Raw genomic sequence first — 52987 nt, forward strand, 5'->3', positions numbered from 1 at the left:
TTTGTTCATTCCAAATTTTTTGCTTTTTATTTTGAGTTGAACAATTTTTTCATTCAATTTTAGCTTCATATTTTTTAATTTGAATAGTTGTTGTTGCAGACGTAACTCTCTTGCTAAGTATATTGTCAATGCTTCAACTAATTCTTGTTTCCTTGCATTTGATCTTGAAAGCTCTTCTGTCATTTTTGTCATTATTTCTTTTAATTTCAGTTTCTATTTTTTACAACTTTCACATGGTATCTCATCAACTCACTGAAAAAGTTCACATTTTTGTACTCCTTATAAATGCAAAAACCTAAAGATTAAATAATTTTTTTACCTAAAGCTATACAACAATTAATGAAATCTTATCTCAAATTTTTCACATCTATAAATTTTCGTCTGCAGTTACCACTTGTTCAAGAAGTTTTTATTGGTGATTATACACCACCATAGCATAATTTAGCACCATTCTATCCTTTACTTTTCTACTAATTGTTGAGAATCTATACATAGGTAAGTCTCTTCTTTCTCAAAATAATGTGGTGGGAAGAGAAAAAAACGAATAAGAAATGGAGATACCTCTGACTATCGTGGAAGAAATGAAAATGGAAGAAAAAAGAAAATGGAAGAAATGAGCATTGATCGTGGAAGAAACAAGAAATGGAGGCTACCTTTGATTATCTTTCTAATGTTGTTTAATAAGTGATAACAGAATAGTGGCATAAGGTGGTTAAATGTCACGTTTTAAACCATAAGAAGCACTTTCATTTCAACCTTAATTATATGGTATATTTATAAAGTTAACCTTATTTTTATATATGGTTAATGTCATGAATGATATTTAAATTATAGTAACATTTTTAATATGGTACCTAAATTTTAAAAATCTCTAATGTAGTATTTGAATTATGATTATGTTAATTAATGTGGTACTTGAAGGGTTGTTTAATTATCACAATTTATTATTTGAAATTAGTCACATTAGAGGTAAATATTATATTAGTTAATGATTCATTGTTCAAGTATTACATTAGAAAATTTTAAAGTTTAAATATTATATTGAACATTTCACTATAGTTTAGAGATTATTAATGACATTAACCCTTCTATATAAGTAAAAATAAATTTTCACAAGATAAATACAAATACTAAATATTAATAAATCATTTTAAAATAAACATTTAAAAAAATATAAATGAAAATTTAAAAGTTATAATTTTGTAACATAAAATTTAATTAAAGTTATAGGATAAAGAAAATCCATAAGATATTATCATTTAATTTATATATTTTAAATTCAATTGGTTTTAAAAAACTTTTTATATATTACAAAAAATTGTATTTAAATAAGGTTAAAATACATTACTATGTTAATTCAATCTTTTAACGTTTCATCGATTCATGATTCGTAAATAAATCATGGAAAAAAAATTGAATATAAATTAATTTTTTAATTTGAAAAGCATTACATTTTCTATTAATCATTTAATTTATTTAAAATAATAGGAAAGCGAAAAATTATAAAAATATTATTATAATAATATATTTTTTTTTCATATTTCATTAACCTATAAAATAATTTAAAATCGACTACAAAATTTTACTGTTCACATTTAAACTTTTATATGCTCGACACAAGTCCATTTTAAGACACGAATGGAATTATTTTATTTGTTACAGATATTATAGAAATTTCACTCATAAAAATTAAAATTAAAAAAAAAAAAGACAGATGAGTTCAATTTAGTGTTGATGTTATCTAAATCTTAATGGAAATATTTGTCATTAATTGAATGGCATTGACCTTATCTAATCCTTCACAAACTATCAAATGAGTTCTAGAAAGTTCTAGAAGTTAAATGACCATATTTCACCACTTCTCTTATTTTTCCTCTGTGCTCCCTTTATTGTATTTCTCTTTATTCTTTTATTATTTTTTTCTCATTTCTTTCTCTTTCGTTTTTCTCATAGATAGTTTTTTATCGATTTTATTTTTTTTTCTAACTTTTTGATTTTGAGCAAAACGCATAAAAATTTCATAGAGACCATTATTATGATTTTTTTTAATGTTTCTGTATGAGAATTTTTATAGATTTTTTTGTATAAAACTAACTTTGATTTTTCAATCTCTTGAGATTTGTGATTTTTTTTCCTGTTTATTCTTGGAAATCAAGGTGAATTTTTTAAAAATATTAATAATTTGAAGTCTATTATACTATCTCTGATGCTTTGCATCCTTCTTTTTTTTTTTATCGTTTTCTCCTCTGTAACATTTTTTCTCGATCATTCAAGTTTGTATTTCGATTAAGATTACTTATTTTGAATCAATTATCTGTTTGTAGTTATTATTCACTTTTAAGTATGTTGATTGACTATAAATCAAAGAAATCAGAGTGTTGCTATAGTTTGCATTTCAATGTATTAAAGAGTTTTTTTTTTCTTTTGTTTGTTCAAGTTTATATATATATATATATATATACTAGATTGCAATTGTACAATGCACATAATTTTATCTATTTAATATGAATATATACATATAAATCAGTTTGTTTTACAATTATATTCAAAATTTTAAAATTTATAATATATATAAAATTTATATATACCGACTTATCTTAAAAAATAAAATTTTTGAAAAAAAGTAAGAAAAAATGCCATGTCTTCCTTTTACACTATTTTATCTACACTAATATTTATACACCTACAAAATTATATCAAATAAAAACATTATTTTTTTTTAAATTAAACATAAATATTATTAAATGATGAATTAAATAATAAAATAAGTGTTAACATACTTTTATTTTTGTAATCTTGATCAAATTGTTGTACAAAATATGAAAAATATTGGAAGATATATGAAAAAAAAATTATTATTTTCATAAGAATGAAATTATAATAGTAATAAAATATATCTTACAAAAAAGTTGTAAACCAAAAAAATAAAGTGCAAAATTAATAGAATATATCTTGAAAAAAGTTGCAAACCGAAAAGATAAAAAGCAGAAATAAGAAATTGCATTTACAATTTTAAATTTGTAGAAGAACCATATTAAGTGACAATTAGGACTGAATAGATAATTTTTAATTATTTTTTAAAATTTAAAAGGGATATAATAAATGATAAAGATTAAATTAAATTTTTTGTATGTATTTGAAATATAAATTTGATAATTAAAGTTGAGATAAATATAATCTTTTTATGGTCTTATTATTTTAAGGATTAATATAAAAAGTTATTTGAAATTTTCATGTCTTACGTAAATCTAAAAAAAATATTTTTTTATTGATTCAAATCAAGATAAAAAGAATTGTTGAAATATTTGGATAAATTTAATCTTTATAATTTTTAAACATGTTAAAATATTTTGATAATTAAATAATTTCTTAAAAAAATGTTATTTGATAAACAACTAAAATTATTTATTATGAAGATAAAATTTATATTTCAGATTTTTAATTTTAAAAAACATATATCTAAATTGATTTGATTTTCAAATATAATTTGAATAATTTTGCTATTTAAAATTTTAAAAATTATTTAATTAGTAAGTAAAAATCTATGCTACTCTTTTAAAAAATTATCCTACGTGTCATTCAAAAATATTACAACATAGGTGTCCATATGATAAATTTTATCAGATTTTAATATATGTTATAATAATAATATTATATATATATATATATGATTTCTCTTGAATGGTTTTTATGAGTTTGGTTTTCGTATTTATCTTCAATTTCTAAACGTTTCACCTTTTTTTTTTATTTAATTTTATTTCATCAAAAATTCAAATACAAATCAAGATAAAGTCATCTATAAATAGATAATTGATTCAAAATAATTAATCTTAATAGAAATATAAACTTGATTTTATAAAGATTACCATTTAAGTTTTGTTTATGTCACAAATTTAAAAGAAATCTTAAATAGTATTTGTTACTTGCCTTATATAAGTAAGTTTAAATTAATTTGTAATAAAAATTTATTCTTTGATTATTATTTATCTTAAATCGCTTTTAATTAAATTAATTTCTTAATTTTTAAGATCCTATTTCATTATAAATAGGAATAACTTTGGTGTGTGTTAGAGTATTGGTTTGGAAATATGTTTCAATATTTTTTATTTTTTATTGCTTCTCTTTTTATATTTTTATTTGTTCCATTTGTTTGTTTCTTCTTTTTTATTTGTTTTTATATTTAATTTTTATTTCTTTAATAAATTAGTTTTCAATTTTTACACATAGATGTTAGGTATGCATTAGTTTCCAATAGTATCTCAATTATAAGTAGAATTCTCACATTGTTTTACATTCAAAATGGAGATTAGTACCATTCTAACTACTAATGAAGTCCAAACCATGAAGAATCAATCTAAAATGACCATATATTTTGCTAGAACCATATCATGTTTTCAAAAAGCAACCAATTCTTTGCTTTCCTTACACCTTCTACTCCTTTTGGGTCGCTTCTATCAAGTACATCTACAACAATAAGTGAGGAAAAACATTATTTTTTGCAGGCAAAAGTGTAAACAATTAATGAATTAATTAGTTTTTAGTTTTTATAGATAAATGTATGTATGCTTTTGGATGAATATTAGTTACAAAAGTTTTCCGTCCTTTCGAATTGTTGTTTAATTGCTTTTGTTCAATACATATATATTTTACAATTTTTATTGTATATTAAGATATGAGGGAAAATGTAGAGATGAATGAAATTTATCATTTTTTTGGATAAATATCTCTAAAGTTAACAAAAAGTATTGAAGAAAGATACTAATGCAAATTCAAGAAAAATGAATTTTTCGTTATAAAAATGGTTTTTGATGAGTGATAGAGTTTTAAAGACATTTAAGACTGCCTCATAAATAAAATTCTATTATATCTTTTCTTTTATAAATATGTTATTTGATCAATATTATTTTTTTTATTTTCTAGAAATCAATATTATTTCTTCTTTTTTAATTGTAAACACATTACTTTTACCTTTTTTTTTTATACATTCATAGTTAGAAAATATTATTTTTGTATGATGTGTGATAATATTCTTTTTGTCATTAATTTGTCACTTATAAATTGATTTGGTCCAATAATTAATATTTTAGCATTTATTTGTCATTTATAAATTGATTTAGTCTAATAATTAAAATTTCTTGCTAAATTCAAACCTAAAATTATAATATTCTTGAAAGAATGGGACACAATATTATATACTATGTATTAATGATAACATTTAAAGTTTTATTACTTTTTATATGAATTTGGTTGAGTGTAATTTAAGATAAATAAAAATGAATAAATATATTTAATTAATTTAATTATTTATACTATTTTTTAAGTTTTATCACTTTTTATGTGAAATTAATTGAGAGTAATTTAAGAAAATAAAAATAAATCTAATTAATTTAGTTATTTTATATTATTTTTTAAATCTTTGCCCCCAACAACTCCTTATGAAAAAATTTTTAATGAAAAAAGTTTGTACAGGAAATTGATTTTTTTATAATAAAATATTCAATTCTTTGAAACCAAGGGCATGATTGACTTCTATTTAAAAATTACTTTGATTTATTATCGATTTAGATGAACGATAAGATTGATAAAATTAAATTGAAAATAATTTTACTATAATTGTAAAATTGTAGTAAAATGAATTATAAGTAAAATGTTTCATAATGATATAAAATTTGAGTTGTTTATAAACTTAAAACTTATATATGAATTTGTTGATCTATGAATATACCTAGTTTATTGTATAGGTTTAGAACTAACAATGTATAAAACTCAAAAGTCAAGATTTAGATCTAAAGATTCAAACGTCTCCTCTTGTCATTGAGATAAATCGACAATATTTTTCGGCGTTGAAGATGTTATCTAGCTTTTTTTTAATAATAATAATTAGGGTGAAAAAAAATTAAGAAATAAAAAATTAATTCAAAATTATAGTGTTCGATTTGGATTGGATCATTTTTTTTATTTGGTAAGAATTAAAAAAAAAAAAGCAAAGGAGCAATAAGATCTAACAAAACAAATTATGGTTAACAATTTAAAAAAATAACCTAATTTTCTTTTCTTTGACTTTGAGTAAAATAAAGTAATTTAAAAACTATGTATCTGACAGAATTGAACCCATATCTTCAATCAGACCAGCAAATTGAAAATTTTTTCTGCTGCATCGAATAACCCTTAAAAAGGGTTCAAACATCCTCACCACCCTTTAATCAATTTGTTAATATATGGCCTACAGGGCAATTGGATTTATCTAATTGTACACAGTTATATTATAAATTTGATGCTCTCTTTTATACTCTTATTGTTATAAAGTCCATTCAGCAAGTTAATTACAAATAAATTATAATTATGACATTATCATTATATCAAAGCTATATTTTTTAAATAGTTTTAGTTAGTATTTTGTCAAAAAAGAATATTAATAATAGTTGTTGACATTACCATGTGATTACGCAAGCAATAGAAAGTTGAAGATTAATTAAACTTAAACTAATATATTAGTTCTTGTTATAAGAATAAATTTATTGAATATGATATAATATGAAAATGTCATTTGGTATTTCATTTAGTGTATGTGGCAACATTCTCATATAGTACTTGCATAAATGATCATTTAACTTGATGTTATTAATGATTTTATATAAAGATTGTTATTTTTAATATTATTTTATTTATGATCCTAATCATGAATGCCCTAATAAAATAATATTGAGTATAACAATACATATAAAAATTATATAGGTAATCAGAAGACTCATCATTGGGAGTGATCGAAAGTCTTAATTAGAGATTTAATATGATTTAATAAAATTGGGTACACTAATCTATATTCAATGTCAAATCAAAATATTAAGTAATGAAAGGGTAATATTATATTAAAAAATTTATCATATATAGGTTGGTCAAATTTCATTAATTTTTTTAATAATTGAGGGCCATGATTTATTTAACAACTATAATCTATAAATATAATATTGATTAGTTGGAGAATTAATGATGAATTCAAAAGAGTTTGATTCATTTAATCTAAATTAATTATGGATTATAATATTATTCCCTTTGTCTTATTTGCTGTGTTCATCTTTTTTATTTTAGGATATCTCAAAATTATGTCTTTTTTCCTTTTTCGAATATTTAAAACTCATTTTTTTATGCTTTAAAATTATCTTTTATTATTTCTTTTACTTTTTAACATTAAAAATAATGAAATTTTAATTTCATAAAAAATTTTAATTTTAATTTTAATATTAAATATATTAAAATAAAAATTTTTTTATTAAATTTCTTGAAAGTTAATACCATCTAAACAATTTGAGATGAAAAAAAAAAATTTATTATTAACATATTAAAAAATCTAATTAATCGCACACATATAAATTAAAAATCTAATTAATCACACACATGTAAAACGTGATTCGTGTGATTCGTAAAAGATTAAATTAGAAATTCATAAAAGACTAAATTAAAAGCAATTAAAAGTCCATAAGGGGTTGGCCGAATATCCTAATAATCCTATTTGAAAATCTTCTTTAAGAAGCTAATGCTGCCCTCTCTCATACATAACTCTTTTATTTTTGTCATTTTTTTTATCTCGTGTAATAATTAATGAGAGAAAAAAAAATTGAGAGAGCATTCGAAGATGATACTAAGGAATTTCTACAAAACTTCTACCAATTATTACGAAAGTTTTTTCCTTCTTGTTCATGGACTAAACATCAGAGTCTGCATGCTTGGACATATGTATGTTTGCAACAGCCGAGTTTGATAATTCTACTCAAGGTAAGAACAAAATTATACTCTTGACTATTTGATACTCTATATGGTAGTTACTCATAAATTTAATTTTGGATTTGGGAGATTTAAAATTTTAAAATTCTGCTATTTTAATTATGTCTTAATTAGATGAATGATCAATTCCAAACATAACTTTCAGTGATTCCATTTTTAATGAACAGAGAGAATTGACAAGGAAACTGATCAATGTGATATCTTCAGTTTATGTAGTTTTCTGAATATAAGTTTTCGTCTGTCCATTGCAAGCAACTGTGGGATTTGCAAAAATACCTTTATGAAATCTTATGTCAAATAAGTTTTAACTTGACCCCATTTGAAGTTTGACTTGTCTTTGGTGGAACACTGCAACTTTTCTCCATCTCGGTTTCTTCTTAGTTAAAGAAAAAAAAAAAATTAAAAGAATCTGTTATTACGTGTGTTGAAAATAGAGTGTAAACACGGTTGCAATTGCAACTTAAAAAGACATTAATGATGAAAGTAGCTTTTTTGACTTTGTTAACGCCGTTGGAAGCTGCAGTCTCATCCGACATCGCTCCAATCAAGGCTCGCTTCAGCAGGCCCCAGTTAAAATAAAATAATAATAAAATCAACTGCCAATCGGCCAAAATGGAGAGCCCGTCAGTAGTCGTTGTCCACCACTTTATCCGGTCACCAAATCCACAATTCTCGCTCACCTACTCCACTCTCTCTCCCACGTCGTCTCTCGGTCACCCTCCCTACCTCCTAGACATTTAATTCAACCCAACCCGACCTTCCTTCAATTCCAAGGTTAATCTTTCATTTCTAACATTTATTTTTTTTACTTTCTTCAATGAAAATGAATTTTCTCTCTATTTCTTCTTCTCGCATTCTTTGCTGTTACCATTTTTAGTTTTTTTTTCTTTTAGCTTGTTCTTTCATTCTTTGTTGTTATCTCTGTAAAGTATGGTACATTTACCAACTCAGAATCCAGGAAAAAGTATGCTGTGCTTTTCTTTTTTTTTTTCATTTCTTAAATGATTTCTTTTTATTGGTTTTCGATTTAGTTGAAGATTCGTTGAATTGGATTCTTATATAATTCTTGCAAAGTTGAATAATTGCTTGACCAGTTCTTTCCTTTTTTTTTTTTTTTCTGGATATGTTTGTAGGCAGGAAAATGTGGGAATGTCAAACAAATTTGAATTTCAAATAGCTTTTTCTTTTAATATTTATGCAATGAAATGTTGGTACAACTCAGCCTGATATGTAATTTATTAATTTTTATAACCATTGGAGTCTCGTTTAAACATTTTATATTTTTTTTTTTTTGCTAATCACATTGATTTTCTTGTCCATGAATTTTCATTACTATATCTGCAATTTCTCGAAGTTATACTTTTAAGAATTACTTTTAGAATATATTTCTCTCTTCTGAGGTAAGTCCTGCAAATTTTAGTTATTTTTTTTTAATTCCTAACGTATACTTAACCCGCAATCCCTTGTGTACTTAACTTACATGGAAGAAGACATTAGGAGCTTCAGTTCTTTTGAACACACAACTTCCCAAGTAGTCACAATGAAAAAGACATTAGGTACTTAAGAGTTCTCAAACACCCAATCTCTAATTTGATTAGCACGCATGACATCTAAATTAATACTCTAGCCTGAAAATTTTACTCTTGATTTATTGATAAATGATTGAAACTTTTTCAGTACGAAGTTTTTCTTTTTCTTTTTGTGATTTTTGACCCGGAAAATAAGGAATATTTAGGTTAGTCCAAAGCTTCCTTATTAGCAAATCAAATTTTCCGGAAAATTTGATTTTCCTTCTTTTGCACATTTACTGCTTTGCATATCTATACCCCAGTTCCTTATCTTCACTGATTGCTTTTCTCATACTTTTGTTTCAAAATCCAGGTTAATCTACAATATTTTTATTTTTTTTCTTCTTTTCAAAATACTTTTGGGGTTTCTCTTTTTTTTTTTTTGTCTTATTGTATTCCTTTTGCGGATGCATTGATGCTAGGGAACTGTTATTCAAACTTTATCTAGTTGCTTGTTCTTGTTTTTTTTTTTTTTAAATTTCAGATTGTTTTTCTGATCAATTGGATTGAAGCATGTGTGGCAGTCCGGAGCAGTTACATGCTAAGACTGCTACTCTATCCACGTCTAAGGAAACCAAAAAAATGGATTGTCTGACTGGAGTGGTAGGTAGTAAATGTTCATTCCCCGTTTTGCTTGAGTTTGCTGCTGATAATGATGTTGACGGTTTTCAGATATCTTTGACTATAACTGATGTTTCTTTGGTTGGTGAGGTTGGACTTTGGTATGGTCGCCGGCAATGTTCTAAACAGATCGTGGTGGAGCATAGAAGTCCGTTAATTGCTGCTAAATATGGTAGTGTTGAAGTTGTGCAGTTAATTCTTTCTCTATAAGAGGTAGATGTGACTCTCTTGTGGCCTTGATAAGAGCACTGCTCTTCACTATGCTGCTTCTGGTGGATTTATTAGAGCTGAGGAGGTTGTCAAGTTGCTTTTACTTGCTGGTGCTGATCCTTGTGTCACTGATGCCAATGGACATCGCATCATTGATTTTATTATTGCTCCTTGGAATATGCCCCAGATAAAAGTAGCCCTTGAAGAGCTCTCAAATAATGATGGTCCTGTATTTACATCACTGATGAATTTCGTTTAAGATTTGGCCTTGTTCCCCCATGATTGGACAGAGTGTCCTTTCATTCATCCTGGTGATAATGCGTGAAGAAGAGATCCAAGAAAGTTTCATTATAGTGGTGTGCCAGATTTTTGTAAAGGGACCTGTAAGCACGGAGATTTTTGTGAATATGCTCATGGTGTTTTTGAATCCTGGCTGCACCCTGCCCCAGTACAGAACTCAAATCTGCAAGGATGGCACAACTTGCAATCATCGTGTTTGCTTCTTTTCTGATAGACCTGAGAAATGTGACCACTTTATGTATCCTCTGGGTTGGGCATTCAGTTTCCTCAAGCTGCTGCTTCTGCTGTGACTACAATGGATAATGCCACAGCCATGAACCTTCTGCCTGTTTCTCCCTCAGCATTGTCTGCAATGTCAATGTCTCCATTTTCTCCAGCCATGTCACCTTCTGCTATGTTATTTCTCAAGCACCAATGGGTTGGCCTCAACATTTTCCAACTTTGCATCTCATGGCAGCAATCTTCAAGGAAGACGTTTGAGGCCTTTCCCCAATGCAAGAAACATGACAGCCATGGAGCTCAACATGTTACAGGATTTTGAAATGCACCAGCAATGGCATCTTAATAATTTGTCCCGTCTTTCACAACCACACTTGTCAACTAAATCTTCAAATTTAGCTTGGTTTTTCTCTACTAAGGTCTCTTCTCCTTGATATCCTGATCAAGTAACTGCTTTCCCTATTCTATCTTCTGTGCATAAATCTGTGCTTCTGAATCAGCTACAGCAACAACAAAGGGTGTTATCCCCAATCAAAACAAACATCTCTCCAAAGAATGATCATCCTCTCTTGCTGTCTGCGCTTGATACTTCCTTGTTAGAAAGAATTTCACCTTGGAATATGGAACCTTTATCCCCATTGAACTCCCGATTATGTGATTCTACTAATATTGAGAACCAGCAGCAATTGTTTTGCTGCTTAAGCTCACGAGAACTTGGATATAAGCTCTCAGATGATCTTGAATCAAAAGGTGTTGTTGGTTTCCCTGTAAATCCTTGGTCAAGATGGGCTATCCCCTGTGGCAAAGTACACTGGCCAGTTGAAGAAGATGAATTAGGTCAGCTCTGTTAATCATGTTCTATTGGGCATCATGGTGTGGAGCCTGCAGTTTCATGGGTTCAATCACTGGTGAAGGTATCTCCATCAGTTCAGACCACAGCTGCAGCCTCAAGCAGGACACTTTCAGTTGAGGGTTCTAATTCCAACTCCCGTCACGAACTCAGTGATCATGCAACTTTTCTAGCATGGCGTGAACAGTTGCAGCTTGATAAGATTATGTTTTAGTGAAAACCTTATTGTATTTGCAGTTGTTTATTATTTTTTTGGTTGATGATATAGGAATTAACAAGATAGAGGAAGACAATGTACAGAGAAAGGAATAGGTAGGTGTTGTCCCCATTGATTTATTATTATCACAGAACAAGTCAAGAAGGGGTGAGAAGACCTGTCTGAGTTACTTAGTGAATAACCAACCCTGGTCAGACAATTTTCTAACCGAAATTTTCCTTGGGCTTCTTTTGTTTGTAGGAAGAATGTTATATTCCATTGCGGTGAAGTTTGCCATCCCAAAATTTTTTTATTATTTGAATTAGTTGTTTCTGCATGTGAATTTGCAATGGAATTCATCAGTAGTAGTATTATGTATTCAATTTCTTTGGTCCTTTCCCATCTTTCCCTCTCTCTCTCTTTCTCTGCTTCATCTTGTTTGTTTCTCCATTTTTTTTACATTAAGTCTTTGGGAACGGATGATGAGGCGGATCTCAATATTTTGGATGGTGATTATTGATATGGAAAGGTGGAAAGTATTTTTATTTAGAAAATTTTCTGTCTTTAATAATGATTTCATATTCTCTGATAGAGAGATGTGATGGAAATTATTCAGCAAAGAAAAAGAGATGTGATACAGAACCTACTTTTCGGACAATGGGGCTTCAAGGTACCGTGTAGAGTTCAGATATATGATGTCTACCCAGTCATATCGTTAAAGCTCATCAGAGGACAACTTGGTCATCATCAATTATGAAGGGATTGATGTTAATGGTTTGCCTAACTTTCTTTGATTTTTTTTAGGCTTTGTCCTTTGTTTGAGTGGAGGGCAAGAAGAGGGCGATGGTGAGGCTTGGTAGGATATTCTTTTGGGACCATTAATCTTTGAATAGATTAATTTTAAGAGAATACTCTTTAGAATATATATCTTCTTGGATTTTTCCATTAAAAATAAACTTGATAACTAATTGTTGGAACTGCTATTGGTTGTTTGTTTATGAACATAATAATGGCTTAGAATAGCTGTTGCTTAATGTGATTTTTGGCTTAGTACAATTAGTGAATGTTGAAATTATTCCCTCTTCCATTATCACACCGTCACACGTTGAAAGATTGTTTTGAAGATTAGTTGAGCCGCTTTCACACTTAGGCAGTATAAATCCTGTATTCATTTCCCAATTTTATCAATTTTGGTAGGACCATATACATAATTGTTATGATTCTAATTCAAGACAGGAAAAATCAATGGGGAAATTTAAGACAAGATTACATAGAGTTAAATTTGGCATAGAAATTAGTGACAATCAATTAAATAGATGTGAAATAGTCTTATTATAAAAGATGTTTAAAATGAATTTGAAAAGAAAAGGACATTTGAAAGCATGATTCCATCTTCCAAGTTCCAACCCAAAAGTTTTTGTGTTTTATCCTTTTCTTTCCTTGAGGTAGATCATTGAAAGAGGGGAAAAAAAAAGAAAGATCCTATTGCTATAATATTCAATCTAATCCTCTTGGCTTCAATTCGGATGCACAGGCATTTGAAACAAGTATGCGCAAAACTACAGAAAATGCAGAATGGGTTCAGAAAGTTGTTCAGTATCAAGAATTATTTGCAATTCAAGGGAACATTCGGAGTAATAATCTGGTTAAAGCAAGTGCAGCTGGATAGAAAATAGAGTTTCAGAAACAAATAGGCAGAATAGGAAGAACTCAGGAATAAAAAAAAAATATACAATGAATAAGCAAGTTCACAGTATTTATGATGTTCCTAATCAGCTAGTGAAGTAATTACAAAAAATTACGTAAGACTGACGTAAGAGATTAAGGTCTTGCATTAGTCAGTGGATATTTCGAGAATGTGGAGATAAAGGATCACATAAACAGTTTGATGTACTTACCATTGCAAAATCATTGCACCCTCCTGGATTAATGTGTGACTGATTTCTGCAAATATCCATCGTTGATGTGTAAAAATTTTCCCAAAATTTTAGGCTCCATAATCCTGTAGTTTTTCCTTCATATGATGGAAGCATTGATGAGATTAAAATACCATGCTGAGCTGTATATATGACCTCTTTCTGCCAATATCCATCCAAGAACTCATAGACTTCATAGACTCGGCAAGAATTTTGCTTCATTTGATAGGAGAATAACTGATATTAGAAGTAATGGGTCAATAACTTTTTCTCAGTGCTAGTCAAGCTTTCAATGATATCTACACATAAGCAGGGACTCAGATCATCATCCCCTAAAATTTTCTGCAACCAAAAGGATTTTAGCTCATGAGCAATGCCATGCTTCATCTATCAGATGATGATTGATGCACCCCTCAGAAAGTCACTTTGAAGGCCAAAATTTGCTACTCTACTCATGAACTGCCCTGGACTTTAAATATACTCCTCATCAACATGCAATATCCAATGAAGATCAGGAGCATATCCTATTTCTTTCATTGACTGCAACAATGAATTCAAATTTGCATAGATTTTGTCAGCCATTGGGTGCAATCTATCTCCAGCAGCAAAAGAGTGAATCTGGCTTCCAACAACAATCCAACTGATTCCAGGAGGCTTTCTTAAGCCCTTCTCTCTGAAACATGTTCTGATTTGTCTGACCTCTGACCAGAGACCTGCTGCAGCATATACATTACAAAGCAAGACATAATTCCCTGGGTTCATAGGCTCCAATTCAACAATTTTTTCAAAAATATCCTTAGCTTCTTTAGTGTAACAATGATCTCTATAAGCACTAAGCAAAGCTCTCCAGACTGAAGCATCTGGTTTGATGGGCATTGATTCAATCAACTCTCTAGCTTTGTCTAAGCTGCCTGCACGACCAAGCAAATCGACGACACATCCATAGTGAGCAAGCTGAGGGGTGATCTTAAAATACTGAACCATGGAATCAAACAGCTGCAGTCCTTCCTCCATCATACCAGAATGGCTGCAAGCTGATAGAACAGATATGAAAGTTACTTCATTTGGTTGGAAACCATCCTTTAGCATTTGAGAGAAGGCAAAAATAGCATCATAACCACGGCCATGCATTCCATAACCAGTTATGATGGCATTCCATGATATAATAGTTCTCCTTGGTAAGTTTTTGAAGATTTTTTCAGCATATTGCATGCTTCCACATCTTGCATACATTGTTATAAAAGCATTTTCAAGAGACAAATTGTGACCTAAAGAGGATTCCCGCCGTATCATATAAGCATGCAAGCATTGACCGAGAGGCAGATGAGCAAGATGGGTGCATGATAAGAGAATATTTATTATTGTAACTGAGTTGGGCTCCACTTCTGAAATCATGCGGCTAAAAATTAAAAAAGCATCATGAGCCTTGTTGTTTTTAACATAGGCAGCAATCAAAGCATTCCATGAGATCAAATCTCTACTGGGACAACTCTCAAAAAGATTCCTAGCCATTTCCTCATCACCACAGTTAATATACATATCAGTTAGTGCAGTGTTCAAGGGTACATTTACTTCTATCCCCTGCTTTATCACAAAACCATGAATTGATCTCCCAATATTTAGACAAGTTTCATCATTGCATACAGCAGCAAGGATTGATATAATTGTGTAAGAGTTAGGCTTAACATCAGATTCTCGCATCTTACCAAAGACTTCCCATGCTTCACTTCCCAAACTGTTACGGGCCAGAGCTAAGATCAATGTGTTAAATGAGATTACATCAACATTAATCATCTCCCTAAAAACATTTTTGACAGAATCTATACAAGTTCGTTCAGCATACATATTTAACATAGCATTCCCTAGATTAATATCCATCCCCATCTCACTCTTGCTTGCATAAGCATGTAAACTTTTACCCATTTTCAAACCATCAGCTGATTCTGCACATAAAGAAAACATAATAACAATAGTTCTTTCATCTTCTTTGTTGCCTTCAGTTCGCATTTTAATAAACAAACCACAGGCTTCTTCATTATGGCTGTAGTCAACATATGCAGATATCATAGAATTCCAAATAGCAACATCACGTGTGGGGGTAACATCAAATAATTTACATGCTGACTTCAAACTTCCAATCTCCGCATACATATTAATCAATGCATTTATAATGAACAAGTCATTGCTATAACTAAACTTTATAGCCATTTGATGAATTTGATTACCTAATTTAAGAGATCCAAATTCTGCAGAGGCCTGAATAAGAGCCAACATTGTAACAGAATCAAATTCAACTCCACCCATAAGCATTTTCTCAAAAAGTTTCAAAGCTTTCAAGGATTCTCCAACACCAAAATACCCCATAATCATAGCATTCCAGCTAACGGTATTCCGAATGGCCATAAAATTAAACACAAGATGTGAAGCTCTCACATCAAAACTCAAATAAAACCCAATCAAAGCAGTACCAACATGGGGGTACAAATCAAATAACCCATTCCTCAAACAATAACCATGAATCACCTTTCCTAACCTCACTTCTGCAACCTCCTCACACACTGAAAGCATCGCTACCAACGTACGTGAATTTGGCCTAAAACCCTCTCTTTGCATTCTCATCACCAGAAAAAACACTTCCTCAAATTCTCCACACCCCGCATACCCCGATATCATTGCGTTCCACAAGACCAAATCCCTTTCACCGATTTCATCAAACAGCTTACGCGCCTCTTCGAGAAAACCACACTTACAATAAAAGTCAATAATAGCAGTCCCAACTCGAACATCTTCAATCAAGTTGGTGTTTTGAATACTCAAGTGTATTCTCTTACCGGTTTCAATGGCGTTCAACTTTGTGCAGGCCTTCAAAACCAAAGGCAAAGTGGCCTTATTGGGTGTTAAACCCAGAGATTCCATTTGGGTAAATGTAGAGAGAATTGCATTATCATTTTTCAGCTTGGTTTGGTGTTTGATTATTGAATTCCAATCCTTTTTTAGGTCATTTTTGGGAGTAAAATGGAGGCTTAAGGAGAATGTTATCACCATCTCATTTGGCGGGGAAAAAGCGAGATATGAGGCAGAGACATTCTCAGTGCTCACCTTTAAAATTTATTTAATTGTTTTTCATTTAAGCACGGGCAAGGCTCATTGTGCCGGGCCAATCTAGCCCAGATTTGGGTGGGTCAATTAGGCATAGTTCTTTAAAGCCCATTTTGAAATATAACTGTTAAAAATAACTATGATTTTATGTTTATTAAAAAGTATCAAATACATTAACATTAAAGTTTTGAAACTTTATAAGCAAGATTAGCAGGTCCTTGTAATGTACTAAAAAACTAATTAAAAAGAAGCGAGATATGTGAGTTTTTTTAACTTTATTTGTAAAATTAAAAAATTTCACTACTAATATATTAAATAATTTTTTTTTTAAAAAATCGATATGATTTTAATGAGTTTTCCTTCACATTTCAATTAAAATAGATTTTAGATAATTAATAAAGTTTGAATGTTTGATTTTTTTAAAATTTTTTTATGATAAATATACATTTATATGTTTAATGATTGCAATGGTTGATTTCTTTTACTATAATATTTATAATCACTTTATGCAATTACGCCTTAACGTTACAATACCTAAATGAATTTTTGCTTTATGAACATAATCTCCCATACACGTGAGTTGTTACTAAATTTCGTTTTTGTTTTGTCTGCTATAGATTGATTCTATACTACATCCAAATTAATTTTGGTTTATCCTTATTTTTTATTTTTAATTTCAAATATTTTGTACTCAAGATATTTTTATGAAACCATAGTCAATATCGTTAAGAAACATTAATCTCGAAGAAGAGAAATTATTTGATATACTGTTAGTTAATTTTTTTTTTTAATTTTACAAGAGGGTTAAGAAATTAACACATCATTCACTTATTTTTTTCAATCAGGTTCTTTTTTAATATCACTCACTCATTTTTTAATTAGCATTTTTTAATATACTGTGAAGTTTAAATGGTATGTGTATTACGCTACTAATTTTAATCGTGAAATTTAAAAACTCTACTATCAATATATTTTATAATTTTTTCTTAAATAATATAAGTTTATTTTTTTTCAATTAAGAATGCTCTAGAATATTTTTGTATTTTGATAGTGAAAAATATTTTAATGACATGATTAATTGTGCATGTTTTATTGAACGATCAAAGTTTTGTTAGTTTTGTAAGCAATTATTATATTCTTTCAATAAATAATGTTATAGTTTATTTCATGTTATTTGTTTATATTCTTTAAGGATATGGTTATTGATTTGTACTCCTATTATGAAAGTATCGATTTAATAATTATTTATATTTTATAAGTGTGTTTATTATAAGTGGTAAATCAATTATATCTTAGTAGTAAATGTATAATAATATAGTAGCAAATTATTAATATTTTGTTATAAATTAGTGATAATTTAGACAATCTATCAAATTTTATTTTATTTTTTCAAATAATGTTAATGCTATGAAATTTTTAAATCCGATTCGAATTCAAACCTATATTTCTTTTAAATCAATTTTATTTGAATCAAATTTTATTTGTTCAGTTTGATTCAGTCTATCAATTTTTAAAATTTAAATTTTTTTGCTTTTATATAGTATTTTAATATAATTTTTAATTTATTTAAATAAATTTAGATATAAAATAATTATTTTTATTTTATAAAAATTTAAAAAATATATAAAAATTAATAAAAATATATAATTTGTTTTGATTTGATTTTTTTATTTTTTACTTCTCAATCCGAATTTGATATTTATTTAATATCTGAACTTAATTAAATTTAAATAAAAAATTTAATCCATATGAAATATTAGAATTTTGAATTGATTTTTATTTTTCTCAAATTTTTCTCATCCGTAACAAATATTATAGGGGATTTTATTGGAAAATTCTGGTGATTCTCATGGGAATGGGAACTTGATGAGAGTGTAAATAATCTGAAGAGAATTACGTGAATAGAATATTGCTGCAAACCTTCATAACTATTGATTGCGCCATATATTTATATATAGGGTTGCCATCCCCGTTTGCTGATTCTTACAATTGAGAGTTAAGACAACAAGAGTTGGAAAAATTGTGTTCTGTATCATATTAATTTAGTAAACTTTTTCCTTTCGGGTTCTTCTTATTTTATCATGTTATGATTGGTTGCTGGGAAGCCAATCATCAGATAGGAAGGGTTGGAAATTATTTTTTGTTTTTTATTTTTTATTTTCCACCAAAGAATTGGAAGTGGAAAACTGAGCTCAAAAGTTTGATATTTTGTAAAAAAAATTATATTAAAAAAATGAGAATAGGAAATGTAAAGAGGAATAAAGAAAAAATCTGTGATCACATTTTCAAATGATGTGACAATTGATGGTTGGTTAACTGACATCAAATGACGGATTAGTATTTTGTCGTTTACACCAAAATGTCTTACTAAAGTTTGTTGCTCTGTTTTGTTGTTGGTCGTGAATTCCACTTATTGTCGCGTGAAACTAACTATTAAGCCCAAAAAATCAACGTCGATAGCTATTTGTAATCAAAGCCGTGGAACCCATCATGAAAGTGACACCATACCCATAACAATTACTCATAAATTTGGTTCATTTCTATTCAAGGTTTGGCAGAAACAACAGCCTGTCTAGGAGCTTAACTCAAGGTAGATAAGTAATTTAATTTACGGTACTTTATTTCTTTTTCATGCTTTTCATGATTTGGTTTTCTCTTTTTTGTTTCATTTATGCCTTTTCTTTTCCTTTTTCACTACTGATATTCGCTTTTTTTAATTATTTGTTTAAAATTTTCATTTCAACTTTGTTAATTTTGTTATTCTTTAGAAAAATGGATCTTATGATCAAGCAATCACATAAAAAAATTTAAATCTGCTTTAAAATTAATCACTTCGGCTTTAGGTTTGGTAATAGTAATAGTAATGGTAATAGCCTTGATAATTGATTTGTTGGGTTTCAAGGACAAGGCTCTAATTTTTAATTCTTGAGAGCTGTGTTTTGGTGATGTAAGTTGAAGAAAGCATTATTACCTTTGAAATGAAGAATTAGGCAAGACCATAACGTAATAGATCCACAAACCAACCTTTAAGCACTTGGAAAGGATTATAGGAAAACATATACATTATTGGTATAATAGCATTTGAAACTGGGGAAACACCATCTCCATAGGGGTCAAAGCAATATATAATATTGATTCACATCTTTAATAATCAACTTGTCTCATTAAAATATGTTCCTTAGAAATTTTCTCCATCTATATATTTACATGGTTAGAGTTATAAAAGTTCGTCAAAATGGTTTATGATATACGTATTTGTTCTAATGTTCGTAGGGACTTGCTACTATGGATTTTTTCCTTGGTAAGATTGTTGAATTTTGGGACACTCCAACAAACCTTGATGAGAAAATGAATGACCTGAAGAGAAAACTGGAGGCGCTAAATACTCTAAAAGAGGATACGAAGTCAAGAATGAGCACAGAGCTGCATCCCAGAAAGAAACTAAAGAAAGAAGTTGAGTTATGGTTCAGAAATGTTGAAAGATTAAGCGTCGAAATCCAAGACCTTGAACAAAAAATTGGACAAAGTAGTTTTGCCTCACGTGGGTTCCTCAAGGGAGATGTTTTGAAGAAGATACAAGAAGTGGATGAACTTCTTCAAGGGGGTAAGTTCCACGACGGTTTGGTAGTTGATAACTCTGGGTGGATTGGACAAACTCTATCGACGACAAATTTATTCGGTGGAGCAGCAAAGATTTGTATGGAAAAAATTTGGGCCTACTTGATGGGTGCTGATGTTCAAAAGATTGGAGTTTGTGGAATGGGAGGAATAGGTAAAACAACCATCGTGAAGCTCATACACAACCAACTTTTGGAAGAGACTGAAAAGTTTGACATTGTGATATGGATCACTGTATCAAAGGAGATGAACATCATTAAACTGCAAAATAGGATTGCAGGTGCAATGAAAGTAACCCTTGATGAAGATGAAGATAAAACAATAAGAGCTGGGATGATACATGAAATGTTGGCTCGTAAAGGGAAGTATGTGTTAATACTAGATGATCTATGGGACAAATTTTCTCTTGAAGAAGTAGGCATCCCCGAGCCTTGTAATGGCAGTAAATTATTGCTAACAACTCGGTTATTAGATGTGTGTTGCTATTTTGGTTGTCGAGAAGTTAGAGTGCCTACTCTTTCAAAACCAGATGCATTGAGGTTGTTTTGGGAAAAAGTAGGCCAAGGTGTTTCCAATCATCTAGATGTAGTACCCTTTGTGGAATTAGTTGGTGAAAAATGTGCTGGTTTGCCCTTGGCTATTGTTACAATAGCAAGCAGCATGAAGGGTGTACATGATGTTCATGAGTGGAGAAATGCACTCCATGAATTAAATAGACATGTAAAAAGTGTGAATGAGATGGAAGATATGGTATTTCAACAACTTCAGTTCAGTTATGATCGTTTACAAGATGAAAAAGTGAAGCATTGCTTCCTCTGCTGTGCATTATATCCTGAAGATTGGGAAATTGATGCAAATGAGCTTATAAATCTTTGGATTGCGGAAGGGCTTGTAGAAGAAATGGATAGCATACAAATAGAGATTGACAAGGGGCATGCCATACTGAATAAACTCAAAAACAGTTGTTTGATAGAAAATGCTAATGTATATAGCGGTCGAGTGAAGCTTCATGACGTTGTAAGAGATATGGCATTACGCATCACAAGTGTAAGACCACGATTCTTGGTGAGAGCTGGCATGCAATTGAAAGAGATACCGGATGTACAATATTGGAATGAAGACTTGGAGAAGGCTTCATTGATGGAGAATAGGGCATTACAAATTCCATCCAAAATGCCACCCCTAAAATGTCAAAGGCTTACAACATTATTGTTGCCCAATTGTGCTATAGAGAGTATTCCAGATTGTTTCTTTGAGCAAATGCATGGACTCAAAATTCTTGATCTTTCTCATAATTCAATTAGGAGTTTACCAAATTCCCTCTCTAATTTGGAAACTCTCACTACGTTATTGCTTCATTCGTGTGCAGTTTTAAGTAAGCTGCCATCTTTTTCAAAACTTCAAGCTTTAAAGAAGTTGGACCTTGGAGGAACATATATCACGGATATCCCCCATGGGATGGAAAGATTGGTAAATCTCAAACATCTTGATTTGAGTTACACGAAACTAACAGAGATGGCCGATGGAATATTGGCAAATTTCACATCCCTTCAACACTTGGACTTACATGGAGTTTGTCGTAGAATATTCGTGAGAGGACAGGAAATCGGTGAATTGAGGAAGTTGGAATTCTTTCAAGGGAGTTTTAATGACTTGAAGGAGTTGAGCAGTTATGTTCAAGCTTTGCATGCTCGAAGAAAAACACCTAGTCGATACTACATTTATGTGGGTGATCCATTATTGGATGTTGCATATGGGTTGGAAAAAGCCATTGAATTTACTGGTCGTCGTAACATCTGTACAGGTGATATTAAGCTCCTATCTGATGTTGAGGAATTGAATATTGTCAACGGCACTGTTGGTATCTGTGAAGAAAAGCCATTGTTCTCGTGGTTTATCCCGGTGCCACACAACAATTTTTCATCTCTTTCTCGGATTGTGATAATTAATTGTAAAAAAATAAAAAAGTTGTTCTCGTCCAATTGGGCGTTTCAGAACCTTCAAAATTTGGATAGTTTATGTGTTGAGGAATGTGGGGATATGGCAGAAATTATAGCATCAGAATCAGAATTGGTGGAAGAAGGAACAAGTGCCATCAAACTTACTCTTCCAAGACTAAAGACATTGAAATTGAGGAATCTGCCAAAATTGAAGAGCATTTGTGGTGCAAATGGAGTAATGGTTTGTGATTCTATTGAGGGGATTGAATTAATAAATTGTCGAAAATTACAGAGGATACCTCTAAATCTTCACTCACAAGATGATGGCCAACCATCTCCTCCTTTTTTTCTTACAACAATTCGAGCATATCCAAAGGAGTGGTGGGAAATGGTGGAGTGGGACCATCCAAATGCCAAGTCTCTGTTGGAGGCCTACATTAAGAAACGGTAGTTGCCTGTTCGTAGAAATGCTTGGCCTTTCCAGTTTTCTTAGAGATCTTTCCCGCACACCAAGGATTATTTGTTATGATTATTTGGTAGCAGCAGCAGCAGCACAAACACTTTGATGTTTGGAACTTTCTTGTGGCATGTTCTTTTCAAGTTTGATATGATTCTGCGCTTCTTGTTGATGTTAAAATGGTTTGTAAGATTTTCGATAAGGATGAACAATTTTGGTCAAAATCTTCAATTGGTCCTTGCACTCTAGTCAAATATTGATTTTTGTCTCGCTTTTCAAATTTGTATGAATCAAGTACATCATTAACACCATTAATATTTGACTTGAGTGCACGACCAATTTGAAGGTTTAACTGAATTTCAGTTTCTTTCTGCACAAAGATGACCTTTTATGCATTTTCTTTTATGTTTTATTGTTTTCTACTTCATATTTTCCCGCTTTTCGACACCATCTATAAAGATTTTGTTCCCACTGAATGCATGCAATTATTGTGTCAAAAGGAAGTTTGGTTGGATGCACTTGGCATTTTTATGGTTATGAAGATGACTAGTATGATTCATGCTTTGTGGATTATATTTCATTTAGGACTGGTGTCTGTTTGGATTGAATTCCTTTTCAAGAAAGTATTCATCAAGTTCTTTATGACAATTCCTAAAAGTACTTTGTTGAAATTTGAAATAACGTGAGAGGTTGTCCTGACCCTCACCACGATTTTGAAGAACCATGCACTAAGCTAGTAATAATAATAATAATAATAATAATAATAATTATTATTATACACAATTCTAATTCATTTTTTTCTCATCTTATCTTTTCCTAGATACATTACCAGCACGAGGACTAGAAATGGCAATTGCTCACTCTGGGATTGAAGTAAAATAGTAAATTTCACCCGTCCTGAACACCAGTGTTCTTCTCAGTTTGCCTGAATCATCTTCATCAACTTTAGAATTTACTCTGTTTCCTACCGTAACAGTTATTGCCTATGTGCTTTGTTTCTTATTCAAAACGTGCAATAAAACTGTGAGAAAATTATTTCCATTTTCTTATTGAGAAGGCTGGCTTTGCCAAGTTTTCTCTGTCAAGAATTTCAGTTTACTTTGCATGGGTCCACTCCATACCTAAAAATATAAATCATTTAGCTATGGACAGCCCAAAGGAATTAATTTGGGAGTTGGAAGCTGGAGATTGGGTAGCTCTTTGTAAGAAGAAAAGTTCATCCGATCTTTGGGTCAACAAGTATGTACGAGCAGTCGCAGGAGCCACCAATGCTTTCAATCTGGGCAAATATACACCAGCACTTACCTGCGCAGAGTGGTCAAAACCATATGGAATTGAACCATCCCAAAGATCCCCAAACCCTAACAAATTCTTGTACTTGATTGATCCTTCCACTGAGGAAGACTTAACCTGCAAAAACATCATACAATCATAATTCGCAGAAATTACAGATGTAAAGCATTATATCCATATTTCATAACAAATCCTATTCACAACCTTGTGCACATGAAAGCTAGCTAAGAATTTACATACTAGAATGACTAAAGAAAAAAATGAAGATTAGGCAGATGTAAAAGGAGAATTTTTACAAGAGGATTGAATCAGAAATTAAGAATCAATCTCCTGACATTGCTCAACAACAAATTCAGAAGACCTAAAATTGGATTTTTTTTTAATCCCCATTATAATGCAATGCCGAGCATTTTACTGAAAAAAAACAATTTTTAATAAATTTATGGCCTTTGTATCCAGCATCAAATTAATTACATTAATTTCTTCATAATAAGAATAATTTAATTATTCACAGAATAAAAAACCTAACTTTTACAAAGCATTTTACCTCAGCTTTTGTATAAGCTCCAATCTCTCCCGAAAACCGATTCCCTGCTTGCTGAACCTCAATAATGACATTGGCGCTTCCAGGGATCTCCGGCGGGCCTGAATCGAGCGTGACCATAACGGAATCAAATAGTCCGAGCGATTTCAGCCATGAATTGACCGCGTTCGATGCTCGCAACAGCTCCTGCATCGTGGTGGCTTTCTTCAAAGCTTCTGACGCTTTGGCCTCAATTATGTAAGCTTTGGTGTTTGTGTTCCCCTCGATGATCACGTCGTGGACGTGGATTGAAACGGTACCGATTAACATACGTCGGACTAGAGCGTCCATTTTCAGCTTCACTGCTCGGGGCGTGGCGGGTTCGAACGAGACGTTGTCGTCTTCTTCATCTTCTTCAACGAGGTCGTCTTCATCGTCATCGCCATCTTCTTCTTCGTCGAATTAATAGGCATTGTCGGGATGTTGGTTTTCCGCGTCGGGTTGCGAGTCTGGGTCGGGCATTGCTAGAAATCACAATAAGAGAGAGGAAACGCGACTGAGGACTGAAAGAGTGTATTACTGCCCGCGGTCAACAGGTCAAGCAGTCAAGTCGGGGTTTTTTCCTTTTTTTTTTTTTTAATTTCTTAAACAATTATTATTACATTTTTATTTTACACATATTTCCTAATATTTGAAAAAGAAAGAAAGAAAGTGATTTTTCAGAAAAATTATTTCTTCTAGATAAAGTTTTTAAATTTTACATACGACATATAATAGATTAAGAAAATTTAAAAATAATTATAAAAATACAACAACCTTTTAATCAAGCTTGTGAAATTATATTTCTAATAGTTTTTACCCTTTTTATTTCATTTTAATATCACTTATTTCTACCCTTTAATAATTTACCAGAAATTCATTAATTTGTTTATCAAAACTACAATTTGAAGGAGGGGATTTGAATTTGAATGTTGAAAATTATTTTGTTTTTGTTTTTGTAACTTTAAATTTTGGGGGTTTTTTTTTTTTGCTTTTTTTAATTGGCATAAACAACTTTTATAGATAATCTTAATTATAATAATAATAATAATAATAAAATAGGTGTCTTTGCACTAGAGTTTTAGGTAGTTCTATCAACCAATATCTAAATTAACGAAAATGCTAAAATCCATAATGGCGAAATAGGGACATGCATGTACGCCCAATTGATATCTTAGACATTGGATTAAAACACATTGGTATAGATTTTGGGTAGACAATTACAAATTGAAATAAGTTTTGCCCAAGAGCTCTCTTTCATTATTAATTTTTTTAAGAATTGCAATTTTTTTTTCTTCAAAACATATTGCAGAATGAAGATAGTGCAAGATAAAAAATTTCACTACTAATATATTAAATAATTTTTTTTTTTTAAAATCGATATGATTTTAATGAGTTTTCCTTCACATTTCAATTAAAATAGATTTTAGATAATTAATAAGTTTGAATCAAATAAATTGAACTAAAATTGTCCAAAACCATAATGATTGATGCCTAAAACGATGGAAATATCGTTACTATTTTTTTTTTTTTGCTATATATTTATTTATTTATATATATATATCTGCTAAAAATGGAGAGTAAAAGCAACTTATATATCCCTATAATCCCTTTTAACCACTTCCAAATAATTAAATTGAGCCAAAATGATTAAGACTAATTGGATATCTTAGAACATATTATGATCGATCCCCTTTTTATTGAAAGATATATCTAACATTCAAATTTTACTTTTACATAATTCAAATTCATACTTAGTATAATTTTGTATTATATTTGTCAAATTATATATAGATTTATTAATTAATTTATTAAATATATATTTTTTATGTTGATTTACCAGTTTGATTTACTTCATTAATTTCTTATAAGACATGAAATTTTTTAAAATATTATAATTTCTACTTGCACACATATATAACTTCATTAAAAAAAGGTCAATTAGATTTTTTTAAAGATTTTTTTATATTATATCAAAGTTTTGGATGAATAATATCATATTATTTATGTGTGGTGCAGTAGAATTAAAGAGGAAAATATATTTGATGAAATAATAGTATTATTAATTAAACTAGAATAATTTTAATTTTAATATCATGAATTCATTACAAAATTAATCTGTTTAAGTGTTGATGGAAAAAGAAAAAATTAGGAGAGCGTGTTGACCAAATGACAAAAGAAACATAAAATATTACTATGTATGTTATCCATCAATTGCTTGAAAGAGTCGTTAGCATTCTTTATGGAATATTTAAACGCATGCATATTCAGATTATAAAAAAAAAAAAAATCCAAATGGTCCCGTGAAATGTGACGGTATACAACATTTGTGTTATTTTTAATACTTGATAAGATTAAAAAATTTTAAAATATTAAAGGTTTAGATATAGGTAAAAAAAAATTATTTTTATTTTTATTGAAATTTAATAATTAATTAATATGTAATATATATTAAGTATTGGTCAAACTCTTTAAAAAAAAGTATTGGTTTAACTAAAACATTTAATTTAATTTTTTATTTAACTTATCATATCTAAGTATTTGACTTAAGATTAAATAAATACATGACCCTTTCAAAGAGTTAGGGTCGAACCCCTTTACCATAAAAAAATTGTCAGTCTTAATTTACATTTTTTTTTTTAACTTATCAATCTTAATTTGTTAGAAAAAAAATCCATATGATAGAACATGTAATTTAATTTAAATGTAAAATTGTACATAAAAAAAAATAATTTGATAGAAATAAAATATAATAAGTAGAAAGCTTGAAATATAAACAAAAATAAAACACCAAAACAAACCCAAAATAAATATAAAAAATTATTGTATACATCGTCAAATCCACATTACAAAAATCCAAGGTATAACTAATCAAATTCTCTTTCTAAAACACCATCAAGTTCAAAATATTTGTTGAGTCTTACAAATGTACAGTTATATTGTTCCTCCAAAATTATCTATGAATATTAAATGTTACAATGGTTTCAGTAAATGTAAAATTATATCGTCCTCTCAACATCTTCAGCATGCCATCATGCAGGTTTAATTGTTTTAATATACTACAACAGTAGTGCAGGTATAATTCTATTTTTATTCCAAAAGATCCTCAAATTTAAACTAATGAATTAATCCAATAATCAAATGTGTGTCTAGGTCTAAAGACATACAAAAATTATATCTCCAAACTTCAAATCCGACTTGTTGTCTTAAGGTTTAAAATGCTTTTGAATTTAGGGTTTAGGCATCCTTTAATCCAAACATGTTAACTTTCTTTCAACTACAATATTGCAAGATATCAGTACCCTTTTGCTTGAGAATTGGTTAATTGTTCCATAGCCTGTCCTTTGAATCTTATTAATTTTGTACTGAGTTATGAATTTAAGGGTAAGGCTTAAAAATGAACTTCTTCAGATAAATTTTGTGAAATTTCTTACTGGAAACGATATAATAAAAGCATTAATTAAGAATCCAAATAAATATATTAATAATATGCAAAAAATTATTAAAAATAGTATTTACAATTTAAATTTAATTAGTATTTATTCAATGGTTAAAATTATGTAAAAAATTATAAAAAAAACATCTATCTAATTTTTTTTTTTTTTAATTTTCAAATTTTACAAACTTAATCTATATAGCAATACTTTTTAATAAATCAAAATTAACATCTAGTTAGGAATATATATTGATCCTATAGCCAAGATTATTAATAATAGAGTAGCAACCCTTCCCTATTATATATTACACAATGCCAAAAGCTTCTCCCTTAAAGCCTGATCTGATTCCATTAATTTGTAAGTTGTTTCCAATTCCACCTGCACAATCCAAGACAGAATTTAGATGTAATTAGAAAGTGACCAAAACTATTTACTAATTATGCAAATAATGATCCAAGAAAGTTACATACGTATTTTTACCTGAAGGTGAATATTGTAGAAAACTATTCCTCCAAATGACTCAAAAGAAGTAGCATTTAGTAGGAGGAATCCTTCTTGCTCTAAGAAATGCAAAATCTCAGATAACATTTGAGTCTTGTGAACTTTGTCTTTATGCATTGATATCTGAATTGCAACTTCACTATCACTACTCAGCCGGTTTATGGAAACAGCAGCACTACTTGAACATTTGCCACTTCTGCTTTTTCTTTGATCTAATTCTTCGCAGCGTTTAAGACCACCCTGCTGAGAAATCCTCACCAAAAGCTCTTCTTTTTTCTGAACCAATCTCTCCACTTTCTCTTGCAATTCTGGTATATATTTCAGTGCATGTGAAACTGTGGCCGGAAAGCTCAACATCTTCTTCAGCAACAAATTGATTAAAACAAATGAATATTAAGTTGCATATTGATATAATTAAAGAGGGTTTTTGGAATAATAATTTATTGATGAGAACATATATAATTAGTTGGTACCATTTGATCTGCTGTTGGAAGCAATGAACGGAGGGATGAATACAAACTGTTAACCTTCTTCCACCGGTGGCGTTCGCTAGTATTGTGGTTGAGCTTCTTAGCCACGCAGGGGTCAAAACTGGTTTGAGTGAAAGATGCAGGAGATTGAAAATCAAGTAGAATTTCTTCTTGCGGTGGAGGAAATTCAAGGAATGACTCTACACTTTCACTGCCTTCATAGATATACTTCTGTTCATACCCTATGGGATTGAGTAAACACCACTTTGGGATTGGAAAAGAAGCTAAAGCACACATTGGATTGGTACAATTTCTTGCAACTTTCTTAATATAGTGAAATGATCATGACATGTATATATACAATCTACCTCAACACTTGCTAAATTGTTTAACACATGGGGGATTTTAAAAATTGATCTTTCAATAGTATTTATTAATGTAAACATTAAAATAATTAAGAAAATGAAAATCATACTATAGCTTTGTTTAGATTTTTTTTTTATGTTACACGATCTTGTGCATGTTTACAAATATGTATATGTGTGTATATAAATGTCAATACTTAATGAAACAATCTTTAAAAAAAATTTAAAAGAATAACTTAAATATTTTATAAGACAAATTAAGAATAGGTAAAATGGTAAAATTACAAGAATGACATTCAAGAGATGCTCGTTTAATACCTAGTTATTAATTAATTTTTTAGTTAGAATTTTGAATGGTTAAATTGATTTTGATGAAATTCAAAATAACAGCGATGATGAAATTAATTACCATATTGATGAAATAAACATAAATGATGTAAATATATTTGTATATAAACTAGTGACGGATCTTGGTGTTTGATTTTGATGACGTCAATTAAAATTTTAAAATTATACATATTTTTTATTTGAGTTATACCACTATATATTTTATTAATATAAAACATATATGTAATAATATATTAAAAAAATAACAAACTTATAAAATCTTAAAATTTATTAATTCAAAACAAAAGTACAAAAAAATAAAATATAGCAAATAAATAATTTTATTTAAAATTATGAGGAATGTTCTTTTAAAAAAAACTTCAACAACTGAATTTGAATTAAATATTTCTTTTTATGTTGACAACCAAATTATCCATAAAAATCTCATATTTCATCTTATTTCATAGTTTTATTTTGATGATTTTTATAGCTAAAAGTGTTGACTCAATCTACTAATTATTTAGATATAAAAAAGAATTAAACTAATTTGATCAATAATTAATGAAATAAAATATTTTTTATTTTTCAATTTCTATCAAAATAAGGCATAATTATGATAAAGAAGATAAATTTTGATGTTTCACATTATTATGCATGTCACACTCAAAATGTTTCAATTAAAATTTTAAATTTAATTTATCTTAGTATAAATTAAAATTTAAAAAGTTAAATTGAATTTTTTTTTAAAAAATTCACATGAATTATGACTTAATATTTATCACAAATCAATCGATTTTAAGTGTTTGTTAATTGTGATTAATAATTAAAATAAATAGATAGATATTAATATAATTTTATCTTTTTAATTTAAACAATCTAAATTAAAAAAATTTTAATTTTAATTTATTTAATACAAACATACATATCTATATATAAATAAAAGGAAAATTTTCAAAAATCTTGGAGGACCTTGGGCTTCTCTGGCAATGCTTACCATCCGCCCATGATAAAAACGCGATAATAATGATTAAATTGAATATAACAGTTGACTGTCCGATCCAAGGTAATTGACTCCATAATTAAAAAATATCTTTTATTAATTTTACACTAAATACTGTCTTATACAAGGGAAGTTGACTGTCCTGAGTCCAGTAATTCACTAAACCCTTCTCCCTCTAATCCTTAATCGGAAGGACGGTGAGCTTAGTTGTACTGTAAAGTGCTATATATTCAAATGCACCACACAATCCAGTCGACCAAAAAAAAAAAAAAAGACTTAAATTCCGTATCACCAGAGTTGCGATCCAAATGTGCCTTAGAAATTAGAAAGATTCACTTGCTCGACTTACAGCTCTAGTTTTGACTTTCTATGGTAGCTAAGGAATGAGTGAGACCTTATCCATATGGCGTATAGAAACTAACGATCGTTTTTCATTTATTTTTCCTTTTATAATTCCTTCAACTTGTTGAAGAAAGAGAAACAGCCAAAAGAAAAAGCAGATTGGAAATTTGAGAAGGAGAAAGAGGGTGAGGGCAACTGCCATGCATGGGATTGCACGAGCCAAGAGTTTGGTTGCCATAGAAATACATGCGCAAGATCTCGCATGTTACGTGGATGACATGTTCCTCACTTGAGGCTCCAAAAATCCCTTCTTAAATTGGGGGATGACTTAATTGATGTTTTACCTTTCATGATCACACACACACACATATATATATATATATATATAAATATATGTATATAAATATATATATAAATATATATATATATAAATGAATTTGCTTATAAAATATACTTCTTGCCTTCGAGAATTGATTATTAGCATTAATACCCAAAATAATTATTGGAGTAAGCAAACGTAAGCTCGATTTTTTTAAAACAATGATCCAAACCTTACGGCTGACGCTGAGTTGATATTAGTAGCAGTTAAAATAAATATTTTAAAATTTTAGCCATTTTAATAAAAAGAATTTAACATTTACATTATTGTAAATTTCTATATAATATACATAAGTAAACGTAGGGATTCACTTATATTAGTGTAAGTTTTATAGTTTTTTTAATCCTTCAATCAAAATTGTTAAATTTAAAAATATTATTTTGATTCAAATGAATTAAAAATTTAATTTTGATCAAAAGATCTAAAAAAGGTAAGAATTGCACTAGTATAAGTAAATCACCCCTCTAAAAGTTAAAAATGTGGATAATCTTTTGAATTGATGAAAAATAGACATATTTTTTTAAAGTTACACTCATAATCAAGTATTATATTATATAATTAATCGAACAATCAACTATTTCATAATAATCAAATAACAATCACTTAATAATCAACTAACACATTGTAACTTTTTCACACATATAAACAATGGAAACCAAGTTCAATAATTCGGATAAATTTAATATCATAAACTTATTTTTTCTTTTTGCTTTATTGTAAAGCTTTTTGATTCACTCGTATGGTGATATTTTTGTAGCTTTCTACTACCAATCCCAATCTTTTTTTTCTTGTCATAAAAAATAATTGTGTATATAGTAGAAATACAAATATTACCAACTAAAATCATAAAAGATATAAATCAATACCTCTCTTTTTCTTGAGAATCAAAATCTAATTCATTGTTCATATTATCACCTAATCACATTACGAGGTAGATTTTCCATTGTGACCTCTATAGTACTATTTCGATCGAAATACTTTTTCTTCAAATTATACTTATAGTCTTTTCATTTCTTTCCCAATACTTAAGCACAAATGAAGTAAGTATTTCAAGTATAAATCTTGATTGTAATAATATAAAAAAAAGTTATAATCAATAAACCAAATTTAAAATAATTAATTTTTTATATGTAATTAATTATAATAATATCTCAATAAAGTTTAAAGCGTCAGCCTTAACTTTTGTTGGAACTTTATGCCATGTTTCATAATGAATATGCAATTTCATTCCATTATGGGCAATCATGCTTAGAAATCCAACTAAGAGTTGAGACTTTTCATCAATTGGTTGCCTATTAGAGTTTATAGATACTATAATATGCTTGTTTAGAGGTAGTACAAACAATTCTTTTAAAGTTGTTCGGCCTCTAGTCCTACATTGACCATTGTTATCAACTGTAAAAAATAAAAAGTCAATTAGTAAATTACCAATACTTTAATGATTATAATCGAAATATGAATATGGGGTTTATAATACCTACATTCAAATTAGAAGCAAAATCAATTAGCAAGATACTATCTAAACTTAGACCTTCGGTATTGCCAAATCTAGTATCAGTTAAAGGGTTAAAAGTGGTTGAGCTAGAATTGATAGTAGGCACATTCCCTTATAAAAGATTCAGTCCATGGCCAAGATTAATAGGTGCCACAAACGATTTTGAACTAATATATTTGATATGTATTCCCTTTAATTTACTCCTCGGCATTGTAGCTTAGCTCCATCATAAAAACAAATACATAAAGAACAAATGTAAAGAACGTATATAAAGACATTGAAAAGTTAAGAAATCATAACCAACGATATCTAAAAAACATATCGATTTAATTAAATTAAAGATAATGTATGATTTACAAAAAAATAAATATACCAAAGCAAATGCCACATAAATTACATACAATCATTTATTACATTATGTTTTAGACACTCTAATTACAAAATATGGATGATCCATTATGGTTCATAAATATCTTCATTAACATTTTCGTAGACCTACTGAGCAAAGGAACTACAGATATTTTCATCCAAGTTTTGTTTAGCAAAAGGAAAACATTCAGCTCTAGATTCAACATCATCTCTGGTATCTGACCTCATATCAAAGAAGTCTCTAGGTATGTTACAAAGAACAACAAACCAATCTAATTCTTTGGGGTCTTCAGAATAAAAAACTTATTAACTTGAGAGGAAAAAACATAAGGTTCATTGATAAGTTTTTGTCCAGTATGAACTAATCAAGAAAAATTCACAATTGTAAATCCAAACTGATATTTTTTAGTACCTTTTGTACTATTCACATCAGCCCAATCATACCAAAATAAAACAACTTTCCACTTGCCATAATATCTAACTTAACAATGTCATTAATCATGCCATAATAGTCAACATTTTCCTCTAAAGGGTTTGTGTCCCTAGTACTAGCATAGCTAATAGTTGATGAAGTAACAACAACTCTTGAATTTTGTGTTCTTCTAAATCTCTCACAAGATTTGGTGTGAAACTAAATCCGTTAATGATAAAACCTTTGTATCGTTTCATAAATTTGTTCAAACTTTATGAAAGACATTTCGCCTCTTCACTAACATGCCTTCCATTTCAAACTTATAAAAGTGGAATAAGTATATATGTTATTAATTTTATTTATACCCTAAGCATTTTATGTAGAATTTTTATAATGGGAAGTATGACATTATTTACAGTTGCTCCTAACCATTCATGAAAGTTTTTGGTGAACAATTTATCAAGCTCTTGAGGATTTGATTGTTGATAATGTGCATGAGCTCTTAAATTATTTCTATACTCACTACATGCATCAAGATAAAGTATTAACAATAAGAAAAATACAATAAATTATACTTAATAGAATGAATGATTTACTTATAGGAAAACTTAAGTGCGAAATGATTCAATTGAGTCATGATGAAAAAGAACATATCGATGTACTTTTGCCTAAGATTTATCATCTAACTTCACCACTTCAGCTTTGCCTATTGGTTGTCCAAAACTTTTAAGAAGATAAGTGCAGACAAAGTCAGTATGCCGCATACTAACATTTTTGGATGGCCTATTAAATCTTATTTCAACTTCTTCCAAATAATGAGAACAAAATGTCATTCATTCTTCTGCTAAATATACTTCAACAATAGAACCTTTTAGATAGCATTTGTTGCAACAATAAGACTTTAACCTCCCTTAAAACCTAAGGCATAAAACATTTGTCATATACCTTTTTAACTAGAGTTATATGATCAACATTAACAACCTAATCAAGCTATTAACAAATAATACCTTTCAATAGGATACATCTATCGATAATAAATCGATCCATCGACTTTTACTTTGTATGAAAGGTAGATAACTAAATGCATCATAATAGTGAAGAAGTTTGGAGGGAAAAGCTCTCTAAATGGCATAAAGTAATCATAGCTCGATCTTAAAGTTTGTTAAGTTCTTTCATATTCAAAACTTTTCCACAAAAAGCTTTAAATATGTTACTCAATTCAATTACCACTGAAGTGACTTGCTTTGACATTGATGTATGTAAAGCAAGGGAAAGTAAGTCATGCATCAAAATATGATAATCATGTGACTTCAATGAAGAAAGTTTTCATTCTTTCATATTCACACATCTCGATATATTTGACGTATAGCCATCCGAGACTTTCACACTTTTCAAAACCTTGTAAAACACATCTTTCTTAGCTTTAGACATTCTAAAACAAGCAAGAGACAATCGAGATTTGCCATTAGAAAGTAACTTCAGATGAAAGTCAGGCCGAATCCCTTTGTCATTTAGGTCAAGCTGACTTTTTAAGTTATCCTTTGATCTTTTATTTACATTAAGAATTATCCTGATAAAATTTTCGTAAACATTCTTCTCTATGTGTATCACAGCAAGGTTATGATGTAATAAATTATATTCTTAATAAGGTAACACAAAAAAAGATACTTTTTTTTTCACAACTAAAACTCATTGGGGTCATCTTCTTCATCTTTTTTCTTATCACTTTGAATATTATGATCACCAACTTGAGTAATAGGAGGCTAGACACCTTTAAAGATCTCCCTTAGTCTTTTCTTTGATTGAGCCATTTTTTCATAAATGAAATTGATATCTTTTAACTTTGACAAGATATTAGACCCACTAATTGATAGGGGCGCTCTTTTTAACTCTTTAGTTCTATCAAAGAGATATTTTTAGAATCTAAATCGATGATTATTATCTAACTATCGACGATGTGCCATATAACTGAACTTTCTACCATTATGTAACTAATTCAAACATGTTTGTGTAGCATAACATGGATAAGTATAACAACCTTTTATGCTCTAACTAGATAAATTTGCATAAGTAAGAAAATCATTGATAGTCTATAATAAAGTAGCATGTATTTTAAAGTTATCTTTTTTTGATACATTATAGGTCTTAACTCTTTCCCATAATTACTTTAACTCTTCAATAAGAGGTTGCAAGTAGATGTTTATATCATTACCTGAACTTTTTTTCTCATGAATTATTATAGACAAGATAAATGATTGTTACTTTATGACAATCCATGATGATAAATTGTACAGAAGTAATATAACTAGCCAAGTACTATAAAAGTACCATCACTTTGAATGGGTTGAATCTGTTAGATGCTAGTCCAAGCATAAAATTTTAAGGATCAAAAGCAAAGTCTAAAAATCTAGAATAAAATGATTTCTATTCCAAAAAATCAGTAGGATGCCTTAATGATCCATCATCCATTTGCTCGTCATGATGCCACTTTATAGAATTTGCAATTTTAAAAGACATGAAAAGTTATTGAAGTTTTGTTATTAATGGAAAATACCGTAAAAACTTTATAGGCTTCTTTTTAACATAGACTTCATCATCTCTTCATTCAACTTTTTATCAAGATTTATGTCCAATCAACTAGAATTACCACATACATGACAAGATTCTTGATTTTTTCTATTACTCTAATACAATATGCAATTATTGGGACAACTATGAATTTTCTCATATTTAAGACTTAAATCCTTGATAATCTTCTTTGAATCCTTACAAGATTCAAGAATTTTTGCAAGAGAAAATATTTTTTTCATAAACTGCAATAATAAAGTCAAAGAATTTCTCGTCATCCACATAAGCATTTTAAGTGAAAAAGACGTACACAGAAAGATAACCTTGAATGCTTAAATCTCTCATAAGTTTTTTTATTCATATCCTCAAGCAACTTATAAAATTTGATGCTTCTCCACTAGGTTATTGGTCACCTACACCAATCTTATATTCACCAAAGCCATTCATTTCAACATTTGACTCATTAAATCCATCATTTTGGGGAGATGGATTATGGAAATGTTGGATATGAATGTTAAAAGCATCTCGCAACATGCCTTAATGTCATCTTGTCTAATAGGATCTTGTTGGTTAGGAAGCCTTTTAAGTTGAAGAAATTCTAGTCAATGATGTTGATCGTACAGACTCTTTATGAAAATACCAATTAACAATCCTGAGATAAATCTAATACAAATTAAATGTTCCAAAATAATTTCATGCATTTGTCAATCGATATTAGCGCACCTTAAACATGGGCATAATATCATATTATCTTTATTTACATTTTCAAATGCAAAATGGAAAAAAAATTTTCACTCCATATCGATACTCTTGACTTAATTTGACTTTTGCATTCAACTCTTATCCATTTAGTACTTGCTACATTATTAAACTAAAATTATATATTTAAATTAGATGAAAATGAACTGTAACTTACTTAATTATACTAAATATTAAATAAAAAATAATAACAAGATGATATCAAAGATAACCTATTACAATGCAAAAAAAAAGGAACCTATTACGTATCATGCATTGATATCATATTTTTTAAACAATGCAAAAAAAGAATAGAGATAACATTAACAAAAAATTTATATAAATTTTAATCGAATATTCATACATCTAGAAACTTACAGTGTAACGGAGAAAAATTAAGTGTGTGGCAAATACTTTACCTTGTAGTATTCACAAATAACTATAGATATCTTTTTTTGGTTTTCTATCTTCTGTTGTTGATGATTTTCATGCACAATGAATCCTTTCAAGTAAGATTAAGTTGATTCATCAAATATCATAATCTGAAAAATACAAAGTACTTTACAAGAACCCTTCAAAGTTCTACTGATTTCTTTTCGAATTAAAGATGTAAAGTTTAGGCATATGACATACACTAGATGAAAATAGCAAATATTGGAATGATCTAAAAATTGAGGGAAAATATTAAATAATCTAATTGAATATGGTAACATATAACATTAACATGAAATCAAGAAGACAAGTACATGCACATCACCAGACATGCATATGCATGCTAGTCTTTACACGCATTTGTTTGTAAACATGATTGCTAGTTTTGGCAATTGACGACACTGGCTACACAAGGAAAAAAAATCCTATATTAATAACTTTAGTAAATGAATAAGCTTATGCTGAGAAATGATAGCAATGACAAACAAACAATGCATAAAACTTGTAAACTGCAAACAACACAAACACCCATTTGTCCTTTGACAAGGGATAAAGCTTAAAAACACTCAACAATGTCCTTTATATGAACATTTTGCCAGTCAGGGATCCATAAGTCCAGGTAAATATCTTATACATATTCTAGTTTACATAACTCAATAACAATCTCATTAAATTACCAACAAATAAAGATAAAAAAAAAATAGTAAAAGAAGCAAAATCAAGTTAAAAATACTTATACATTGTAATTTGTAAGAAAGTGATACAAATCCAAAAAAAGGTCCCACAAAAGCCTATTTAACACTTAAAGTACATTTAAAATATAATAGATTATTTCAGAATGGTTTCCTAAGGATATCTTGAATGAATCAACAAATTCATGTTAACAAGCAACGATTTTTTATAATTTCAAAAATATTCTATTAAAAAAAAAACTAAACCTAAAATTTCATTAGTGTTTGTAACTAAATTCACTGTTCAATTTCAAGTTTTTCAGAGAAAAATCCTATTTCTTTCACTTTTTGTTCTACCTTGAATTTTTCTCACCAACCAAACAAAACCAAACTCAAAGCTGCATTAATGAAATAAATTGGTAAAAAAAAAAGAATGGCCAAACACTGAAAATTGCCAATGTTGTAATTGAGCTTACCAATGGAGCTTGAACGGCAGTAGAAATGCAACAAATCGACAGAAAGTTTAGGGATTTAACATAACAAATTAGATAAAAAGTTTAGGGAATTGACCTAAAATACAAGAAAGCTAAATTGAAAGTTGCAAAAATGAAAGGACAGAAGATGAAAATTGACCACAAATGACTGAAACTTAGGTAGCAAATGAGAAGAAAGTGACAAAAAATGAGCAGAAATAGAAGAAATGAGTAGAGGAAAAAAAAGCAGAAATGGGGTCTCACGAGTTTGAAATTTAAGAAAAATTTAGTAGTATTTTCTTATAAAAACGCCTTCAATAATCCTCTTCGATTTTTTTAGGGATTATTCAAGGTATTTTTGGGTAGAAAAAACTTTGAATAACCCCATTTAATTTTTTGTAAAGTATTATTTAAGGCATTTTCTGGCAAAAAATGCCTTGAATAATCACTTTATAAAAATTGAAGAGGATTGTTCAAGGTGTTTTTGGCTAGAAACGCTTTGAATAACCCAATTCAACTTTTTGTAAAGGATTATTCAATGTGTTTTTTGGCTAAAAATGTCTTGAATCCCTTTCAATTTTTATTGAGGCGTTCTGGGCAAAAACGCTTTGAATAATCTTCCAAAAAAATTGAAGGAGATTATTAAAGGTATTTTTGACCAAAAACGTATTAAATAATCCTTTCTAATTTTTAACTAAAGAGGGATGCCTTTAATAACCCCATTCAAGTTTTTGTAAGCGATTATTCAATGTGTTTTCTAGCAAAAAATACCTTAAACAAACCACAAAAAAATGGACAGAGATTAGTGAAAGCATTTTTGACAATATTATTAGTTTAAATAATACATTTCAATTATAAAAATATTAGAGTAGCTTAGTTGGTTAGAGCATACGATTGTTAACTATAACATTGTAGGTTAGATCCCTCCCTCTAGCATTTTTTGGGTTTTTTAAAAGATTATTTTAGGTATTTTTGTCCAAAAATGCGTTAAATAAGGGATTATTTAAGGTGTTTTGGACAACAAACGTTGTTGGCCCTGAATTAATCAAAAGTTTTGATTTGACAAAACAAAAATTTACCTAACTTGAATCAATCTTTTTTAAGCTTAAATTAAACATTTTTTTACCCTTATATATTGTCAAAATCCATTTGAGAACCAAAACAAGTCAAATTCTTGAAACAAAACCTGATTAGTGCAAGTTTTGATAGAAGGGATCGATCTCTTAAGGGAAGGGATCGATTCTCTCCTTACCAGATCGATCCCCTAGCAAAAGGGATCGATCCTGTTTTCTTCCAAAACTGAAAATTTTCATGTTTTGGCAAAAACCAATCGATCTTCTCCCTATAAGGATTGATTGGTTGGGGTTTCAAACTGACTAGATCGATCCCATCATTCAAAGGATCGATCACTTTTTCATACAAAAAGTTTTCATCGTGTAATTTTTCAGAAAAGGGATTGGTCCCCCCCCACATAAAGGATCGATCACCTAGGGTAAGAGATCGATCCCCTCTTCAAAAGATCGATCGGTTGCTTAAACAAAATGGTCCCTAAGTCTAAAAATCTAGAAAATGGATCGATCCCCTTACATAGGGGATCGATCACCTAGGGTAAGGGATCGATCCCCTCTTTAAGGGATCGATCGGTTGCTTAAACAAAACACTCCCCAAGTCTGAAAATTAAAAAAAAAGATCGACCCCCCCACTTAGGGGATTGATCACCTAAAGAATGGATCGATCCCTTGAATAAAGGGATCGATTGGGTAAAACTTTTCAAGCACAAAATTGTGCTTCCTCCAACCTAAACCAATCGATCCCCTAAAAGAGGGGATCAATCCTCTGAAGGTCATAACGTCTAGATCCGGAGATCTATTGCTAGACATTGACTTAAGGGAGTCACCACCAATCTTTTTTATCTAGGTGCGATTGGCCACCTAAGGAATCTATCATTTCAGGAAACACCTAAGTTTAAGGGTCCCTAAAAGAATAAGTTTAGGTCTACTAATCATAACAGGATTCAGGAGTTCGGTTACGTGTGAGGAAGGTTATAGCACCCTCACAACGCCCATAAAAAGATGGTACCAGCTTAAATTTGTGTTATCCAATGAGCCTTAAAATTTTACCTAGTAATTAATTATTGAAAATTATTCTTAATTGACTATAATACTTTTAGCAGAAAATTGAAAAAATTCCCTCACCTCAAGAGTATGCAAGAAAACTACTATTTCACTTGCAGAGGCTCCATTGTTGGATTATTAAAAAATAAAAAGGAAGAAAAGAATGATTGTTTTTGTGCAGGAAAAATTGATACTTTTAACTTTTTCTCAAAAATATTTTTTTGAAACTTTAATTTCGAGAAAAATTGATACTTTCAACTTTTCCTCAAAAATTTATTTTTTTGAAAATTTATTTTTAAGGAAAATTGATACTTTCAACTGTTCCCCAAAAATATTTTTTAGAAAATTTATTTTTAAGGAAAATTGATACTTTCAACTTTTTCTCAAAAATATTTTTTAGAAAATTTATTTTTAAGAAAAATTGATACTTTCAACTTTTTCTCAAAAAAAACTTTTTTTGAAAATTTATTTTTATGAAAAATTGATACTTTCAACTTTTCCCCAAAAATATTTTTTGAAAACTTTAATTTTCGAAGAAAATTGATACTTTCAACTTTTCCTCAAAAAAACTTTTTTAAAAATTTATTTTTAAAGAAAATTGATACTTTCAACTTTTTCCAAAAAATATTCTTTTGAAACTTTAATTTCGAGAAAAATTGATACTTTCAATTTTTCCTCAAAAATTTATTTTTTTGAAAATTTATTTTTAAGAAAAATTGATACTTTCAACTTTCCCTCAAAAATTTTTTTTTTGAAAATTTATTTTTAAGGAAAATTGATACTTTCAACTTTTCCCCAAAAATATATTTTTTTAGGTTTCATTTAAAGAAAATAAAATAATAAAATAAAATAAAAGTGAAAATAAAAAAAAAGTAAAATAAAATAAAAATAAAATAAAGATAAAAGAACATTAAATAATCCTAATTTAATAAATAAAAAACAAATAAATAAATAAATATATAAAAAAAAAACCTAGAGCGACTCGAAGTACGACTCGGCTCGGCTCGGCTCAAGGAAGAGAAACGGCTCGGAGAAGCAGCTCGGGACGTCGGCTTGGCTCTGCTAACGGCTAGGGGAAACAGAACACGCGCGTGTCAAAAAAAGGGTAGATGCTCGGGTCAGGTCGGATCTTGGCAAAATGTGCAGATCCTCTGGGTTATTTAACGCAAAAACGGCGTCATTTTGGGAGGGTATATAAGGCTGTTTCCTTTATTTTTTTGACAGAAACCTTCTCCCTTCTCTCTCTTTTCCTTCTTTTTCTCTCTCTTCTCTCTAAACAGCTGAAGAACTCCAATTGAATATTCATTGGATTCTAGAATTATTCACCGAAATCTAGATTTTTACCGAAAGTTCGTCAGAAAGTGGTCGATTTCTAGGAATCTTCATCGAAAATTGGGCAGCTGACCGAAAACTTCAAACTTGGCTGAAATTGTCACCGAAAAATTTAACTTTCGTAAAAAAATTCATCAAAATCTGACAATTTTCCAGAAATTTCCAGAAAAAAAAATTTCGTCAAAAATCTCCAAAATTTTTTTTTCGATTCCTACAGCTGTTCTAATACTTCTAAACCTTTTTTTAGCCTTCAAAAATCTTCTATATGCCTTTTTCTCTCAATTAGTAGCTTTTTTCTCACTGTTTTTCTCTGTGTGTTCTTCGTTCTGTTCCAGTACCTATTTATAGGGATTGATCAGAAGAGTTTCTGATCAATCCCTATTCCTTTTTGGATGTGGATTCAATCTTTGAATCCAATCTGGATTCTAATTGAATTTCCATTCACGGTAGGATTCTTCAAAGTCTTCAATCTTAACCCCAAAAAAAAAGAAAAAAGAAATCAGATAAATGAAAAAAAATTAGATAAACGAATAAAAAAATAACAGATAATTAAAAAATAATAATAAGAAAATCTTACAAGATAAATAAAAAAATAATAAAAAAATTATAATATAATAATAAATACATAATTGGATAAATAAAATACATATATAAATATTAACAAAAAATAAATAAATAAATAAATAAATAAAGATATACATATATTAATACATAGTAATAATAAATAAATAAAAAATACATAAGATACAAAGGAAGAAAAAGAAAAAAATATATAAAATAAAAATAAAAATAAAAAGAATATAAAATACAAAATAAAAGTTAAATTGGGCTTACTCATTTGCACTAGGCCCAATTGATCCGGGGCCTGGACCAAATTGGGTGTCTACAGCTGCACCTCTTTGCACATTTTTTGTGAAACAAAAATTGCACAAAGACGTAGACACCCAATCAAGACTCAACTCGATATTTTTATTTTTATTTTTTTTTGTTTTTTTTTTAACCAAAGCTCTTCTAAGCAGAGGCTCAACGACTTTGAGAAACATAAATGGCTCCTCTAATCAGAGGCTCAACGACTTTGAAAAAATAAATTGTTCATCTAAACAGAGGCACCATGACTTTGAAAAGTAAATTGCTCCTCTAAGCAGAGGCACCACGACTTTGAAAAGTGAATTGCTCCTATAAACAGAGGCACAACGACTTTTGAAAGCAAATTGCTCCTCTAAGCAGAGGCACCACGACTTTTGATTTTGAAAGTAAATTGCTCATCTAAACAGAGGCACCATGACTTTTGAAAGTAAATTACTCCTCTAAACATAAGCACCACGACTTTGGAAGTAAATTGATCCTCTAAACTTGCTCCTCTAAACAGAAGCATCACGACTTTTGAAAGTAAATTGTTCCTCTAAACAGAGGCACCACGACTTTTGAAAAGTAAATTGCTCCTTGACAATCATGTCCAAAGGAGTTGAAAATTGTGTTTGAAGGAATTTCAAGAGATTATGCCCAAAGGTCTTATAAATCAACCCTGATACCAAAAGACATCCTATTTCAAGGATTAGGAACTTACCTGACAAGTTTCTTCTTAAATTTGAAAATATCTTCACATCTATTTTCTCTATGTGGGATGTTGGAACACCCATGCTTCTTGAATTTATACACTATACTTTCTTAAAAGTAGTATATGCTATGCGATGCATATGAATTTCAATGCATGCTATGCAAATGTATGGTACTCAAGTTTCTCAAGCTTTTTCCTTAGGCATCAAGCCTTTTGATTCTTCAAAGATCCAATTACACTGTTCTTCTAAGATCGAACTAGTGTAGCTCTTAATTGTCTTTTGCACTCACATTCTTCCTGTAAGAAATCTCTTCCCAGATTCAATGTCTTAATCAGGAACTGAACATCTAGATTCTGTCTTTATCACTATTGACTTATTCAATGTAATGTAAAAATCTTTTCATGTTGTTATTCATTCATCAATCATTATTTCAAACTCAAAAAGTAAGAATGCATTTGCACATTTCTTCCATGGTGGGGTATTAAGAAGAAAAAAATCTGAATGGTTGAGAAACAATCATCAGAAAAAGACACAAAGAATGAAATATAATGTCTTTTATTAACAAAATGTTGGCAAACTTTGGCCAAGAAAGAATTACAAGGATAAATGTGGGGATAAAGTCTAAAATGAACAATCAGATGATCATGGTAACACATCTCAAAGTTTTTTTTTAAAAATTCAACCCTCTGATGTACTTAACAACTTGGAACTCTTTCAAATTTACTAGCCTCCATGTCAACAGACTTTTAAATTTGATGCTGTATTCTCCTTATCTAAGCTGTCTTTTCAGGTTTTTCACTTAGACAAACCCCCTATGACTCAAACCGTCCTTTTAGGATTTTCGCCTTGAGTCCTCCTTTTTCATTCACTTTTTTTTATTTTTTTTCATTTTTTCATTTTTTCTCAAGCATAGTATTTCTTCACATCATCAGAATTTATAAGATGGGGTAAATCATTTCCATCAATCTTAGTCAGTATCAATGCTTCACCCGAAAAAGCTCGTTTCACCACATATGGCCCTTCTCAATTCGGAGTCCATTTTCTTCTACTATCATGCTAGATTGGGATAATTCTTTTCAAGACCAACTCTCATTCTCGAAAGTAACGGGGCTGAATCTTCTTATCATAAGCCCTCATCATTCTTTTTTGATATAGCTAACCATGGCACAGTGCAATCAATCTCTTTTTTTCTATGAAATTTAACTGCTCATAACGTTCTCGAATCCATTCAGCTTCTTTCAACTCCACTTCTTTTAAAACTCTCAAAGAGGGGATATCTACTTCTACTGGTAGTACAACTTCCATCCCATAAACCAAAGAAAATGTGATTACCCTAATAGAGGTACGAACTAACGTTCGATATGCATTAATGCAAATGGTAACTTCTCATGCCAATCTTTGTAAGTCTCGATCATTTTTTCCAAAATCCTTTTTATGTTCTTATTGGCTGCCTCAACTGCCCCATTCATTTTCGGATGGTATGGTGCCAAGTTATGATGTTTGATCTTGTATTGAGCACATATTTCTTGCATCATCTTACTATTTAGATTCTTGGCATTGTCTGAAATAATTCTCTCTAAAAGTCTATATCTACAGATGATCTCTCTCTTTATGAACTTACAAACTACAGAACGTGTCACACTTGCATATGATGCTGCCTCTACCCATTTTGTGAAGTAATCTATCATCATAAAAATGAATCTGTGCCCGTTAAAAGCTTTTGGGGTGATTGAACTAATGACATCTATGCCCCATATTGAGAATGGCCATGGTGATGCCATAACATGTAAAGCAGATGGCGGAGCATGAATCTTATTAGCATATATATGATATTTATGGCATTTACGAGTATAATCAATGCAATCATTCTCCATCGTCAACCAGTAATATTCTACTCTCATGATCTGTCTTGCCATTATATGTTCACTAGTGTGTGTCTCACATATTTTATCATGTATCTCTTCAATGATTTTTTTCTTTTCAACCTTATTTACGCAACTCAATAATACTTGATCCTTGCTTCTTTTGTACAGAATATCTCCATTCAGGAAAAAGCTCATAGCCAATCTTCGGATGATCCTTAATATACTGTAAGATGTCATAATACCAGGGTTTTTCATATTTTTCTTCCTCTACATTAGAGCAATAAGTTAGTATATCCTTAACATCTAGCTTGATGGGCTGAATGTCAGTATTGTCATTAATTCAGATCATTACAGTTAGAGTAGTCAATGCGTCAGCAATCAAATTCTCTTCTCGAGGTAAGTGGTCGAACTGGATATCTTCAAATTGTTTCTTCAACTCCAGAATATATTTATGATATGAAACAAGTTTTGAATCTCTCGTCTTCCATTCTCCTTTCAACTGATATATAACTAGAGCTGAGTCTCCAAACACTTTCAGTACTTTCACTTTTCTATCTATAGCAGCTTGTAAGCCCATGACACATGCCTCATATTCAGTGATGGTATTTGTGCAATTAAAATTTAATCTCACTGTTATAGGGCAGTATTATTCTTTTGGAGAGATCAGAATTATCCCAATTTTATGTCCCAAGGCATTAGCAGCTCCATCAAAGTACATTCTCTAACATTTTTCTCCATGCTCCCTTTCCTCCAATTGGGAAATAGTCATTAAGTCTTCATCAGGGAATTCTATCTTCATTAGCTCATACTTTTCAGTAGTACGATCTATAAGAAATTCTACTATAGCGCCCTCTTTTATTGCTTTTTGACTCACGTATATAATATCATATTTCGAGAGCATTACTTGTCATCTAGCGATTCTCCCAGACAAAGAAGGTTTCTCGAAGATATACTTAACGGGATCCAGTTTTGCTATGAGCCATGTAGTATGATAGAGCATATACTGTCTGAGTCTTTTGGCAGTCCATGCTAATGCACAACATATTTTTTCTAATGAAGAATACTTGAATTCATATTTCATGAACTTTTTACTTAGATAGTAAATAGCTCTCTTATTTCGATTAGCCTCGTCTTGCTACCCCAGCACACATCCCATTGAATTTTTACATACAGTTAAGTACAAAATTAAAGGTTTCCCTGGAACAGGTGGCACCAATACTGAAGGGTTCGATAAATATTGCTTAATTTTATCAAACACCTCTTGACATTATTCATTTCATTTTCTAGGATTATTCTTACGAAGAAGCTTAAATATGGGACCGCATTTGTAAGTAAACTGAGAGATAAATTGAGAAATGTAGTTCAATCTCTCTAAAAAACTTCAAACTTTCTTTGGCGTACTGGGAGGTGACAGATTTTGAATGGCCTGTATCTTATCAGGATCGACTTCAATTCTTTTTTCACTGACCACAAAGCCTAGCAACTTCTCTGACTTTACCTCAAAAGTGCACTTGGCTGGGTTTAATTTGAGCTGAAATTTTCTCAACCTCTCAAATAACTTTCTGAGGCCGGTGACATGATCTTCATCCTCACAAGACTTTGTAATCATATCGTCTACATACACCTCGATCTCTCTGTGCATCATGTCATTAAAGAGTGTTACCATGGCCCTTTGATATATTACCCCAGCATTCTTTAACTCAAAAGACATGATTTTGTAGCAAAAGATTCCCTACATGATCATAAAAGTAATCTTTTCCATATCATCTATAGCCATTTTTATCTGATTATACCCCGAGAAACCATCCATAAAGGAAAAAATTGAATGTTTAGCCGTGTTATCTACCAATGTATCGATATGAGGCAAAGAAAAGTTATCCTTTAGGCTAGCTTTATTCAAGTCCCGATAGTCTACACACATTTATACTTTTTCATCTTTCTTAGGAACTGGGACTATATTGACTACCCATTCTGGATACTTAGCCACTTGTAAAAAACCTGCATCAAATTATTTCTTCACCTCTTCTTTAATCTTTAGTAGCATTTCGGGCTTCATCCGTCTCAGTTTCTGTTGAACTGGCTTACACTCTGGCTTTAGGGGTAATCTGTGCTCCAATATCTCTGTGCTCAGCCCTGGTATATCCTAGTAAGATCAAGCAAATATATCTACAAATTCTTAAAGTAGGTTTGCCAATCGTTGTCTATCTCCAAATAAAAGTGAAGTGCCCATTCTGACCTCTTTCTTATTCTCTTTATCTCTCAGATTCACTAAGTCCACTACCTCCTGATGAGGCTTAATTGGCTTATTTTCTTGTTCAATCAATCTCATTAGGTCCGGAGGCATAACATATTCTTTAGAATTCTCTTCATTGTCAAGTTCATCAGTGTTAATTGAATTGTCAAAGCTAACCTCTTAATTGTTATCATGATTATCTTCATGTTCATTTAAAGACCTGAAATTGAATGAAATGAGATATGTTGGCAAGATGTGCTTAAAAAGATGAAAATAATGAAGACACAAAAAAATGAATGAAAATGCATCCTTCTTATTTTTTATTAAAAATAATAAAAGATGAATGGCCCAAACAAGAAAAATTACTCCAATGCCTTGGGCAATAGCTATTAGGATGTTACAATTACATTGTATTAGTATCAAAAGTCACAGGCATCTCGATAGCACTCCAATTATTTAGCTCATAATCTGACGGACAAAGGTGAACCCACTTATCTTGATTAAGCCCCATTTCATCTTCACTTATAGCATTCACATTATGAGTTGATAAAAGATTTCCACTAACATTTGGTGCAATCACCCCTCCGGTATCAAAGCAAATCATCCCATCCTTGATCAATCGTTGCACTTTGTGTTTCAAGGTGGTGTAATTTTTGGTGGAATGACCAGCAATCCCATAATGGTAGTCACAGTGGACTGTGGGATCATACCATTTGAGGTAAGGTGGCTTAAGGGGTTCCAATTTACTTGGAGCAATCAAATGACTATTGTAAAGCTCCTTATATAATTTTATATAAGTCATTGGAATTGGGTCAAAAACAGGTTTCTCACGAGTAGTTTGTTGCTCCCGCGAACCACCAATGGGGTTAGTTGGGCAATTTTAGGGTTTTGGGGTAGGCTGAGTGTTAGGACTGTACATGATATTTTGAGGCCTATGAAGGGTTTGATATGTTTGGGGGTATGATGATTGTGCAAATGGTTGGTATGGGTGAAAAGAAGTATTATTTATAGTAAGGTAATATGGTAGATATTCTGATGGTGAGTAGGGTGGATAGCCTCCAAATTGCTGTCTATCAAAGCTCATAGCCTGAGCTTCAGTTTTTTTCTTCTTCAAGACTCTCTTGCTAGATGCTTATTTTCTTCTAGCTTGCCATTCTTGATGGCACTCTTAATAATTTCTCTCTCGAAATTACCATATCAGTAAAGTTTTTCGTTGCATTCCCTATCATCTTTTCATAACAAGGAGGTTTTAAAGTGCTAACAAATAGCACTGTAGTATATTTCTTGATCAGAGGAGGTTGTACTTGAGAAGCAACATCCCTCTACCTCTGGGCATATTCTTTAAAAGACTCATTTGCCTTTTTCTCCAGATTCTGTAAAGACAAACGATCAGGGGCCAAATCGATAATATGTCGATATTGATCGATGAAGTCATGTGCCATATCGCTCCAAGAGCGAATGCGAGTTCTATCCAGCTGAACATACCATTTGGCAACAGAGCCAATAAGACTATCCTAAAAGACATGCATTAATAGTTTTTTATCATGAGCATGAGCTGCCATCTTTCGGTAATACATTGTGATGTGAGTTTTGGGGCACTTTGTACCGTCATATTTTTTAAATTTTGGTATTTTAAACTTATGAGGAATAACCACATCAGGAACTAGGCAGAGCCCAGCAGCATCAATTGACCCATTAAAATTGAATCCTTCCACAGCCCGTAACCTTTGCTCTAGCATACTAATCTTGGAGCTTTCTTAAATTTTCACTCTTATCTTTTCTTTCTTTTTCTCTTTTAAATCATCTAGATCAAGAATTGGTTTTGCTGTCTTTTCAGTAAAGACTGGATTTACATAACTATTATAATGCCCTGGGTTAGAAGCTGACGGTATTCCAGGATATGTTGGATATGTGAAGTGTTGTGGTGGAACCTCTTGAGCAGACTAAGCTTGAAGTGGGCCAAAACCTGGAGGATATAAAGGGTCAGCCACTTCTTGTAGTGGGGGAACTTGTTGGCTTGCGTTTTTTTTAACTCTTTTTCCTTTATTCATGCTATTAAGAGCATCCAGAATCTTGCTCAACTCACTTTCAATCTTTTCCTGTGCTTTTTCTATCTTTTCAAATCTATGAGAATTTTTCTGCTCTATTTGCCTTGCTCTGGATCTTGTGTTGTATCGATGGGCAAGGTTCACGCTAGATAGAGCTATCCTTGAACCTTGAGTACCATATCTTAGAATTAGTAAATTTGCATGACTATCACATAGTTACTTTGTTAAATGTAATGAATGAGAATGCAATGAATGAAAATGCATGTATGCAAAGAACATTTGCCTTAAAAACAGTATTTAACTAAAAAATTTCATTTATTCCAAAAAGACTTTTATTTACATTGAGTTTATCATCCTAGAATTATAGCGATAAAATTGTTTGATCTGTTCATACTGGGCTTTAGCTTTTTTGATGAAGTTCAACAGACGCTGTCCATGTTCTCCTACTGAGGTCACCATTTGTCTCAATGCTTCTATCTCTTCCACCATCTCTCTTGCCTTACATACCTCTTTATGGATTTGGGTTGTTAAGTGCTCAATGTATTTCTGCCTTCCTAAGTTCTCATTTTTACCACACTAAACTTGGTATGATAATTCTCTATGTTCTTTATCCAATGCAGTCATGTGGTCTCCTTGTTCATCCAACTTTTGACTTAGCCTGCTCAAATAACTGTTTAGCATGTTAATTTCTGCCTATGCTTCAGTACTTTCTTCTTCCAATTCAGCATACTCTTGCTTCAATCTTGTATTTTCCTCAGTCAGCTCGATAATGGTTATCTCTTTGGCTCTTTCTTTCACACATAAGCTTTAATGCTCTTGGTGTAGCTTTGTTAGATCTTCAATAGCTGTATCACGTTCTCTAGCAATATTGTGAACTTTAATTTCATAACTTTCAGCTTTATCTTTCCACTGGGCTTTTTTTTCTTGAAGCTTCTGAATTTTTTGCTTTAACTTGCCCTTTTCAGACTCAAATTTTTTTGTTGCCAGCTCTAATTCTGATGGTGTCTCTTCAAGTTTTTCTTCTGATGGTGGTTGAGAGATTTCATAAGTGAATACCATTTCTTGTCTTCTTTTTGTTCTCCAAACCAAGTACCCTAGGGTGACTTTATCAGTAAATGGTCCAGGACTCACCCTTCAGGGATTTTTTCATGCTTTAATCTCATTCATCCTTTGAAATGCTTTAGGCTTACTGTAAGAGAAATCTAACTGATGAAGCCCATAAGTCATAGGAATAAACTGTTCTCCCCCAAATTACCTTCTCATTAGGAGTGGTGCATAATTCGTCACTCCCCATAAACCCAGAAGTGAGACCACTGTATTATCCCTATATTGATACAACATAGGCTCACGATTCATCCATGAGACCAACCATCTCACCTTGATGCTTTTCAACTTTTGTAAAAAAGTTATCCATTCTTGTTTAGACTTTTGATTTGACCACCCACTTTCATAGAATTTTTTGATTGAAACACGATTACAGATATAAAGCTTCGAGAAAGCACCGTTTCCCTGTTCAAAATGGCTTTTCATCCATAAGTACAATAACTGTATGCAACCTATGAAGCGTCTTCCATTTTGACGATAGTAACTCAAAGATCTGATAGTCTCTACTAATATTACCGTTGAAGGATTACAGCCATTGATCACACTTTGGAAAAAGTCAACCACCGCTATCTCAATATATCTCAAAACCTTTAGAAAGATCACTAATACGTATATGGCCAAGACAAATATATCTAACCCCCGTTCTTCATTGGCATGTTGTATCAAAAACTCATGAAAGAACTTCCAAGGTAGGCAAACCTGTTCTTGTTTTTTCTTTGTATGAGAATCCATAATTTTCTTGTCTATCCCCATGAGTTAAGCCAGACTTTTACGAAATCCTGACTTATGTTTTTTGACATATATCTTGTCAGGAGTCTTGAGATGTAAACCCAACAAGATCGAATATTCTTCGATGGTGGGAGTCATATCAGCTTCATTAAAGATAAAACACTTGTATGCAGGATCCCAGAATTGTGTTACAGCTCTGATTAGTTGATCATCAACAACTACTGCTAGAAGGTGTGCTATATGCCCATGTTTCTGACAAAACTGCTCTTGTCTTGACGGACTCATTTTCTTCCAGATATTAATCAAATCCTCTAAATTATTCTGTTTGAAGAGGATAGATGTTTTTTGAGACAGAGTAGAATCATACCCGATTGGCAAGCAATCTCCTATCTTCAGTTGAATCTTTTTTGACTGGGCCCTTACTTCATTGGGTGTCCCACAAGGTCCTAATACGGATGAAGAACAAACTAGTCGTTCAGTGGAGTCCATGAAAAAATTTGTTGAAGACCATTTTTCAAGCAAATGTTCTTTATGCAACTTTATGATATGCGTATGAACCAATGCAAAAGAATAAGAAAAATGTTAGTATACCCAAAAAAAAGAATAAATAACTAAGTAAATTTAAACATCACACAGAGTAAAAGGGATGAATCCTATACTTTAGGTCAATTCTAAAAGGGAAGAGTGATGGCTCTATCTATAGGTTAGGCGCTCTTAAGGTTCACTATATGCAATTTTAAGGTCAAAATCTAAAGGTCCTCAAATTGTTCCTTACATCCTTGTCCATCACAGATTACAAGGCACCCTAATCTTCACCCATTACAGGCTACAAGCGAAAAATGTTCAATTTGAGTGAGAGTATTTCGCTAGCCACTGCAGAGGTATTAGACCTCACGAAAGCAATAGGTACTTTACTCCCTCATAGAGGGACGAAGCTCGGGTGTAGAGCTCATGTTATGCACATGCATATGAATGACATAATTAACAAGGTAAATAAACATGAATGAATAATAACACATATATACAAACAGGTTCAATTTTATTAGGCTTTTGGATAACACAAATTATTTGTTGGCCTGACTCTCAAATTCCCCAGTAGAGTCGCCAAGCTGTCATAACGTCTAGATCCGGAGATCTATCGCTAGACATTAACTTAAAGGAGTCACCACCAATCTTTTTTATCTAGGTGCGATTGGTCACCTAAAGAATCTGTCCTTTCAGGAAATACCTAAGTTTAAGGGTCCTTAAAAGAATAGGTTTAAGTCTACTAACCAGAACAGGGTTCGGGAGTTCGGTTACATGTGAGAAAGGTTATAGCACCCTCACAACGCCTATCAAAAGACGATATCGACTTAAATTTGTGTTATCCAATGAGCCTTAAAATTTTACCTAG

The 52987-nt window shown here is 30.4% G+C and overlaps 3 protein-coding genes and 2 pseudogenes across 5 annotated transcripts; 2 read left to right on the forward strand and 3 right to left on the reverse strand.

Moving 5' to 3' along the window:
* The first annotated feature begins 8568 nt into the window (after positions 1-8568).
* Positions 8569-12148, forward strand: LOC111284315 (zinc finger CCCH domain-containing protein 56 pseudogene; annotated as a pseudogene).
* A 1241-nt stretch (positions 12149-13389) lies between these two features.
* On the reverse strand, positions 13390-16753 carry LOC111285646 (putative pentatricopeptide repeat-containing protein At3g01580). Its single transcript, XM_022875196.2, has one exon. It carries the CDS (start codon positions 16705-16707, stop codon positions 14134-14136), a length of 2574 nt encoding a protein of 857 aa, XP_022730931.2. The 5' UTR covers positions 16708-16753; the 3' UTR covers positions 13390-14133.
* A 2564-nt stretch (positions 16754-19317) lies between these two features.
* Positions 19318-23722, forward strand: LOC111285534 (putative disease resistance protein At1g61300). Of its 2 annotated transcripts, none has more exons than XR_016342808.1 (3): positions 19318-19351; positions 20035-22958; positions 23597-23720. XR_016342808.1 is itself a non-coding variant. In XM_089762095.1 (3 exons), exons 2-3 carry the CDS (start codon positions 20047-20049, stop codon positions 23646-23648), a joined length of 2772 nt encoding a protein of 923 aa, XP_089618221.1. In that variant the 5' UTR covers positions 19318-19351; positions 20035-20046; the 3' UTR covers positions 23649-23722. The 2 variants fall into 2 exon arrangements, 1 of the variants encoding a protein (XP_089618221.1); XM_089762095.1 differs by having other exon boundaries at positions 20035-22766; positions 23597-23722.
* On the reverse strand, positions 23516-25054 carry LOC111286119 (uncharacterized; annotated as a pseudogene). Its single transcript, XR_016342809.1, has 2 exons — positions 24617-25054; positions 23516-24186 (listed from the first exon to the last, which is right to left on the reverse strand). The product of XR_016342809.1 is annotated as an uncharacterized LOC111286119 (transcript).
* A 3192-nt stretch (positions 25055-28246) lies between these two features.
* LOC111284642 (transcription factor ORG2-like) lies at positions 28247-29336 on the reverse strand. The gene is made up of 3 exons (XM_089763340.1): positions 29043-29336; positions 28549-28929; positions 28247-28446 (listed from the first exon to the last, which is right to left on the reverse strand). The coding sequence occupies exons 1-3, from the start codon at positions 29334-29336 to the stop codon at positions 28366-28368; spliced, it is 756 nt and encodes a 251-aa protein (XP_089619466.1). The 3' UTR covers positions 28247-28365.
* Positions 29337-52987: the final 23651 nt, after the last annotated feature.

This window comes from Durio zibethinus, chromosome 6, assembly GCF_047325235.1.
Source record: "Durio zibethinus cultivar Kanyao isolate XHJ-2024 chromosome 6, ASM4732523v1, whole genome shotgun sequence".
In the NCBI taxonomy this organism is placed as follows: Eukaryota; Viridiplantae; Streptophyta; class Magnoliopsida; order Malvales; family Malvaceae; genus Durio; species Durio zibethinus.

What these genes read in the sequence shown, in the direction of transcription:
- LOC111285646 (XM_022875196.2), bottom strand. Translation starts at nt 16,707, where the DNA reads ATGGTGATAACATTCTCCTTAAGCCTCCATTTTACTCCCAAAAATGAC.
- LOC111285534 (XM_089762095.1), top strand. Translation starts at nt 20,047, where the DNA reads ATGGATTTTTTCCTTGGTAAGATTGTTGAATTTTGGGACACTCCAACA. An exon ending in GAGGCCTACATTAAGAAACG is followed by an intron (nt 22,767 to 23,596) that starts GTAGTTGCCTGT and finishes ATCTTTTCCTAG; the next exon opens with ATACATTACCAGCACGAGGA.
- LOC111284642 (XM_089763340.1), bottom strand. Translation starts at nt 29,336, where the DNA reads ATGTGTGCTTTAGCTTCTTTTCCAATCCCAAAGTGGTGTTTACTCAAT. An exon ending in TTCCAACAGCAGATCAAATG is followed by an intron (nt 28,930 to 29,042) that starts GTACCAACTAAT and finishes TTGTTGCTGAAG; the next exon opens with AAGATGTTGAGCTTTCCGGC. An exon ending in TCTACAATATTCACCTTCAG is followed by an intron (nt 28,447 to 28,548) that starts GTAAAAATACGT and finishes TGGATTGTGCAG; the next exon opens with GTGGAATTGGAAACAACTTA.